The sequence below is a fragment of the Sitophilus oryzae genome, unplaced genomic scaffold, assembly GCF_002938485.1.
Source record: "Sitophilus oryzae breed Bouriz unplaced genomic scaffold, Soryzae_2.0 scaffold_1616_pilon_pilon, whole genome shotgun sequence".
NCBI lineage: Eukaryota > Metazoa > Arthropoda > Insecta > Coleoptera > Curculionidae > Sitophilus > Sitophilus oryzae.
Genome location: NW_022146299.1, coordinates 1 through 72,089, shown reverse-complemented (window position 1 = coordinate 72,089; position 72,089 = coordinate 1). Strand labels below are relative to the sequence as shown.

General features: G+C 33.9%; 3 protein-coding genes and 1 pseudogene across 3 annotated transcripts; 3 read left to right on the top strand and 1 right to left on the bottom strand.

Annotated features, from left to right (window-relative positions):
• The first annotated feature begins 20,161 nt into the window (after positions 1 to 20,161).
• LOC115880133 (dynein heavy chain 6, axonemal-like) lies at positions 20,162 to 28,377 on the top strand. The gene is made up of 4 exons (XM_030897261.1): positions 20,162 to 20,207; positions 25,179 to 25,440; positions 25,979 to 26,124; positions 28,094 to 28,377. Exons 1-4 carry the CDS (start codon positions 20,162 to 20,164, stop codon positions 28,375 to 28,377), a joined length of 738 nt encoding a protein of 245 aa, XP_030753121.1.
• An 11,588-nt stretch (positions 28,378 to 39,965) lies between these two features.
• On the top strand, positions 39,966 to 41,356 carry LOC115880132 (UDP-xylose and UDP-N-acetylglucosamine transporter-like; the record flags this gene model as incomplete). The annotated part of the gene is given in 6 exon segments (XM_030897260.1): positions 39,966 to 39,991; positions 40,056 to 40,110; positions 40,112 to 40,270; positions 40,328 to 40,460; positions 40,593 to 40,750; positions 40,796 to 41,356. Coding segments are annotated over 6 exon segments (924 nt in total), but the record flags the coding sequence as incomplete, so codon positions are not given.
• Positions 41,357 to 41,711: 355 nt separating this feature from the next.
• On the top strand, positions 41,712 to 42,425 carry LOC115880131 (annotated as a pseudogene).
• A 6,793-nt stretch (positions 42,426 to 49,218) lies between these two features.
• On the bottom strand, positions 49,219 to 61,289 carry LOC115880146 (protein dispatched-like). The gene is given in 7 exon segments (XM_030897273.1): positions 49,219 to 49,430; positions 53,524 to 54,384; positions 55,169 to 55,393; positions 55,448 to 55,670; positions 55,798 to 55,980; positions 56,040 to 56,257; positions 61,268 to 61,289. Coding segments are annotated over 7 exon segments (1,944 nt in total).
• Positions 61,290 to 72,089: the final 10,800 nt, after the last annotated feature.

Below are 72,089 nucleotides of genomic sequence, written 5' to 3'. Positions count from 1 at the left end.
CAATGTAGTTATCTCTCTTCTTCTTCTCAGCCATTACTCATCCACTGCAGAATGTAGGCCTCTCTCAGTTTCTTCCACTCGTTTCGATTCTGCGCTCTCCTCATCCAGTTCTTACCGGCTACGGTTTGGGTATCATCAGTCCATCTTTTAGGAGGTCGGCCGACTGGGCGTTTTGCTAGGCGTGGCCTCCAGCAAAGAAGTCTCTTTGCCCAACTTTCCTCGGACTGTCTGGCCAAGTGTCCTGCCCAAGACCATTTAGAGTTAGCTATCCTCTCTACGATGTCTGTTATCCTCGTCTGTCGGCGAATGTCTTCATTTCTAATGTGGTCGCGAAGACTGATACCCATCTTGGCTCTTTCCATAGCTCTTTGCCTCACTCGCAACCTGTTCACACTTCGTGCCGTCATCGTCATAGTCTCCAAACCATAGGTCATGACAGGCAAGACGCATTTGTTGTAAACGTCTCTTTTTAGGCTATTTGGGATTTTGCTTTTGAATATAAAGTTAAGTTTGCCAAAAGCTGCCCATCCGAGTTTGATCTTTCTAGAAATTTCGGTTGTTTGATTTTCCTTGCCGAGTTTTATGGCATGACCTAGATATATATATACTCTTTAACGTTCTCAATCCTTTGTCCATTAACATTAACTTGCTCTTCATTTTCATTTAGGGTTTTAGTTTTAGACAAATTCATTTTTAAACCTACTTGCGCAGATGTGTGGTGAAGTTGTTCGAGCATTGTTTGAAGTTCTTCCAACGATGAAGCCAGGACAACAGCATCATCAGCGAAGCGCAAGTGGTTAAGCATCCCATCATCTACTTTAATACCCTTCTTGTCCCAGTTCAGCTTCTTAAATACGTCCTCCAGGGCCAGTGTAAAAAGTTTGGGGGAAATAGTATCTCCCTGTCGGACTCCTCTTTCCATTTTAATTTTATTTGTGATATTTATGTCATCCAGTTTGATAGTCATTGTAGCTGATAGTCAGAATAGATGATATTATGCCCGAGTATCTGTAGTCTATTCTGGCATTTTGTAGGGCATCGAGGATGGCGTGTAGCTCTATAGAGTCGAAAGCCTTCTCATAATCCACAAAGGCGACATATATAGGGAAGTTGTATTCAGTGCTTTTCTCTATGAGAGTGCGGACTGCCTGAACGTGATCCACAGTACTATATCCACTTCTAAACCCTGCCTGTTCCGGGGGTTGATAGAAGTCGAATTTGTTTGACAGGCGATTTGTCAGCACCTTTGTGAATATTTTGTAGAAGTGCGAGAGCAGGCTGATGGGACGATAATTGTCGAGTCTGGTGTTATCACCCTTTTTGTGAATGAGAGTGATTGTTGCGTTTTGCCATAGCTCTGGTATTCTTTTTGTTCCATAATGCATCTATTAAAAATTTCCGTCATCTTCTGCAGTTTGTCCACCAGATCTGAACATTTCGGTTGTTACTCTGTCTTCTCCCGGTGTTCTGTTATTTTTCATTTGGGACAGGGCTTTCCTTATTTCTTCTGCGTCTATTTCAGGAATTTCCTCGGAGTTAACATTAATGACTGGGGTCTAGTGGGTTCGCTGATCGTTGTTATTTGCTTGCTGTATAGTGTTGTATAGAACTTTTCAATCACCGTCAGCATTGAATCTGTGGTCGAGACTAGGTGGCCTTCCGAATCTTTCAGTTGGTAAATTTTGTTTTTGCTTCCGAGTCTGTTCCTTCTAAGTACTTTCATATTGGAATTCTGTTCTATGCATTCCTTTATCATATACTTGTTGTAAGTTCTAGTGTCTTTACGTATAGCCTTATTAATTACCCTGTTCATTTCTCTGTATTGTGATGTGCTCTTATCCAGCTTCCGTCTCTCCATCATTAGTTGTTGTGTTTCTGGGGATATTTTTGGATTTCTGGCAACTTTTAATCTTGATGCGGTCTTCCTGGTACTATTTATAATCTGGGAGGTTGTTTGTTGTACCAGATCATCCAATGACAGGTCTACCGCGTTTCGCATATTGGATAGTCTTCTATTTAGGTCGATTTGGTAGTTAGAGGTATTTTGGTTGATCAGATTCAGGTGTTGCCTTTTAGTATTGATGAGTTTTGTTCTTTCTAGTGATGTGTTGATTTTAATTTTAGTTCTAACTAATCTATGATCACTGCCAGTAGAGAATTGGTTGATTACCGATACTTCTTCAACAATGTGTTTTTTATTACATAGGACATAATCAATCTCATTTCTTGTTGATCCATCGGGACTAGTCCAGGTCCATTTTCTGTTCGGCTTTTTTTTGAAAAAGGTGTTCATTGCATAGATGTTGTGTTGTTGAAGGAAGTTTTTCGCCCCTTTCGTTTTTTGTCCTAGGCCATATTTCCCTATATATGGGCCATCGTCTTTCTCCCATTTTCCTGTCTTAGAATTATAGTCACTGATAAGGAGGGTAAAATATGTTTGAGATGTATTTAAGGCTCTCTCTATATCATCATAAAAGTCATCAATTTCGTCCTCGTCAGAAGATGTAGTTATCTAATATATTTAAACATTAAAATTAATATTTTAAAACATTATCTTTTTAACTTTATCGGAGTTAATTCTGGATCTTCTTTCTGTAATAAGCTGTTCAGATTTGGAGAATACCCGCTCGCATGGTACGGATGTAGCAACTACTCCTAATTTGTCTTTTACAACTTTTGAGAGATAAAGGTAATTGTAGCCATATTTCTTCCACCACTCAAGTGGATTTTTATCCCTAGCGAGAAGTTCCTCCTAAGGAGGTATCAAGGTATCTTTGTACCTCTATAATAGCCTTTGAGGCAGCAGAACTCACACTTTTTGTTGAAGTGAAGGCTGCTTTCACATGAAAAAAATCCCCAAACTGACGTTTTCTGGGTGTGACCTTCATTTTTTTCACAACTGTTTTGAACAGTTTTGTCAGCGGATGTTTTTGAAACCGTTATTTCACTTATTAAAATAAGCGGGACACCTCCCACAAATAAGTGGGAAGACACCGAATTAGTGACTAGTTTTTTTGCCCAGTCAGCAACAGTGCTACTTGAAAATCCGACATTTTTAAAACGTGGATCTAAAAATGTTGATACCACCAATGTTTTTGATTGTTCAAAATTTCCCAGCCTTGTAGATATACCATCTGAAATGGTTTTTATCATTATGACAATTATAGGTGTGTTGTTGTCATTTTTCATATTGGTATAAATATTCTCCAAACCTTTCGTCAGTATTATAACTAACGGCAAAGTTATATAATTTTAGTCACAAATGATTTTTGTTACCTCTTCCAATGGTTGCAAAATGTCTTTAATGCTTTTTAATAATAGCAACTCTTCAACAGTAATAACCGGTAGATTACTACTATTTAAGAGAGCCATTGTAGTGCGGAGAGGTTCTTCTAATTCCAAAATTCTTTCGATCACGTAAAAGGTGGAATTCCACCTGGTCACTACATCCTGCAGTAATTTTATAGGTGTTTTTCCTTCTCGCTTCTGTATATTTTCTAATTTTGACATACTTGTACTACTCCTTTTAAAGTGACCAACAAGAAGAAATTAGAGCGCGTAATTTAATAGTGATGGATTCTATAATTTTAAGTCCATCCTTTGCTATTAAATTAATAGTGTGGGCATAACAACCGAAATGTCTCCAACCTAGTTCATCTTTAATCGCTTTCTGTATGTTGGCAGCGTTATCAGAAATTGCTAAAAAAATTGAATTTTCTAATCCCCATTCTGTAACAATTCGTTTCAATGCAAGTGCCAAGTTAGTGCTTGTGTGAGATTCAGAAAACGAGCTGCACTCACGAACTGAACGAACTGTCAGATGCTAAAAAAATGCGATTTGAGCCTTTTAAAGTTAATTGTGCAAGATTTCCAACCGCTTTCCATAGTTGAAAATAAAGGTTTTTTAGAATACAGCAAAAAATTGAACCCTTTGTATAAGGTACCTAGTCGTTATATTTTAACCAAGAGAGAGTGACAAGATCGGCCGAGTACACAGTGTACACCTCCAAGCGCGCGCTATCCTCAAGTGTTTTGTTCAAACAAAAAATCAACAAGTACGAGTCCAGAACGGGAATAAAGGTGAGTGCCCACAGTCCTGATACATTAACTCACCCTAATGAACTGAGCCCCTTAATTCTCGCCCGTGACATCTGGCAATCGGACAGTAATGAATCTTTTTTATCTTTAACAGCTCATTTTATTCATAAGAACGTGCTTCATTCTAGGGTTTTGAGTGCAAAAGAACTGTCATCTGAGCATCACACTGGTAGAACTATAGCTACAGATATAGAAAATGTTTTAAATGAGTTTGATCTTCAACAAAAACAGATCGTAACAATTGTTTCTGACAATGGCGCAAACATAAAAAATGCTATTGCAGAGCATCTGCGCAAACACCACCACCCGTGCGTTGCACATACTCTGAATTTAATCACAAAGGAAGCCTTAAATGACAATGTTGCCCTAAACGGAATTTTGCTAAAATGAAAACGTTTGGTGACATATTTTAAGCACAGTCGCCTCGCAACGGCTAAATTAAGACGATGCCAAGAAGATATGGGTCTCTCCAATTTGAAAATCAAACAGGCAGTTGACACCAGGTGGAACTCGATATTAATTATGCTGGAACGACTTCTGGAAGTTAAGAATCCTTTGTCTGTGGCGATTACAAGTTTGCCTTCAGCACCGGAATTTATCGATGCTTCGGAGTGGAACATTATTTCCGACTGTGTACCAATTTTAATACCTTTAGAATTGATGACCAACGAGCTTTCCGGAGAAAAATATATTACAATGTCAACTGTAATACCATTAGTGAGAGATTTGCAGTTTTCTCTAAGAAGAATGAAACCAGTTACTAAAGTGGGTTCATGGCTGCAAACGAAACTGTTGGATTGTGTTTCAAGGCGTATGGGGATACTGGAGTCTAATAAAATAACGGAAAAAAGCACGTTCCTGGATCTTCGATTCAAGAGAACAGGGTTTGGTCTTGATGAAAACGCAAAAAACTGCCAAAGTTGGTTATCGGATGAACTAGCTTTTATGATATCTAGCTCTACAGAAAATAATAGTTTGTCAATGTGGACACATTTTGATGAGAAGGCGAAAGAAGTCAAAACAACGACAAACCCATTTACGACGTCCACTATCTGCCTTCGCCAATACCTTGAGAAGCCCTATTGCGATCGAAAAACTAATCCAATGGAATTTTGGGCAAAACATCAGTATACCATGTCCCAAGTGAAAGACTTTTTTTCAAAAGCGGGTCAGCTTGCAAACTTAAGGAGAAATAAACTTTCCTCAAAACATGTTAATATGATTCTTTCTCTTCCTAAATAGTTGTTTGTGATATTTATTGTTGTGCATTAATGTTCCTATACCTAGTTCATATACAGGGTTGTTCACCACATACGACACGGAGTATTGTAGCTAAACGATTATATTTTTACAAATTTCAAGTTTTGGGTTCGATGAAGGACTATTAGAGGTACAATTTAAAAATAATTTGACAAGATACAGAGTGTCCCAAATAAGTAAAAAATATCAAAGTTGTATTTTTTTAAATGGAACACCCTGTATATTATTACATTTTTAGTTTCTACGATTAAAATAAAGGTAAATTTGATTAAGGTTTATTATACTTAAACCTTACCGTTTTTGAAATATTTTCAATTTTGTGAAATTGCACTAAAAATTTTAAGGCTTCATTTCTCCAAGGGTATCAAAGTTTTTAATACTAAATATTTACTGAAGTTTATTTATTGATCAGTTATTGTGTTGCAATAATAAAAATAATACTACCTTATACAGAGTGCCTAAAAATTTATTTTAAATAATTATTGGCTTCAAACGGCAATAACTTGTTTAATTTAAACGGAACACCTTGTATATTTTACTAGAATCAGATGCACAATTTAATTGTCTATCAAATTATATTATACCATTTTTTACCTATTCCTTCAAGTTTTCGTAGAAAATGCATTTTCTTATAATTTAGACCCTATTTATCAATATATACCCATGGAATATTGACATTTTAGATTGTTTTTAAAGCAACAAATGTACAAAATGTACAGGCTAGTAATATTATCGTTTTTAGCAAAACGATAATATTACTAGCCCATTTGTATGCAAAAAGAAAACTATTTAAATCTTTATAAAAGAGTATACCATTAATTAAATATAACACCATTATTTCCGCCCATATATTAATTAATTACATACTTAATTGTGTTCGTTAATAAATTATTCTAAATAAATGTGGATTTGAGTCAGAAATCAATATAATAATAAGTTATCAAAATTAAAGTCTCTGTTGTTATAAATAAGTATTTATTAAAAAATGAAATATCATTTTTAAGGTTTTTTTTTTATCACACTGTCTAATACCCATACAAAATTCAGTTTTTTAGTATTTGGAGCAATTATTATTAATCAACGCAAACAGTCAGTTAATGTAGTTTGAATACTGGAATCATATTAATTGGTCCCCTTTAACAAATATTTAAACAGTTTTTTTATTTTTTAATAAAATAAACAAATTATATCAACAATATTAGTATCTGTACTCTTTAAAAATTTGGTACATCTTTAAAAATCTAAAATGGCAATATTCCATGGGTATATTGATAAATAAGTTCTAAATTACAAGAAAATGCATTTTCTACGGAAACTTAAAGAGATAGGTAAAAAATGGTATAATATAATTTGATAGACAATTAAATTGTGCATCTGATTCTCGTAAAATATACAAGGTGTTTCGTTTAAATTAAATAAGTTATTGCCGTTTGAAGCTAATAATTATTTAAAATAAATTTTTAGGCACTCTGTATAAGGTAGTATTATTTTTATTATTGCAACAAAATAACTGATCAATAAATAAACTTCAGTAAATATTTAGTATTAAAAACTTTGATACCCTTGGAGAAATGAAGCCTTAAAATTTTTACTGCAATTTCACAAAATTGAAAATATTTCAAAAAAGGTAAGGTTTAAGTATAATAAACCTTAATCAAATTTACCTTTATTTTAATCGTAGAAACTAAAAATGAAATAATATACAGGGTGTTCCATTTAAAAAAATACAACTTTGATATTTTTTACTTATTTGGGACACTCTGTATCTTGTAAAATTATTTTTTAATGGTACCTCTAATAGTCCTTCGTCGAACCCAAAACTTACAATTTGTAAAAATCTCATCGTTTAGCTACAATACTCCGTGTCGTATGTGGTGAACAACCCTGTATATTGTAATCAGTGATTTTTCCGAGGTGAAGGAAAACGGCAACATGGCGACGGGCACGGCGAAGTGGCATCGGCAACGCTGCGAGCTCCAGAACCATCGGCGGGCGATGGTGGGATAGCGGTCAGCTGGCGGGAGAATCTATCGATCGGCGTCGGCTGTGACGAATGCAGACTGGTGTTATTATTATTATTATTTTAAGGCGTATAAATTGTAATAATTAACTTGAAATAAAGGTGTATTTACAGTTCAGAAGCGGGATAACCGACGTGTTGTGTTGTGGAGTGATCAAAAGGCGAAAATAGTGATTTTTGGGCGATAAAAATCAAGGCGAAGTTGTTATTTTTTATAAGATTAGATAACATAAAATAAGTGGCGTGATTTTTTTGTGTTTTTTTAGCCTATGGCGGGCGGCCGGGAGGATATTCCTGAGCTAGATTACGAGCCGGAATCAAGCGAAATCGAGCACGGCGAGCGTGATTCGGTTTCGGATGAAGAATCTGTGTCGATGGTGGAGAAGTTGCTAAAAGGTGGTTTAGCAGCTAGTATCCAGCAGATTCTGGCGGCCGAGATGGCAAAGGCGTCCAAACAAAACATGGGTACAGGCAGTACCAAGAGCAAAGGAAAAGGCGTAAAATCAGAGGAGAGCGTTCCTCAGGCGTTGGGAGCTGCTTACAGCGATAGGGCGGGATCTGCTTGCAGTTCTGGGTGTATAGGATCAGGGACAAGGGACAAGGGCGGGCGGTGAAATCCTTGAACCTTTTGATCCTGACAGCCAGGATTGTAATGTAGTGAGGTGGTTAAGTAAGGTGGATCAGTTGGGCGACATTCATGGCTGGTGCAATTACGAGAGGGCATATTTCACCCAGGCGAAATTGCAAGGCGCAGCAAGAAGCTGGTATAACCGGCTAGAGAATTATGACCTCTCGTGGGATGACTGGAAGGTGGCTCTGAGGAAGGCGTTCCCTCGGGAGCATGATTTTGCTCAATTGATAAAAGATATGATGGCGAGGGGAAAATTGGATGGCGAAACCATGACCCACTATTACCATGACAAAATGGCGTTGATTGAGAGGTGCGAGTTATCAGGCACAAAGGCGCTTTCGGGCTTGATTGACGGACTACCTCTCGATCTGCAGGCGAATGCACGGGCATTTGCTTGCTCAACTCCTGGCGACTTGTATACTGGGTTTCTTTCTTCTTTTGACAGGTAAAGGTGTCTAACAGGTGTGGAAAAGCGGAACACGACAGGTTTGGCTGCCCTAGTCGTAGTGGAGGACCGTCAGGAGGCGGATCTGGCGCGATTCCAAAGGCGAAGCATTGTCAGGTGAGACTAGCTGATGTTGTTGACGATGTATACAAAAAACTGGCGGCCACATAGGGTGGTGTACGCTGGGGTTTTGGCGGCGGTACGTGCAAAGTGAAAGGCGAGAGGTAAAATTACCTGTCATTGTGGACGGCATCGCAATAGACGTTAAGGCGGTAATTGCAGACTGCGATCTTGCTGGCGCTGGTCTCCTTTTAGTCTATCCCAGGCGTTACACTGACGGTTACCGATGGCAAGACGAAGCTGACTCGGGTTGACTCAGCAGTGGAGATGATCCAGCAGATCACTCTGGATGATGACAAGGTGATGGAGTCACACAAGGTTTGGAGGACACAAGCATGGGCCCAGGCGAAGAAGCAGACCTACTGGTGATGGTCTATAGCGAAAAACAAGGCGAAAAGTATTGAGTACCTGCCAAACGGTTTGAAAAGAAGGGCTCCGTATTGGCAATAGGCGGACAGGTACTAACTGGCGGTGAATCTTCCAAGTTGCGAATGATGAAAAATGTAGGCGAAAGGCAGATGAACTGGAAGACGGGATGTGTCATGGCGAGATGCACCCTTAAGGGCGAAGTTAAGGCGATATAGGCGAAAAATATGTACACAAATTGCATGCGTTGTTAGAGAAGTTGGCGATTTGTTTCTCTGTAGGCGATTACAATTTAGGTGTGACTACTCTGGAAACGAGAATACAGTTGACGACAAGTAAGCCAGTGGTGTATAGGTCTTATAGGTTGTCTTTTGCTGAACGGGCGATAGTTCGAGAGAAGGCGAAGGACTTATAGGGTTCAGGCGTTATACGGGAAAGCGAATCGAAGGCGTTCAGGTTCCACTGCATGGCGATTCGGTAGCAAAGATGGCGCTTGTAACTCTGGAATGTAATTATTTTCAATCATGGTCTCACATGAGCTACATGAGCTTAATTTAATTTCATACTAAAATACACAACATTAATATTAACAATGTTTCTTATAAACTAAAAATTCCAAACATATATCTACAGGAGCTTAATTTAATTTCATACTAAAAAACACAACATTAATATTAACAATGTTTCTCATAAACTAAAAATTTACACCAACTTAACTAATTAAACAACCACTGTGATTTAATCACTTTCTCCTTCGGAATCAGAAAAAAAGGATGTAGGTGTTTCCATTTTTAGTAGTTCTAAAACTCTCTTAGGAAGTAAGCCACTCTTTCTAGGTTGGCTTAATCTTAAAAAGTTTATTATTGGGTCTGAGGATACCAACAATATATGTATAAGGTCAACATTTGTCGCCATTCGACTATTCTTCCGGCACCTTTTTTCACGAAACATTCTAAAATCTTTATTGCGTGCTTCCTGAGCCTCCTCAGAAAGCATGCCAGTAGGTAACAGCGCTACTGAAATTATATTAGAACCATGAAGAAGAGTCCTGTGAATAGAAGGAAGCATTGGATATCAAGGGTATAGCTCTACATTATATTTTGGCTGTTTCCAAAGCAAACTTATGATATTTTTCGGAATCTACTTTATATCCACAAGAAAGTATTCTTAAAATGGTGTCGCATTTTAAAATAAGCGATTCATTCAATTCGGTGATTTTAGAAGTATTTGAACTATTTGAGAAAAATGTGCGGGCTGTGTTGCCGTTATTATTGTGCCATATCCTTGTTTAACAAAATCTACTGATAAACCTAATTCTTTTCTTAATTTATTTTGTATACACCTTTCTTTCTCTTTCTTCAACCAAATCCTTCTGATCTTTATTCACATGCCAAGATGTAATAGATAATCTATATGAAACGTGAAGTAGCCATTTCAAAAATCTTATATACGCATGTAACGAAGACAAACCGTATTTTAAAGCATCTTCGTTAGGTTTCAATTTGATCATCTGCCCGATATTGTTCAAGTCTTTTTGGGATGCACCACATAAGTTACACTTTTGGGAACAACTGTTATAGGAAATGGCATTGTAAACCTTTCCGTCTATCATAGAAAGAATTAAAATCTGGCGAACTTTAATGTCGTCCTTAATGTTTGTCGCTTTAAGAAAATCAATTTGACTTTGTATGTATTGCTTTAACAAATTGTATTCTGATCGGCCGACAAAAACGGGTCGAAGAAGGTCTCGGATTTTGCCATAATATCACTATTTTACCAGTGTTATCTACGTACCTTAGTTGTAATGGAACTACAGATGTCATCAATAAATCTTTATCTGTAAAATCCTCGCCCTGGATTTCTTGTTAATATTGCGACTGAGAACTTCCATCCAATCCCCATTTTGAAATAAGCTCTAGATTTTCAAGATTTTTTTTTCTATGGTTTTAATAACGTCTTCTTGAAGTTCCAAGATTCTTGTAGTTGTCTAATCTAATAAAGCTTGCAGCTCTACCTCGCAAGACTGTTCATTTATTTCCATTTTATGTTCAGCTGGATAACATTCAATTTTTGCCTCTCTCACTTTTTTATAGGGTGGATAAATCATTGAGACGCCTGATTTCTCATAGTTTGGTAATAATTTCTTGAAATGTTCATGTCTAGTATAAGACCCAAGGCTTCTCGTGAAGAATAAGGTTTTATAAGGGGTATATCTTTGTTGGCATTCCAGACCTTGGCAATTTTGTTTGCCCTGCTCGGAGATTTTTGGATTTCCTTTATCAGTGATGCAGCTGCGGTTTTACCTTCTAACCTTAGGCTCATTTCGGTCGAAAACGTTAACAACGATGTTGAGGAACTTTTTCTTATTTTTTCAGCTTTTCTTCTTCGGGATCACATTGAGTGAACTCTTTTTCTGGCCGACCACCTAAAATGTTTAGAATTTTAGTAAGCTAAATTGACAAATTTCTTAAACTTGATCAATAGTTCAGTTAGAAAACTAAAACAAAAACAGTTCTTTATACAAGTGCGTATTTATCGGCGATTTTTAAGCACAAACCCAGCGAGTGCTTTAAACATAGCGAGCATTAAAAAAACGCGTATATGTAGGCAGTAAATTATATGTATGTGTTCTAAAAACAACCTGTATAAGATTTTTTTAATTACATTAAATATAAATTTTCATCACCGCACTAAATTATCTACTGTCCATTGTGATAACCCCGTCCGGGTCGACAATATGTAAACAAAAACTTTTTTACAGAACGGGCTAACGTTTGCCCAATTTTATTGAACAATTTTATTACAACATAATTTTTTAAAAAAATTATGATAGATTCCAGAATTAACAAATACGATACTTTCATGAGGATTCAAACATCTCTTGTTAAAGTGTCAGTCAACGTTATCTAGTTTTTAACATTACAGAATTCAAGTATGGCTAAAATTCAACTTTCCTTTAATATAGGCGTCTCTAAAGAGATTTTTCTTTCGAGTTATGCTGAAAATGGATGCTATGAGGAATTAGACCAAATATTCAAAAACTATCTTCAGTTTGACTAAAAAATGATTTCAAAACTCACCTTTTTTAACTGATGGATGTCCAACAAAAGGTTCAATAACCACTTTATTTAGAGATTTTCTGTGAACCTTGAAAAATCTAGCTCTGATTCGGTGACATTCGATCCACTTTCTTCTTAAATTTGTACATTCGCGCATGACAGACTTATTATACTTTTTATCATCTTCTGCTAAAGATAGTAATTTTGCTACTTCTATACATACAAATTTGTATCGATTATTCCAATTTATGATACAACCTATGCAGTTAGGGAAATTAGCCCTTTTTTGAATCCTTCCGCTATCAATAACCATCGCTCAGTTGTAAGTGCTGCCAAGTATTCACCACTTAAAACGGAAGAAAAAGAAGGCAACGGACTTACCGACCAAGAAACAGCATGGACACAAGCACACCTGATTATTTTGAATTATTGCTATTAAGATGGTTAAATGTTAAATTTAGTAATTAGTTAATAAATAAAGCAGTGATAAAGTGAGTTCCTTTATTCATAATACATACTACATACACAACAGTTGGCGACGAGGGTAAAGTACGTGCAAAGAATTTCAAGAATTTTCGTAGAGTTAGAGATTAGAGAAAATGGCGTCCAGTGAGGGAGGAAATGCCGAAACGATACATTCCATACATACAGTTTTTACAATAGAAGTCTACGATCCTACGAAGAAGTTTGATAGATGGTTGATGCGTTTAGAAAGCGCATTCAATGTATTTGCTGTGCCTAATGATAAAAAAGCAGCATATTTATTACATTACATGGGCCCCGAAGCATATGATGTTTTGTGTGACAAACTTTCACCAGAGGTGCCTGCAATCAAGTCGTATGGTGAATTGGTAAACGCCATGAAGGAACATTACAACCCAGACCCACTAGAAATTGCGGAAAATTTCCGTTTCTTGCAAAGAAGGCAACATGAAGGTGAAACGGTACAACAGTTTCTCTCTGGACTACAGAAGTTGGCAGTGACATGCAATTTTGGAGATTATCTCAAGAAAGCGTTGAGAAATCAATTTGTTTTTGGGTTACGTGCACAAAATATCCAAAGCAGATTATTAGAACAGAAGAAGCTAACAATCGAAAGAGCGGTGGAGATAGCGACAAGTATGGAGGTTTCAGCCAGGGATGCAGCTCAGCTCCACAGCACCGGTACTGCAGCAGTCAATAGTGTTCAACAGAAGCGGCAGGGATTTTCCAAACCTGGATCATCAACAGCACACCAGGGACGTAAAGTTATAAATAAATTTACTAATAATACAAATACACAAACTTCTCTTAAATGTTTTAGGTGTGGTTCACAAAACCACTTAGCAAATGTTTGTAAATTAAAAGATATCAGTTGCCACAAATGTAAGAAGAAGGGGCATCTGGCGAGGGTGTGCATGAGAAAGACTACGGATGGAAATTCAACACGAATTGAGCAGGTAGATGAAGTACTGAATATACATAATACAGAACAGTTGAAGCATAGACAAAAATTTACACAAACAGTAAAGGTAAATAATGTTAAGGTAATATTTGAATTGGACTCAGGTGCGGCAGTTTCTTTAATAAATTACAAAGAATTTAAAATATTATTTCCTAATATTAAATTACAACCTACAAATATAAAATTAACTAGCTATAGTCAGCAACCAATCAAAGTTGCTGGTCTGGCACAGGTAAATGTTCAATATGGTGATATAAATAAAAATTTAGATTTATATGTAGTGCATAGTAATAAACAAGCCCTGTTGGGTAGAGAGTGGCTGAGGCAGTTGAACATTGGTTTCTCCTATCTGACAGAAGAGAATGTTTATTCTGTAGACTCTAGACTAGAGAAAGTTTTGCAAAAGTATGAATCAATTTTTAGAGCAGAAATTGGAAAAATTGAGGGTATTCAGGCCAAGCTTAATGTTAGAGAAAATTGTTTACCATATTTCCAGAAAGCAAGAAAAATACCATATGCTTTACTACCAAAAGTTGAAAAAGAGTTAGACCTTTTGGAAAAAGAAGGTGTTCTTGAAAAAGTAGACAGTTCAGAATATGCGACACCGATAGTGCCAGTTTTGAAAGGAAATGGAAGGGTAAGGATTTGCGGAGCTTTCAATTGTACTCTAAATGCAAATTTGATTGTTGACGAATACCCACTCCCTTCTATTGAAGCTTTGTTTACTTCTTTAGCTGGTGGGAATAAATTTACAAAATTAGATCTCCACCAAGCATATTTACAAATGGAGGTAAGACCAGAAGACAGAAAATATCTTGTCTTAAGTACACCGAAAGGGTTATACAAAAGTACTAGACTAATGTACGGTATTGCTAGCGCACCTGCCATCTGGCAAAGATCAATTGAAAATATTTTGAAAGATATCCCAGGGGTATCAGTATTTTTAGATGACATTAAAATTACAGGACCAGATGATGATACTCATTTTGAAAGACTCGAAATGGTTTTGAATAGATTAAAGAAATATAACATTCGAGTAAATAAAGAGAAATGTTCATTCTTAGCAGACAAAATTGAATACTGTGGATATATTATTGACAGGAATGGAATACATAAAACCAAAGAGAAAATACAAGCAATACAAGATGCGAGAGTTCCAACAAACAAGAATGAAATAAGAGCTTTTGTTGGACTAGTCAATTATTATGCAAGGTTTTTACCAAATCTAAGTGATGTATTGTATCCAATATACAATTTATTGAAGGATGGTGTTTCTTTTAGATGGACAAAGAAATGTGAAAATGCTTTTAATAGGGTTAAAGAAGAAATAATGTCTGATAAAGTCTTGGCACATTTTGATCCTACCTTACCATTAATTTTAGCAACTGATGCAAGTCCTTATGCAGTAGGAGCAGTATTATCGCATCTATATCCAGATGGATCAGAAAGGCCAATTCAATTTGCTTCTCAAACCTTAACAGCAGTACAACAAAAATACAGCCAGATAGATAAAGAAGCTTATGCAATAATTTTTGGAGTTAAAAAATTTTACTATTATTTATTTGGTAGACCTTTTACACTTTATGTTGATCAAAAAGCGTTAGTGCAGATATTTTCCCCAGAAAAAAGCTTATCAACATTAACTACCATGAGAATGCAACATTATGCTATTTTTCTACAAAGTTTTTGCTATGACATTAAATACAAAAATACAAAATTACACTTGAATGCTGACGCTATGTCAAGATTACCAATCAAAAGTACAAGTGAATTTTCACGAGATATTACAGATCAATTTGAAATAGATCAGGTAGAAACATTACCAGTTACAATGACAGAATTACGCAAAGAAACAGAGAAGGACAATAGTTTAAAACAGTTACTAGAAGCATTGAAAGAAGGTTCAGAAATTAAATCGCAGGATCGATTTAATATCCCACAATGGGAATTTTCTATTTATAATGATTGTATTTTCAGAAATGATGTTGCAGTAATACCGAAGAGTTTAAGGAAAAAGATCTTAGAAGAATTACATGCAAGTCACTTTGGTATATTCAAAATGAAGCAATTGGCTCGAGGACATTGTTGGTGGCCTGGAATTGCAAACGATATTGAAAATATTAGTAAGAATTGTGTTGACTGTAATAAATTAAAGAATAATGTACCAAAGATTATGCACCCATGGGATGAACCAACAGCTCCAATGGAGAGAGTACATATAGATTTTGCAGGACCATTCATGAATATGTATTTTCTGGTACTCGTGGATGCTTATTCTAGGTGGCCAGAAATACATATTGTGAAAAACATGACTGCTGAAACGACCATTAATGTTTTAAGAAAAATATTTGCATGTTTTGGTTTGCCACATGTACTAGTATCTGATAATGCTCAAACTTTTACATGCTATGAATTTAAAAAGTTTATGCAAGAAAATGGTATCATTCAAAAATTTTCAGCACCATATCATCCAGCAACAAATGGATTGGCAGAAAGATACGTGCAAACTTTTAAACAGGCTTTAAGAGCGTTAAAAGGGAATGACAAGGAAAAAGAATTATCAAAATTCCTTTTACATTATAGAAAAACACCGCATGCCACTACGGGAGTAAGTCCAGCATACCTAATGTTTAACAGGGAATTGAGAACAAGGCTAGGCTTACTGGCAAAACCCAGGAATACCTTGGAGGATAAATCAGATTTTCACCCGAAAAGGAAATTTCAGGTGGGAGAGAGAGTAGAATGTAGGGATTACATACATGGTGAAAAGTGGGAATTTGGTAAAATTATAAAATGTCTAGGAAAGTTGCATTATTTGGTCAATATGGATAACGGTTTAGAATGGAGAAGGCATGTAAACCAGATAAGGGGAATTGGAAAGGATACACCGATGGTCAGTAGTAGGAGGGATCAATGTTCGGAGCCTTGGGAGCCATATCTTTTTATGCACCAAGATCAAATAAATAAAGATCCAATAGATAATCACAAAAATCAGATTGATACTGACTTGCCTGAAGATAATTCAAGTACGCCAGGGGAAGTAAGTGATCCGGAATTTTTGTCATGCACACCGTCGATAGATCCTATTCTAAGGCGCTCAAAACGAAACGTTAAACCGCCTGAGCGATTAAATTTGTAAGGGTAGATTTCTTGATTTCTTTAATATTTGTTAAGAGTAGAATTATTTTAAATAATGCGGGGGTGAGTGTTAGGGTTATGCAACCAGTAATGTGTGTTGATGAATTCAGTGTACCCAATCCTAAGGTGACGGAAGAAAAGAGCAACAGACTTACCGACAGAAAAACAGCGATATGACACAAAGCACATCTGATTTTTTTACTTCTCGCTTCATTAAGTGGTTATGTTAAATTTAGTTAATTAGTTACATAAATAAAGCGAAGTAATAAAGTGAGTTCCATTTATTAATACATACATACTACCATGATACAGTACCAAAATTTATAGTAGGTAACTTGACGACATCAAACTTTACTTTTTAACTCATTTCGGTGAATTCGGTAAACTCTTTCATTTCTTCTACGAAGAAGATGCATCTCGAGTTTTTCGGCTTAGGTTGTTGTATCATCATTACTACGTCCTGTTCATCGTACCAGATTTGGTCTTCAATATCAGGCCAGCGCCGTCCTGATGTTCTTCTAGATTGAACCGTTGCGGAAACAAGATACTCTTTATTTCGAGTTTCAGTAACTTTACCCGGAAAGTATTTTCCGTAGTACTTGACAACCACGTATCAACGGGCTTTGGGTTTTCTCCATAGTTAATTTTCTCGTTATTCTTGCTTACAATTCTCTCTCCATCAGGAATTTCGACTACAGAAGAATTTTGAAGACCTAGAAAAACGACAGGAGAACCATTTCCAAGAAATCGTAGAAGATCTTGAGGAACTCCTTCAGCAGAAAATGGAAAAGTTAGAGATGGACCTACAGAAGGCCAAGGTACAAGCAAGGACACCTGGCGTCTCTGGAACAGCGAACCTTAAGGCCCAGACCTACGATGGACAAACGACATGGACGAAGTACCATCTTCAGTTTGAAGCAGCCGCCGCTGCCTACGGATGGACTGACCAGGAGAAAACAGCGGCACTTGTCATCGCGTTGCGTGGCCCTGCCCTGGAGCTGTTGCAAACTATTCCTGCAGCCCAACGGCAGGAATACCAAACTTTGGTCGCTGCACTGGACAGAAGATATGGCGACCAACATCGACGCCAGCTTTACCAGGCCCAGATCAAGACACGCCTGCAGGGGTCCGGAGAGAGTCTGCAGGAATTTGAAACAGACTTACGTCGGCTGGTACACCTAGCGTATTCTGAAGCACCGGAAGGATTTAGGGAGGAACTCGTTGCTCAGTGCTTTATCAGTGGATTAAATGACAACGAGTTACAGAGGGTGCTGCAAATATCTCGATTTTCTACCAGCAGCGAAGCACTGGTCAGGGCGCTGAAAATCGGCTACTTTAGCGCCATCCTAGACCGAATAAGACGGTAGAGGAACAGCCCGAGTGTACCCACAGAAGTTTGGAGGAGATGCGTAGAAAATTCGACAAACTATGTGAGCTAATAATAAACAAGGGAGTCAACAATAACCAGACAGAGAACCATAGAAGATCCCAGGATATTAGGTGCTATAGATGTGGCAGGAATGGCCATATCAAACGAGATTGTCGCATCCAAATGACATTCCGTTCATCATTAAGAGAATATCGGCATATCGGAAGATCCTAGGACATAAGTTGCTATAGATGTGGCAGGAATAGCCACATCAAACGGGATTACCGCGTCCAAATGCGATTACGTTTACCATCGAGAGAACACAGGCACCAGGAAATCAACAATAATGAGCGAGTATTGGCTGAAAAAAACAGAGACCCTAGGATGTTTTCCGTTAGGAGTTTAGGAAAAACCGCTGACAGTTTGGTGATGGGAAGGTCAATGGTAGAAGAATTCGAATGAATGTGGATACAGGCGCTATGGTATCGTTTGTGCGGACTAACTCAGTGCAAGGATTGAAGATGATGCCTCTTAGAAAAAGATTGTATTTACGTACAGTTACGAGGGAAATGGCCGTTGTACAGGGAGAGGCTTTCATGGAATTTGAGTTAGGGAATTTGAAGTTTCGGCATAGCGTTTTAGTGGCAGGCATTGAAGATGATTTTATCATTGGTATGGATGTGATCAGTCAACATGGTTTTTCGTTCTATCACCATAGAAACATCCTGAAAATCGGAAATTAGGAATTTTCTGTATCTAAAGATAAGAGACCAGGAAATATGGAAGCAAGATCAGCGGAAATTTTGATGATACCTGGTGATGTCAAGAAGACTGTGTTCGGGAAAATGGAGATAACCTCTGAGTGCCGTGTAGGACGGGTACAAAATATCGACAACGAACCAGATCGACGACGAGCTTTACTGGGCAAAGAAAAATGGCTTGTCTGTTGAAAGCACTGTCAGAGTAAGGAATTTAAAGCTTAGAACTGACGAACCATGGACGACGATACAATTCAGGAAAGATCAAATGGAAGATCCAGACATCGGAGCAATACTACGGCTCAAGGAAGGTAACGGCGAGAGACCACCGTGGCAGGATATTGCGGACAGAGGGCTCGTTTTCAAAGCTCTCTGGGCTCAGTGGAATTCACTGGTTATTGAGAATGGATTGTTAAAGCGCTCGTGGGAAAGTGCGGATGGCGGACAGTAACAACTCAGTTACTACCAAGGAAGAAAGTTAACCAGGTATCGGAAGAAATTCACGGTGGTAAAACTAGAGCCCATCTTGGGGTAAACAAGACTTTGAGCAAGCTGAGAGATTGTTTTTACTGGGTGGATTGTGCGAAGATGTGAAGAAATGGTGTCGACAATGTAAAATTTGTGCAGCCAGCCAAGGACCAAGTACTCGATCTAGGGGAAAAATGAAACAATATAACGTTGGACTGCCATTCGAAAGAATAGCTGTTGACATTGCAGGCCCATTCCATGAAACGCACAAGGGCAACAAGTACGTTTTAGTGGTGATGGATTATTTCAGTAAATGGTCAGAAGTTTTTGCCATTTCAAACCAAGAAGCATCGACTGTAGCTGAAGTATTGGTTAATAATGTCTTCAGTAGATTTGGAATTCCTTTAGAGCTTCACACTGACCAAAGAAGGAACTTCGAGTCAAGACTGTTCCAGAAGATGTGTGATCTGCTTGGTATTAACAAGATTAGGATAACGGCTTTACATCCGCAGTCTGATGGGATGGTCGAAAGATTCAATAAGACCATTGAAGAACATCTCTCGAAAATAGTGGATGAACATCAAAGAGAGTGGGATCAGCATATACCACTATTCCTAATGGCATATAGAAGTGCAGTTCACAGCACCACCGGACTTTCACCAGCGAAGATTTTATTTGGTCGAGAATTACGGTTGCCTTGTGACTTGGTGTTCGGATCACCAGACGACAGCACCACGAACGTAGAGGACTACGCGGATGAACTGAAGGAAAGGTTATTGGGAATTCATAAGGCCGTGAAGATAAGGGAGAAGTAAGATTACGCTAGCCGGTGACCGGATGAAAGCTCGTTGCGACCTTAGAGCTAATTCTACGGGATTTCAACAGGACGATAGAGTATGGTTGTATAACCCACAGCGCAAGAAAGGAAGGTCCCCAAAGTTAACTCCAGCATGGGAAGGTCCTTAGTCAGTCATCAAGAGGATAAATGATTTTGTGTACCGGATTCAACGCGGCCCTAGAAGTAGATGAAAGTAGTTCATCTGGATCGGTTGAAGAGATACCAGACAGGAAACCTTGATCAGGACGATCAAATTTGAGAAGGGGGCAATGTCAAGGTGTATTACTGGTTGCATAACTGCATACTGCTAAAATCGCAAAGTGCATTGAGGAACCTGGCGCATTCGCCAGAAAGTAAAGAAAATTATAGGATTCTTTAGAAAAATCTAGAAACAACCGCCAGGGAGTATATAAGGCCCGCGCTTTGACAGTTGGACAAGTTTAAAGTATGAAGTTTGAAGTTTAAAGTTTGAAGTCAAGTCTGAAGATAGTCTGAAGTTTGAAAAATACCGCGAAATACCGTTAGAGTAATAGTAGTTGCATAAGTTGTGTTGTAAATAGTATAAGTTGTGTGTACAGAGTGAAACAAATAAATTCGTTAAATATTTTATCGTGAGTTTAAATAGTGGACCCACGGAATCCGTAACAATATAAAATTTTCAACATTTTTTTTTTCGCAAAAAAAACCTCATAGGCGTGTTTCTGGGGTTGAACTATACTACCAGTTAAAATATCTGCATCTATTTCTGGGACATCCTGTATATACCTACAGGGTTGTTCACCACATACGACACGGAGTATTGTAGCTAAACGATGAGATTTTTACAAATTGTAAGTTTTGGGTTCGTTGAAGGACTATTAGAGCTACAATTTAAAAATATTTTTACAAGATACAGAGTGTGAACAACCCTGTATATTGTCTACATCAAATGATTTTAGTCAAAGTTGATTGATTATATGTGTAAATTAAAAATTGTTTCATTTGCAGATTGCATGAACACTATCTAATTTGATGCATAAGTGAGAACCATAGCTTTACTTGGAGAAAGCTCATTATTCTCGAATTCTACTCTAGTTATTATCATTATGTCCTACATATGAATGAAGATCGGTTAGAAAAATTTGTAATACAGTATACAGTACAGGGCAGAGAAATATATTATGTTCCGAATCAAGTTGAAATTTTTCATTAAAATGTCAGTTCTTAAATTGAATCACATTTTCATGGCGAAATAAACGTTTTGGGAAAATTTGTTAGCTTAATAACTGTAACATATTAGAAATAAAAAAACAAATCTATAGTTCTAATTTTATTAGAATGTTGCAGTTTTGATTACGGTTTATAAGAAGAAACTGCAAGAAATTTATGGGTGTTGTTATGGTTGTTGGTTGATGTTATAGTTCTCACTTATGCGATGTCAAGAAAATAAAATAATTACAACAATACTATACAATCATTTTAACAATAAACAATAACACATTGTACAGGTAGTAAGTGTTACAAAATAAATATAAAACCCTTAACCAACAGTCAATACATATTTACTTATGTAACACGAAAAACAAAATAAATAAAGTCTTAAACCAATAACCTCTTTCACTTTGTTCAGAACAGTTATTCTTCCTTATCCATTTTCCTTTTATGGCACATTATATGGTTTTTTTTATTGAACCACTGGCCTTCTCTGTTCATTTAGAACAATTGCTGATATGTCCTAAAAATAAGAGACTATTTGGCATAGTGTTTTTTTTTTCATTTCTATTTTACCTACCTGGCTGATTTACTATGATTATAATAATAATTGTAAGCTTTTTTTCCACATAGTCATTATATTTTCTTGACTTGGCGAATGCATAATTTATCTTGATCTTCTGCTTTTCGTACCAGAGTTTATAACTTTCCTTTGTAGCAAAGTCATAGGCAAAGTTTTGTGTTTCCATTTCCAATTTTACTTTATGGTGTTTACCTTCAACTGTTGTTGCAATATACTGCAACTTCCAAAAACTATACAGACTACCATATTTAGAGTACACAGTAGGCAATTAATATGTTTCTTATTATTATAGTGTTTTTGTCAGTCAAGTGAAACAACACAAATTAAAAATAATCCAGTCTCCCAAAACGCATTCACAAATTGTAAATCATCTTTAAAATGCTTGTAGTATTTATTGTATTATTAATAAATACTAAATTATTGTATTATTTAAAAATACAGGAATGCTGATGAGTTTTTAACTTTGTTTTTAAATAGGGCCATATTTACTCTGATAATTTATAAAAGTGCCGTTGTTTACGAAGTCCATAGTCCATCAGCGACAGTTCAGCTGACTTTGACATAGACCGGTTGCGCGGTTCAGCTTCCCAGTATTTTGTCCTTAGAGAAGGAAAGAGAGACTCTTTCCTTGTCTAAGCTATCGTGAGTTTTAGTGTCGTCTCGCCAACTACATCCAATTACCCGGATCAAACCCGGATTTCAGTTAATTCGACGCAATGTGTTGCCATATGGACAAGAAAGTATATGTTTAATAGTAAGTCATAAAATAACAACACCTGACGAGTTTCCAGAGACGCATTACATTTTTGAGATTGTGATATTATTACATAAAATAAATTAAAAGTTAAATTAAAAAACTTACCCAACATTAAAAAAAGATACTTATGACAGATCGATGTAACTGTGACAGTTCTTTTTTTCGATACACACTTAACTAAAATACACTTCACTGTGCTGCTTATAATAACTGCTAAAATAACAGTCCCCATTTTTAACTTAACACATTATTTTCATATATGCTTCATCACAATTTGAACCACTGATTTACAAAACACCCTGAGAACCACACATTACTTTGAATACCTTTCTGAATGAATAAATGTTGAAAATTATTGTCTCTTACCGCCAATTTACGAACTACTTTCAATCTAAGAAAATACATGTTTCACTCAACAATTTTAAATACGTATTTTGTTTTTTCGCTATTTTTTCGATGTATTTCGACAATTCCATCGACAACCCAACCGTCGACCAAGAGAGCCGCGCATCACTGGTAGTTGCTCATTGCTAACTGCTCACTGCTCCTTCGTCGCGCCGCCGTGTCGAGCTTGCATCATGCGGGGTTGCCGTAGTGTCAACAATTTCAAATTCAAGACACTCGAAGCAATCAAATTCTTATTAAATTTTAAAAATAAAACAGAAAAACATGAAAGGAAACAAACAAAACACAAATGAATTGATTATTGTTAAGGTCACAAAACAGAAATTTCTAAAATGTTTATCGTAATTCAGAATTCAATATAACTAAAACAGCCCGACGAATTATAAATTCATTTTTGTTTTGTTTGTTTCCTTTAATGTTTCTCTGTTTTATTTTTAAAATTTAATACGAATTTGATTGCTTCGAATATCTTGAATTTGAAATTGTTGTAACTACGGCAACGTTGCATAACATCGTTGTCTGACGTAAGCCCGCCACGACGGCGCGGCTCAAAGGATTAGTTCACACGCGGCACTCTTGGTCGACGCGCGACGGCTGGGTTGCGGATGGAACTGTCGAAATACATCGAAAAAATAGCGAAAAAACAACATACGTATTTAAAATTGTTGAGTGAAACATGTATTTTTTTAGATTGAAAGTAGTTCGTAAAGTGGCGATAAGAGACGGTATTCAAAGTAATGTGCGCTTTTCAAGGTGTTTTGTAAATCAGTGGTTCAAATAAAACAGAGAAACATGAAAGAAAACAAACAAAACAAAAATGAATCGTGTTATCGACGCCTATGATCTTTATGATAGATAGTCATTGTCACGCCATGCCTGCACCCCGTGTCCGCTGATGTTTGCGAGTAGCGGAGTCGTAGGCTTTGGAAACAGTTGTATGTCGGAGGTTGTTGATTTCGACCCAGAGAATACATTGCTGGTCAAGATAGTTAGAATTAGATTTAAAATATCAATTTCTGTTAAATATATTAATATCCCGATTACAATCGATTATTCGTTGGGCTGTTTTCGATATATTCTAAATTACGATAAACATTTTAAAAATTTGTTTTTTGTGACCTGATTGTGAATAATATGATGAATCATTTTATTAAATTTATTCCAAAATAAAGTTATTTTGCAGCATAACAAAGAGTTTCGTAAACGTCATAAACGTAATGTTTTAGATAATTTTCGGTGGTTTTCGTTAAGTTTTCATTGAAAGCGTAAGTACTAAAAATAATTAATGTGTTTTTTTTCCTATAATTATTAATAATGAGCACTGATAAAAGATGAAATTTAACAATCCCAATTTTTTGTGTGGAAATTGTCTATGAATTTATAAATGTAGAACTATGTAGAATGTGGATAACATAGAAGGTTGCAACACTGCAAGGTTTAGATACACCGTAGAGAAATCTCAGGTGAATAGACAAGTGGCACTAAAAAGTTTTTTCAAATTTCCCGGAAAATGTCAAGATAAATTTTAAATTTTCAACATTATTTTTTCGCAGAAAACCCTCATAGATGTGTTTCTGGGGTTGGACTATACTACCAGTTAAAATATTTGCACTTATTTCTGGAACACCCTGTATATCCATTGTTGAAAACAATGAATTTAAAAATCGCGCCCTCAATTAGGTAATTAAAAGTTTAATTGGTATCAAATATAGCTTGATGTGACAAGAAGCATTTTTTGGAAGTCACCTTTGGAAAAATATTTCCAATAAAAAAAAATATATTTACTTTTATTATTTATTAATAGTAAAATATATTATTATTTATTAAAAGTAAAATATTTCTTTTTTACAAGGGACAAAAATGTAGTAAATACTAGAAGGACCATTTTCGAAAATCGGGCGTCAGTGGAGTTGGAAAATATTTATACTAAAATTTATTTAGCGGTGGGGTAGCTTTCACCTTTCCCGATTTTTTTATGATAGTCAAATAATAAATCGCTTAGTAAAGCATAAGCACCCCAAATATCATTTAAATTGGAATATCGGTTCATAAAATATCTTAAAACATGTGTCACTTTTGATGCCCTCTAACGGACAAACCAAGTACTTTCGTATAGAGATAAGATGTGTCCAATGGACTTATTTTGATTGCAAAAATACGTAGTAGTAAGGTAGTAGTTCTATGTCCATGGAATATATGAATTTCTTAAAAAAATATACATTTTCTAGGAGGTGCACCAGCAGGACCAGCTGGTACCGGTAAAACTGAAACTACAAAAGATCTTGCTAAGGCCCTTGCTATTCAATGTGTGGTCTTCAATTGTTCTGAAGGTTTGGACTTTAAAATGATGGGTCGTTTTTTTTCTGGATTAGCCCAATCCGGAGCTTGGTGTTGTTTCGATGAGTTTAATCGTATCGATATTGAGGTTCTATCAGTTATTGCGCAGCAGCTGATCACAATTAGAAATGCAAAAGCAGCAAAAGTAGCGAGGTAATATTACTACACTCTAAAGCTTCAACCCAAACCTCGAAATTAGTGGAACTAGTAGTTTCAAATAGCGTAGAAGTTTGTTTCTCTAATTTTAATTTAAGCATTAAGAACGTCAAAATTACTGGTGGCCATTTTCAATTTGTAGAAAAGGTTAACAAACTTTTATCTTTTGTCATTAATTATACTTAAGAATTAGCAAGTAATGGTAATTTTGTGCCTTTGATGATCATCCGTCAAGAGAAATTGTGGCTAGGCCCTATGGCTCTAGGCCCCTAAAATGGCTAGGCCCCATTTTCTATCTAATAAAGTAAAAAAATACCGAGGGTGCCATTTAAAAATAAAAAGTTTTAGTCATTTCCGACGAAACAGAGGTGACCAAAAACAATTGAATACGTCAACCAATCCTAATTTATGTCATATACTAACATACCAAATCTCATTTTTTAATCTGAAAAATAAAAAAAGTTATAGGGGTGAGCCACTTTTGAAACGCACCCTATATAGTATAGTCATGAAACTAAGCTTCCGAAATTTTTAGATTTATGTTTGAAGGTCGAGAAATTAAGCTAGTTCAACGATGCGCTGCATTTGTCACAATGAACCCTGGTTATGCAGGCCGAACTGAACTGCCAGACAATCTAAAAGCCTTGTTTAGACCCATAGCAATGATGGTGCCCGATTACGGTATATTTCAGAACATTTTATTCCATAAATTTGAACCTTTGCTCTCCTATATCTAACCAAAATTTTACTTAATTAATCAGAATGAAGTACCCATTAGAAAACTACATTAACTCTTGTCGAAGTTCTTGATAATGAGAGTAAGAACGAGTCGTCTGTTAATTTATGTGTAATAATTATTTTAATTACCTACCCAATAATACGTGTGTGAGTCGTCTGTAATTTTTAAGTTGCAACCCCCGTTTTTCTATACAAAATTGGATTTAGCTTACAATTCAGGATCTTCATCGCAGAGTCTGCAGCAAAGACCTCCTTGAGACAGGTTGAGATTAGTTGGGAGTTAACTGAGCGCCTATATAAACGTTCAATTTGTAGATATTAGTTTAGTTTTAATCATCTGCTGATGATTAAAACTAAACTAATATCTATATACATATAAACAAAAGATGTTATCGTGGGTATTGTAATAAAAAAGAAGAAAGAATTTATTGGCCTAGCCCACAGTAAGATTATTCATGAGACATGATTAAAACATGACTACCCGTAAACACTCAGTGTTTCTGCCTTCCGGCTTCGTCAATATGGGAGGAATCAGCAACGATGAACTAGCGATCCTGAAAAAAGAAAAAAGGGAAGCAAACGAGGCACAAGGCGGTTTTTTAGTAGTAACGCTTGCGAATTGTGAGCTACTGCCTAACCAGGCTGCAAATGGCTAATATTCCTGCTAAACATTTGCAGTTCTTTTGTAGTTTTTGGTGGTTACTATACCTATGAACCTGTCTGTTTCTCCAGTGGAGAATCTGCTTTTTCCTGATCAAGAGTTTTACTGCACTATGGGTGCAGTAAACACAGTAACATTTGGGTATTCCCAGTACTGGCTCTGGACCAAGATAAGATTTCGATAATTCTTGCCTTGTTAGTTCATCGGCTTGTTTTTTGCTTGGAATGCCACTGTGGGCAGGAATCCAGAATAATATAATTCTGTTCCTTTCTGCCCGAGCTTCTTCACCCACGAATTATTCCATCATTGGCGTCAATCAATTGGAATTCCTCCCTGTCTTGGGACATGCGAATAATTGCACTGACCTCTCCAATATTAAACCACTGGCGTAAATTCCGCAATCAGGAGAACCGTTTACGCCAGATGCCTTATCGTCCTTCAATATTTCCCTCAACAATCAGCTGTAGGTAATTTGTTATTCCTAAAAATATGACCAAAATATGGTTTATGTATGTATTGTATTATTCATTATGTTTATGTATTATTCATTCACTCTAATACTCCAAGATTTGTTATTCGTTCGGTCCATGAAATTTTTAATATTCGTCGGTATAACTATATCTTAAATTAATTTAAGCCTGACATGGTCCGTACCTTTAATATCAATCCCTCGACTTCGTATAATAAAGTAGACAACATTTTAGTACGTAACATTTGGTAGCTCGCCATCGAGTAGATTCGGGTCTCAGTTACAGAGTAGGGTTTTCATTTTGGAAAAAGTGTTTCTGGCTAATTCAATTCTATGGTTGATTTCTTCATCAGGATCCCATTTATCATTTAGCCAGCACCCTAAGTATTTAAATATTCTTACCCTTTCTATATTTTGTTCTTCTACCTACTTGTATCCTGATATTTTCAATATTTAGTTTGCTGAAGTTTTTTGACAATAATAAATAAGATAAAGCTAGATAAAATCGAGAAAAATATGCACTTTAATTTTTTTTACAGAGAATTTAAGTATGTAATAAAAAATGGGGGTAGCCATTAAAAAATAAGAAAGTTGCTCTGTCAACTTTCGGTATTTCCGTTAGTGCCTCCACATTAAAAAAAATTATCGATAAATCTCGTTGGGAAACAATGACGTGCAAAAAAATTCCTGTCTAGTTATTGTAGTTTTCTAGAAACTTTTAATGCACGCTTGACACCTTGTGTGACTAAAATAATAAAATGTGGTATTGTTTGACGTTCTAGCTTTAATTGCCGAAGTAATATTATATTCGGAAGGTTTTGAATCATCTAAGAAATTGTCCCAAAAAATGGTACAAATGTACAAATTATGTAGTGAACAACTATCACAACAGGACCATTACGATTTTGGAATGAGAGCAGTAAAAAGTGTTTTGGTTATGGCAGGATCTTTAAAAAGAGATAATCCTGAGAGAAATGAAGATGTGGTATTAATATGTGCTCTCAGAGACAGTAACTTACCCAAATTTCTGTCTGATGATGCAGTTTTGTTTAAGGTAAATATTTAAATAATTGATTATTTATTTATTTATTTAACTGTACTTAATTTAAACACATATCAAGGTAACTACATGTAAAGACCGTAAAGAAAAAAAGAACAAAATACAATTACAATTACTTAAAATTAGACAAAAAAGACATGTATTATAATATAATATGCAAAAAAAAAAAAAAAAATATATATATATATATATATATATATATATATATATATATATATATATATATATATATATATATATATATATATATATATATATATATATATATATATATATATATATATATATATATATATATATATATAGATTTATTAAACCGCTTATACGAGCCCAAAAACTACGTTGCTTCATTGGGCTCAGACCCGATTTCGACATTTCAGGCCCGGGGTCGGGTCTGAGTACGATTTCAGTGGTTATCATCTAGAACGGTTTCCCCACTTCCCCTGACCAAATTTCAGCTGGGCCTGAAAAAATGGTTTTACGTTTTTTATATACGATTGGGGGTACACCGGTATTGTCACGGGCGGCGCCACCTTCGACATTAGTATAAGTGTATAAGCCGATTTACATTGAATCGATGTATTCAGACCCAAGAACCGGCAACACGGTAAAGCAAACTATTAAAGGGAAACGAAGATATAGCCGTGTTATGTTTGGTAGAAAACAAAATGCTCATACTCTAATTAGAATATTAAGCAATTCAGACGAAAAAAATGAAAATAAGTAGTCTTTTAAAATTATTCCTACTAGTTTCATTTAAAAATTTCAATAATTTACGGTTTAATCTTTTTTTTGCATTGCTGTCATCACCGGATTTGTAGAAGTAACTAAAGTTTTATTGTCGAAACTGGTCGTTCGGCTAATAAATATTAGAAACAAAATGATTTCGATCGGCGGGTCAAAAATTGTACGAGTACCTAAAATTTTATTTCGATGCTATGATTTCGTTGTAGAAGTACCAAATTTTTTTTTTCATCTAAATCGATCAGCGATCGTCGCGTCGTGTCAGAGAATTAGAGAATTGTAGGAGTAACTACAAATTTATTTCGATACTGTGATTTCGCTATAGAAGAACCTAAAATTTTTTCGTCTAAATCGATCGTCGTGTCAAAAAATTGTACGAGTACCTAGAAATTTATTTCGATACTATGACTTCTTTGTAGAAGTATTTAAAAATTATTTTCATTTAAATCGATCGTCGTATACCGGATGCGTCTCTATAATAGATAGAAATTTAAAATACGATTTTTTTAAGCGAAAATGTCAAAAGTTGACATATGATATGTTATCCTATTCAGAGTGTCATTTTCTATCGACTAATGTAAAAATATACCGGGGGTGTCATTTAATAATCAAAAGTTGTAGTCATTTCCGTTGAAACTGGAAGTGACCAAAAACAATTGAATACGTCAATCAATTCCAATTTATGTCATATACTAACATACCCAATCTCGTTTTTTCATCCAAAAAAAAATAAATAAAAAAGTTATAGCGGTGGACCACTTTTGAGACGCATCCGCCAATAGAATTACTGGAAATCTATTCAAGGTCGTTACGCCGCACAGTGGATCGAGGTATAGGGATATAGCGGTCATAAATAGAAAAAAATACATTAATAAATAATTTGTAGCCCAGCTGCTTTATTTATGGCGAAAAGAACAATATCTATATATTTTTATAATTTTAGTTTACGCCCCTCCTTTAAAAGGTTAACGTGGGGGATGGGTTTTGGAAAACGTTTGGATTGGGTGAGCAAGTGAAAGGTGAAAGAGATAAGTTTATAAATTCTTTAAAAATCACTTCTTGTATCACTAGCTCTTTGTTTAGACCTTTCTTAATAAAAAAAAATCAAGTTCCCCCTGATAAAATAAAATAACAAGATACTAATTTAACAATGGGATCCAAAAAATATATTATATGCGTGCAGACCAAGAAGTGTTTATAATTTAATGATGTTTGTAAAAAAATTTCATTTTGTAAATCAAGTCATTTCTATACTTAAAAGAAATTTTAAACAATACTAAAATAAACCTGAAGTACCTATAAAATTAAAAAAAATATACATTTCACAAAACAAAAAAACTAAACCACCATTACAACTCTGAACGTAAAAGTAGAAAATAATATTTATGTAAGAAAACATATTCTCAACCAACTCAGTAATATCTTCTATAAAATGAGTTCTTTGGCTTCATCATCCAGCTCTAAACATTCACTTTTCTTCCACATATGTCGAAATGCAGCCAAATAAGGGTCAGAGGATATTAGGAGACAATTAAAAATATCTTGATTTGTGGCATACCGTGAACGTTTTCGACCATTGTCTTTTCTGAAAAAACGTAACTTAAAATTGTGTTGCGGCCTATTGAGAAACACGGACTACTTCAAATAAATATATCGTATGAATAGGCAGAATTCGCCAGACCATTTTTTGTTTATAAACAAATACTTTCATCAAGCAATATTATTTGCGATAAGAGGAAACGTCGATAAGCGTCGATAGTATTTTTTTGGTATTTTGAAAACTATAAAAATATGGATAAAAACGACGTTTAAAAAAACATGAAAAAATAATGCATAATGTGAGGTTCAAGTTAACGTCTCCTTTCTGCTGCAATGGCTAAACTGGACGGCACCTACTTGTTTACGCGGAATCCGAACCGCGGTCCTCGGCCATATCATGGTCAATGGCCTACCGACTTAGGAAGTGTCTAAATTAACTCTTACTCACGAAATATCCGATCTCATCCGGCCTTGAACCGGCGTGAATGAGCAGTGTGTGTCAATAGATTTTACACTTTTCCCTTTTTGGACAACAGCACGATGCAAAGTTTCGAACCGGTCACCCGTCCATCCAATAGCATCGCCTTACGTCGCTTAACTTCGGTGTTCTAATGGGAACCGGTGTTTCGACGTAGCTGGGCCGTTGCCCCTAATACATAATAATAATTTCAGAACTTTCTTAGTAATAGTCCAAAAGTAGAGAAAACCTTTTCCTTAAAATATAAAAAATAATAATCATCTCGGGTTTGTTAAAGCCTCCAGGAATATTTAGATTCTTATTTGCTAAGACTAAGCGAAAAAGACAATTAAATGTGATGGGTTTAAGAAAAAAAAAACACGGTTACAAATTTTATTCAAAAAATTTGTTGTTGTTTTTCTTTAAACCAATGCTACTACTATTCAAAAACTTTAACAGTGTCATATAGTTTAATTTTTCCAAAATCACTTATGGCCGCTCTTAAACATATGCAAGAGCCACTGTGCGCCGTTATGCCGATACGCCGTTTTTAGGATAGTGTGAATGCACCCTCAATAGAATGACATATCATAATATGTCAATTTTTTGATATTTTCGCATATGGTTTATTTGAAATTGTAACATGTGGTTCATAATGACAATTTGACTCGAAGTACCATGTGTGTGGTACCAAATTATTCATAAAAAATGCTTTTTCCAAATATGCTAACGGGCCTCCCTTGTTCCGTTTGGAAAAATTGAGATATGATTAAAAATACGATTTGGGCATCTTATAAGAACGGGCCCGGACAAGACACGAAAATCATTAGATTATCAAATCTATTTTTCCAAGGCTCCTTGATTAAAAATTAGTGTTTTTAATACAGCCATGGCACTCTAGATTGAAATTTAAAATACAATTTTTTTAAAGCGAGAATGTCAAAAGTTGACATATGATATGTCACTCGATTCAGAGTGTCATTTTCTATCAAATAATGCAAAAATATACGGATGTGTCATTTAAAAATGAAAAGTTGTAGTCATTTCCGGTGAAACAGGAAGTGACCAAAAACAATTGAATACGTCAATAATTCCTAATTTATGTCATATAGTTACATACCAAATCTCGTTTTTTTATCTAAAAAAAATTAAAAAGTTTTAGCGGTGAGCCACTTTTGAGACGCACCCGGTATAAAATGACAGCAATCTTCGTTTCATGCCACCGCTAACGCCGTTTTTTTTCGATTATATGGTAGTTAATCAGTACAATAATTAACTTTATTACATTACTACGTTCACTAAGATCTAAAATAGTAATTTTAGTGTAACAAAAATGTTGATTGCTACAGTAATACGTTGTATATTCAGTTTACGGTTGGATGCTATCTACCAACACCATATAAATATAACAAACACGTTCTATGGTTGCATCTCTATAATATGTTCTATTTTCTATCTATGTTTACTTACTATGTATTCGAAAACTTAATTTGAGTAATATATGGTAGTATAATATTATTAATATTAATATTCATTAATCGCAATATGAATGAGAATAGTGCTTTCTTTTAATCACAATTCTAATAAATTGAACTTGAAAGTATGTGTTTCCCAGAAAAAATATATATATATACATATATATATATACATATATATATATATATATATATATATATATATATATATATATATATATATATATATATATATATATATATACATATATATACATATAATATGTACATGCAATAATATATGTATAATATATATGTATATATATGTATATATGTATAATAATATGTAATATGTAATAATATGTATACGCTTAATACATATAATATATATGCATATATATATATACATATATCAATAATAACTATATATATGTATATATATATATAATAATATGTCATATATGTATATACATGTAATAATGTATATATATAGCATATATATATATATACATATAGCATATATATACGTATATATATATATATGCATATATATATGTATATATATATGTATATATATATATATATATATATGTATGTATATATAATAATATATAATATGCATATATATATATATACATATATATATACTGCTATACATATATATATATATACATATATATATATATACATATATATATATACATATATATATATATACATATATATCGCGCAAGCGCAGTGCGCCTCCTCCGCCTCCTCATCCTGATGGTGAATCGGCCATCTCCCTCTACTAGCTCTCATTTTCACAGTTTACAAAAAAAACATGAAAATACCCAATTGTGGTTTGCGGTTAGTGATGGGTTGTTATTGAACTATCTGTTATTTTATAACAATTATTTAGAAATAACATAACGCAACCGTTACTACTTTTAAAAAATAACAGATATAAAATAACGATACGCAGAGATCGACCGTTCGTGAAACGAAGTCGGCGCTCTGCACGGCCACGAAATTCGATAGAGCTCGAAGCAATTCCAAACAACAACTAGTATGGATTATGGATGAAAAACATGTTATTTCGACAACCATCGATACAGGCGGCGAGATACAACGGACAACGGAGTGGGGAATGCGCTACGGCGCGGCGCGGCGAACGTAGCTGCATCGGTCGATGGTCATGTGGGGCTTGCAACAGCTTAAAAATAACAGGATATTATAAAAGAAGCAGCTTTTATGATCACCTGGTGGTCGAGATAACAAGAGTGGGAAAGGAACGCTGCTGCATCGGTCGATTGTCGATGGAGGCTCGCAACGGGTTGGAGAAGCAGTCATTTTAGATACGTTGTTTTTTAAACCTGTTACGAGCATAACAGAGCGGCGGTCGAGATAATCGAAGTGGGAAAGGATCGCTGCTGCATCGGTCGATTGTCGATGGAGGTTCGAAACAGGTTGGAGAATAACGCATCAGTTGTTTTAGATACATTGTTTTTCAACCTGTTACTAGCATAACGGACGGAGGTCGAAATATTATGGCGCTGTATGTTTCAGTGCTTACTTATTAAGTTTCAATATTTAGGTATTTATTTAGTCTGAAAAATTTTCAGAATAATATTTTAAGATGTGTTTTGAAAAATCTGGTCATTGATTAATCACGATCCTGCTTAAAGCACTTGACGTAAAAAGCTAATTTTTGGAAAACGGATTGACTTTAGGGTGTAGAGATTCGATAAGAAGGGATTTTTCGAAACTCGAATTCTAAGGGGGTGAAACCACCCTCAAATGTTAGAATATTTTTTATTTAAAAACCGGTGAGTTTTTCGGAAAAACTCTTTAAACACGTATATTTTATTTTGTTGTTTTACATATTTTAAGAATTTTTAAAAATATATACAGGGTGTTTTATAAAATATGACCATTGAGTAATCACTATTCTGCTTAAACTACTTGACGTTTAAAGCTGATTTTTGGCAAACGGATTGACTGTGGGGTTGAGGTTCGATAAGGAGGGGTTTCCCGAATCTCAAATTCCAAGAGAAAATTTTATCCAGTTTGTATGTTAATGGAAATTTTTGCTTTGCTTTATCGTCACCATTACAAATTATTAATTCGACGCGAACGAAGTCGCGGGTACACGCTAGTTTAAGTGTAAAATTAATTCGAGCTCTGGTGTGTAGTTGGTTTACTTATGAAGAATATACTACACATTTTCTTATATTGCTATTTTTTGACAGCAAATGGTCAAATCATAACTAAGAGCCTCTCGCCCGTCGAGTGAGATGCACCCTGTACACTGCTACGCAGTTCAGGATCTACGAGGATCAAGGGGCAGGGCGTAGGTATAGATTGGAATGTATAGGTATAGACGAGTGGCGGAATTTTGGTTTTTTTGTATCGCAATTTGTAAACAGCGCTTATTTGTAAACAACCACCGTTTTTACAGAGGTATTTTAGATAACAATCGATATTTAGGAATGTTTTGACACTGTAGCATTAGGAGTTATAAAAAAAGATGGACTGTTTTTTTATAAGAATTTCCTTTTGGAAAAATATTAAAACAACTAACACTATCCGACGGAACTGTTCGCCGGTGAGCAATGGGTCGTAAGCTAGTGAAAATTAAACTGTGATACTTACGTCTTTATAAGATACTGGGCGCCACTTAGTTTTCCATTTACTTTCGAAAACTTTTAAGTTGAAAACTGAGAAATCAACTCAGAATATAGGAATTACTTATTTTAGGAATTACACAAATGAAACGCTGAGATAAACTAATAACTAATAAGTAAATATAGTTAAGTATAATTAATAATTAAATGTAAAATAGAATAAAGTAAAAATATGGAAAGATTTGGTGTTTGAAAATATTTGTTGGTAAAATGAATCTATAAAAAAGATTACTCAAAATGGTAGTTAAATCTGCATGCTTCTGAATATTAATATTTTATTAATTATTCCGCATAAAGTTTGGCGATCTTGGAACCAAAATGTAGGGACTCTTTATATTCAATAAAAAACGTATTATGTGAATATCAGAAATATGCATAACATGTGTAAAATATATCAAATTGAACTCTAAAGTAATTAAATATATAATATGCCTGAAGGGCTTAATGAATTCAAATGAACTTAAATTATATAGATATAAAATCAAATGATCTGGCCTATAAAATCAAATGATCTATCCGTGCTGGTCACAAGCTGGTTGTGGTGAACTGCAACTGGAACTGGATTGTGGTATAAGATGTTTCTGGATAGATAGGTTCGAAAACGTGTGTGGATTCGGAAGATTCCTCCGTTATTCCCGGTGTGAAATGTAGTGACAAAACGTGGACCAAATGTCAGGTGCAAAAAAGCCAAAATGGCATCAGAAAATAAAGCAATCATAAAATGCCTTACAATAAAATTCTGCCGTAAACTAAAATGTTACCCTAATCTAAAACCCTATACAAAGAAAAAAAAAAAGGTATTAGGAAACGTTACTCAACGTTACGTTTAAAATAAAGATCTTACGTGTTCTCAGAGGGTTTTCCCACACAAATTGGCAAAATTCCAAAAAAAAAACGCCGATAGTTCTATCGGATTCAACTTTAGCCACCAATATGGCGATAAAGTTAGGCACGAGGTATATACCTATACCGTCAGAAATAAAGTAACAACATCTTTGACCGGACTGAAATAAATAACCAGAAATAAACTTGAACAAAAAATAAAAGATAATAACAATACTTAGAATGCCATCTCGGTGCGAGGACTTAAACTTGAATTATTCAAACAAAATAATTCTGTACCTTTATATTGTGAGACCCCCCGTTTTAGAGAAAGGTCACGGACGCAGAGTTGCCTTGGTTCGGTTCCTCGGGCGCCATCCCAATGTTTAAAGTGTTTGAGAGAACACTAGTGCCAATACGGGTAGCTTTTATACAGTGGAGATACCAAGGTGTGATGAGATGAAAAGAAAATAAAACACACAATTAACTATAACGTATCACTAGGTTTTTATTTAACTAATCAATTATGTACAAAAGTAATCAAAGCAAGTTCGCGTTCTTTAATTGTAACAATAATAAGAATAAAATAAATATTTAGTACCTCGCAGAACAAAATTTACACTAACAACCGTGCACCTCTAGAGTTTCGATCGATTATTCCCGAGATGCAACTCTCTGACTGATTCTATCATGCGAATTCAAAACGCGTTCCCGAAATGACGTTCTATTAAATAAGACGACGCGAGTTCCTTATCGACGTCGAATTTAGCGGCGTCCTAATGAACACAGACACGTAAGTACCGGAGCAACATACTCTACTATGACGCGACTCTCTAAACGGCGGCGACGTCGTTACAGGCGTCCCGATGGTCACAGCTAAACATTTCTTGGAACGGCGTCCGTTTTGGCAACGTAACACGAACCTCGGATCGGCGTCGACGTTAAAAGCGTCCCGTGATACCCAAACGCGAGTCCTGGATTGATCGCGAAATTAACAGCGTCCTGTGGGATATACACACACGCGAGCCGTGGATCGATCGCGAAATTAACAGCGTCCCGAGGGATAGACAAATGCGAGCCCTGGATCGATTGCGAAACTAACAGCATCCTGTGGGATATACACACACGCTAGCCCTGGATAAATCGCGAAATTAACAGCGTCCAAAGGGATACACAAACGCGAGCCCTGGATCGATCGCGAAACTAACAGCGTCCTGTGAGATATACACACACGCGAGCCCTGGATAGATCGCGAAATTAACAGCGTCCCGAGGGATACACAAACGCGAGCCCTGGATCGATCGCGAAACTAACAGCGTCCTGTGGGATATACACACACGCGAGCCCTGGATCGATCACGACGTTAGCGACGTCTCGGCGAGCTGTACGTCGTTTGGATAAGCGCAGCCCGCACACACACCGCCCGGTCAGGACAACCTCGGGATCGTCCGGACGACACACCTAGAAAAATACGGGAGCTACAAAACCAGCCTCGTGATTAGGGCGAAGTCTTGTTTTAGCTCCGTGAACATTCGCGACCCGTGTGTTTACTGCACTACCTTGCCCGTTATCTGTCTCACTCTCCTTCCTTTCTCTAACAAAAGAAATCATTCCTTGCGTCCACGTGATCCGATCAACCAGGCCCCTACCTTCTAAGAGGACTGTTGGCCCACCTGAACGAATACAAGTTTTGCTAGCTTTCCGTGTTCGCGCGTTCCGGTCAAATATCCCCCCACCTCGCTAGAGGACGGTTGGTCTACCTGAGCGAATATAACTATCTCTGTCTCCCTTATCCCTGTAACGCGTCAAGGCAGTAAAATAAACGGTATTAACAATAAAAAGAATACAACCTACTCTCGATCACGTCGGCGGTGGATGCTTACCTTATACAGTACGGCGGCAGGCGGCTGGCAGCAGGGCACTTGGCAGGGCACTCCGGACTCGAACCTCACTGTTTCACGTGTGACGACAAACTGTCCCTCTAGAGCTGCTGTAGCCGAGGTACTCGACTGACGCTCCCCTCCACTCAACCTGCACTGGTAGGGAGAGCGGCGCAAACGTCTCGGTTTCTCGCACCGAACCACAGCGACCAAAACTGATCAAAACTCTCTTACAAAATGGCAATTAAATATTTAACTTATTTAATTCAACAATAGAAACACTAATGAAGTTCATTACAATAATGAGTTAACAATAAAATACATTCACTGTCATTATTAAAAAAAATAAAGTCCCTATTATTCTAGTATAATATTAACACAATATACAGGGTGTCCTAGAAATTTTATGAACTTCATTACAATATTAATTATGTGAATTTTAAATAAAATGCTACATTGCCACTCTCCAAAAAAAAATAAAAAATTAAAGGATATACAGATTTTAAATTTTTTATGAAACAAAATATTCACCCAGATCAATATTCAAACAATCCACCAAGAAACATTATCAAAAATAACCGGTGAGATAATAAATCAAACCAGGAAAGAGCTTTAGATAACCTAAAAACTTTAGGTAACTACTGATTAAAGAAAAATCCTAAACTACGAAACAACCCATCATCCAATGATAATAGCTTAAAGAAAGAAAATAAAAACAATATTCACTAGTCATTCAGTTATTTCAGCTTCGATAGCTACGCGTATCTCGTCCATCAAGGAGTCAAAATAGAAAGGTCAAAATTGGGATAAGTCAAAATCGGGATAAGTCAAAATCGGCAAGTCTACTAAAAAACTGGATAACACAAAACTACAACTATGAGTTAAGGTTAGCCTGGAGGAGCCAAGAATAGTGAAAAGTTATGTAAAAAAGCAAATTACCGCTTTGGTAATTCCATAGAAACAAAAAAAATTGTTTCGACGAAAAATACGAACACAAACAAAAGATACTTCGACAAAACACTTCCCCAGCAAGGATGAACCCAAAAACACGCGAAGAAAACCAACCAATGTCGAAGATTTAAGCGGTCTGAATTTCAGAGTAATTTAAATAAATCTACTCTGGAGATGATAAGTGAAATCCAAGCTAGTACTGAGCGATATTCATCTGTAGAAAGTCCCCTCGATTACTAACCTCGAGTAGATATTCCACAAAGGCAGGCACCTCCCCGAACACAATTCAGCAATCCAAACCAAAAAAAAATGCTATGTCCAAGGTGGGAAACAAAAAACCAAAAAAAAGGAAGAGAAAGAGAGAGAGAAAGGTAACCCAAACGTTCCACAATCAAGAGGGAGTGAAATATAGTTTCCACCAGACTGAAAACCATAGAAATGGCACTAGGAAACCAATTACATTTAGTAGGTACTCGTATGGCCAAGTTATCAGCAGTACCCTCGGACTTGCCCACTAGGGAACTGAGATTGCGCACAGTAGTGCCACCCAACTATTCCTCAGTACATCGAAATGTCTGTAGCCAAATACCCCCCAATACGAATCCTTCCACGCTAGCAGTTTGTGACTACAAATCCGGAAGCTACTGACACTATCGTCATCCGGCCTAATTCACAAAAGAAAAGCAAAACGTCCTAGGTACGTTAAATAATGAGTATTACAGTACTCATAAAATACTCAAACGGAGGTATCAAGAAACAAAGGTAACGAAAGGTAGCTAGATCTAAATCGACTGACTTAATGAAATTTGTTAAGAAGTGTTGTTTAAGAAGTGTTGTGTCATGTCAACTTGATATTCTGATTTGAAACCATTATTATATGAACGAAAAATTGCTAGTCATTAGGTATCTCTAAATTGATAAATATCTGTCTTAAGTGTGTCGTTAGATTTTATCAGTAGTATTGCTTGTTATATTTTAATAAAAATATTTCGTTGGATTTCAGTTACAATTGTAGTGGCAAAATGAATTCTAAGGCCTCCTTAGCAATAGTTACTGTTTTAGTTGGATGTATGCTAAATAATGTCTTCCCCTCGAGTACATTATTAAGTGAGATTATTATTAAGATATTAACAATGTTTCAGTTATCACATATTTTGGTTTCCGGCTTTAGATTGGATGCTGGTGCGGGACACCTAATAACCTTTCTGCAGTTCCTTTTTATTGCTGTTCGTGGGTTTTTTTACCTCTAAATTTGGTGCAGTAAATCCAAAAGTACCCCTGAAAGATTATTTGACTCTTGTTTTATTTTTCTTCGTGACAAGTGTTGTAAATAATTGGGCTTTTAATTTTAATATACCAGTACCACTTCATATCATTTTCAGAGCAGTAAGATTAATTAAAGCTGTACTTAAATTATTCAATTAAGATTTGGTAAAATTATAGGGTTCTTTGATAACAAACATGATAATGGGTATATGGATTTTAAAGAAAAAGTACACATGGGATAAATATTTATCAGTGTTTATGATAACATTAGGGATAATTATTTGTACATTATATTCTTCGAAAGATGTGAGAAAGATACTATTATGAATTCAAATGATTACCTATATTAAAAAAAAATCTTAACAATATATACAAAACATTGCAGATATGTAATAACTGTGATAATAATAATAATAATCCTATATCAAATGATAAAACTATTAAAGCCCTATGGAAATTGATTCAAATCAATTCTTTTGGTGTGTCATTGGAATTTTACTTTTGACTGGTGCTTTGTTGTTATCAGCCAGGATGGGTATTTATCAAGAAAATTTGTATAAAATTCATGGAAAACACCCTGAGGAAGCTTTGTATTACACTGTAAGTTTGATATTACAACATATTTTATATTTTACTGTATTTCAGCATTTCTATTCACTCCCAGGATTTTTAATTTATTCAAGCAGTATTTGGGAGCATGCGGTCGAAATCACTAGCAGTGATCCATTTAATATTCCTTTTTTGAACTATGCAGTTTCAGTTATTTGGATCTATTTAATTTTAAATGTTTTGACTCAATATATTTGTATTAGCTCTGTTTATGTTTTGACAACAGAATGTGCCTCATTAACTGTGACTCTTGTTATAACCTTAAGAAAGTTTTTGTCTTTGATACTTTCAATTGTATACTTCCAAAATCCATTTACACTTGCTCACTGGGTAGGCACTGCTTTGGTATTTGCTGGTACTCTACTTTTTGCAGAGATACCAAAACGAATTCTGGATTCTCAAAAGAAAAAGAGCACTAAAGTGGATTAGCTCTCGTCATTGTATATTTTGATCAATAGATAATTATAAAATTATAATTTATTGTTGAAGTAATTATAGTTTTACAATTTTATTAGCCTCATTTTATTTATTTTTGCTAATATATAATTGTTGTATATGTTGATATATCTTTTAATAGTTATGGAATATAATTTTTAAACAACATATGTTTATATTGGTATTAATAGCAAATTGAGTTATGTACTGAACCTTCACCATTTCATGTTCACTATTAATATGTACTTAAATCCTTAAATTCCACATAATCTATTCTTTTAAATATTTAAACGAAATTATCATTTTTACATTAATAAGCTATTTTATCCTGCGCCATTTTAGAGATTATTATTATTAAACCATACAACACAATACAAACGCGAAGATGTTTAAATCTCCCAATAAATTCTACAGCGTTGCCAAGATCCGCTGTTTTTCTTCTATTGTTTTATAAAATTATTGATCCAGAGATTCTGGCACATACTTCGCACGTTTGGAATCAGTAATATATCGCTCAATGACTATCCAGAATCAATTTAGCGCAAGTGTCTGTCAAAACCCAATTATTTACATCCTACTACTAAATATTTTTTGATAGAAGAGTTTTATAAAATAGGAAATAATTTTACCATAAATTAGGAAGAAAATTTTAAGAAAAATCAACATTTTATTACAGAAATTAACAATATAAAGGTAATAGAAATAGATTATACTAAAGTAGACTGATAAATAGAAACACATACAGATAGAGAGGCAGTTACAAATAAGAAATCAGATGAGGGAAAGGCAGGTAGCTTTGGAAATAGCCAGACAGCGCGAGTTATTCTACTGGATGAGTGGCTCCTATTTTACAAGTGTTATAGGATCCGTATATAGGTAACGAAATTTACTAAAACTTGTTTTTGTTTACACTGAGCATCCATTAGTTTCAGGCTCAAGAAAAAGCTTTCTTTGCTTGCACCTTTAGTTCCCTTAACATTTTTATACGCGTATCAAGCTGACTTAGCATATGGAAATAAACAGCACAGAATTTTAAGTAAGTTGCTGTTATAAACTAAAGAGATATACAGATTGTAAGAATTTTACTTCAGTTGAAGCTGAGCATATAATGCAGTTTGAAGAGGATTTATTATCGTTGCCTTTAGGAGTGTCTACTGGGTCTTCCATAGATTTAAAAAGAATGCAGAACGACGAACAGAAAAAACTACGTTCTCATTTGTCACCTCTTTGATCTACGACCAAGAGATATTAATGTTAAAATGGTTTTACCATCTTTGAATTTTACGTGCAGGTGCAGAAGACAGATTAAGTTTATAATCAAATTAAGTATAAGAGAATCATTCTGCATGGATTATATACTATGTTAAAATAATTAATATCAGCTATAAAAATAAAGTACAATACGCTAAATCCCAAAATAATAATTTGAGGATACAAAATGCAGCAAATTTATCTAAGGAGTGCTGGAAAATTATAAATGAATCTAGATGTAAGAATGGTTTTACTAGGCATCCCTTAATATTAATTAATGATGATCATGGTAATTTAATTACTAATGATAATATTCATACATGTAACAGTTTTAACACTCATTTTTTGGAAGTCGTAAAAAATTGTCCTGATCCAAATTTTAAAGATATATTTTTTGAATTTGTAGGCCCATCTAGTTTGTTTATTAAGGACATAGACGTACAAGAAACAAGAGAAATCTTAATAAAAACGACAAAAAAATGTTCAGCAGGGATCGACGAAATTCATGGAAAAGCTCTCAGACATGTCACCGACATAATATGTTGGCCTCTTTCGTATTTGATAAATGAATCATTTAAATGTGGGGAATTTCCACAACTCATAAAAGAATCTAAATGTATACCACTTTATAAAGGCAAGGGTGATAATAGAGATAGAAACAATTATCGTTCGATTTGTATTCAGAGTCAAATATCAAAAGTTTTTGAAGAAGCATATTCTAGAAGACTTGTAAATTTTTTAAATAAATATAAGATATTAAATGAAAACCAACATGGCTTCAGGCAGAATAGATCGACACAAACTGCAATTTATGATTGTCTGGAATATATTTACAAATCACTGAATAATCGTGAACATACTGTTGGTTTGTTTTACGACCTAAGCCGAGCTTTCGATAGTATTGATCATAAGCTTTTGCTAGAGAAGTTATATTCTGTGGGAGTACGGGGTATACCATTGAACTGGGCTGCCTCATATTTATCAAATAGAACACAGACCGTTACAGTTAATGGCGCTAAATCTAGTAGAGCAAATATTAACAAGGGCGTTCCTCAAGGCTCTATATTGGGACCTTTGTTTTTTATTATATTTACAAATGATGTACATAAGTGTTTTAATGGTACAGGATATTCTCTTTTATATGCGGATGACACAAATACACTAGTAAGTGATATAGATTTATATAAAATGATTGATAAATGTAATAAGATTTCTAATAATTTTAATAAATATTGCACTAATAACGGCCTTATATTAAATTCTCAAAAGACAGCTCTTATACGATTTCTTCCAAAAAATGTTAGTGTGGACTACAGCCTATATGTAGCAGTTGAAGGACAGTCAATAAGAAATGATAACGTAGTGAAATTTCTGGGTCTTAATTTGGACCAAAAACTAACATGGTCTATTCACATAGATATTTTATGTACAAAACTTAGCAGTGTTTGCTTCTTAATTAGAACGCTACGTACAAATGTTAGTATGGATATACTGAGACTTGTTTACTTTGGCCTAGTACAGTCGATCCTACAGTATGGTCTGATATCCTGGGGATCCTCCTCTCACTTTCAAAAAACTTTCAACATGCAAAAAAAGGTTTTAAGGTATATGCTTAATGTATCACCTGACACAACTTGCAGACCACTATTTAGAATGCATAACATAATGTCACTTCCCAACATGTACATTTATCAATTAATTTTGAATATATATACTAACAGCAATAAGTTTCAATTAAACAGTGATTATCATTCTCATGAGACTAGATTTGCCAGTGATCTACATCTACCATACTCAAGGCTGACTGTGAGTCAGAATGCACCGTCATACTTAGGCATAAAATGTTTTAATAAGATTTCTAAAATTGTGCCCAATATGGATCAGGATAATTACAAAAACAAACTGCGGAGTTTCTTATCGAATAATGTATTCTATTCGGTAAAGGAATTTTTAGATTTTTAGTTAGGTGTAATTTAAGTACTTTTTCCCCTTTTTTTTCTACTTTTTCTCTGACTAGTCTTATGAGTTGCAGAAGTATATATTTATTATATCTGTTTGTATACTCCAACGATGAATAAAGATTTATTTATTTATTTATTTATTTATCACCTCATATCAGAAAGCATTACATATTAGCTTTCGAAGCTGGTGTGTACAGGGTGGGTCAAATTCGACGCTTTTAAATGGAAACACCCTTTTCTATAGGAGATAGACGAAAATTAATATCGGTGTCTGGAGCTCAATTTTTGTCAAAAACAAGATGGTGGAAACCCCATATCGATATCTGTTACCGTTTCAGAGTTACGGGGTGTTTTTTAAAAATATGCATTTTTAAAATCGCTGTAACTTTTTTGCTATGGAAATTTTTTTATTTTTATGAAAACATTTCCAAGGCACCTTTTTACGTAGAATTTAATGGTTTAAGTATATATTTTTTTAAATTAATAATTTAAGAATTATCAACAGAAAATTTGATTTTTTATACGGGACACCCTATATATTTTTAATTTATTGAAAAGAATTTAAAATTACCTTTCCAAAAATATAACACACTTGATATTTTGCTCGATTCCTCTTCGAGATATAGAGTATATAAAAATTCGCCTGCTTTAAATAATTGGGCTTTGAACGGCACCGGCTCTAATGGCAAAAAATTCTAGCTGTGAGCATCAATTAAAACGAAAATAATATTTGCTATGAGAGATGCAGAATTTTATAACAATTTAAAATATATTTAACCAACATCAACACATTTAAACTATATCCTATAGAAATAAATAGCAAACCAAGACATGAGATTTTGCTACAGGTGTTTGACATAACGACCATCTCTGTTATGGACAGGCAGGGCAATTTTTAAACATTTCTCGCGGAATTCATTAACTCAGTGAGGGTGAAAGATACCCTCTCATAACTGCTAAGTATTTCTAATTCTTGTCTAGATTATACGGAAGAATAAGGAACCTTTATTCTTCCGCAAATATATCCATAGGATTAGATCCATGGGCACTAAGTCAGGCGGCCTCGACGGCCAACGGCTGGAATCTTGGTTGGCTATTCAATTATTGTTGAAATTGGATGCAAAAATTTGCTGATAACTTCAGCGCTCAGAGGCGGTGCGTCGTCTTGCTGGAAAAATATGTTTTCGAGTTCCATTAAGGGCATATCATCAATAAGGGGTCCAAAGCCTACTAGTTAAAAGTGGCGAACTTTTAAAAATTCTGTATTTCGAAGGGAATTATAACAAAATATCAAGTGTGCTATATTTTTGGAAAGGTAATTTTAAATTATTTTCAGTTAATTAAAAATATAGAGGGTGTCCCAAATAAAAAATCAATTTTTCTGTTGATAACTCTTAAATTATTAATTTTAAAAAAAAATATACTTAAACCATTAAATTCTACGTAAAAAGGTGCTTTGGAAATGTTTTTATAGAAATACAAAATTTTTCATAGCAAAAAAGTTACAGCGATTTGTTAAAAATGCACATTTTTGAAAAACACCCCGTAACTCCGAAACGGTAACAGATATTGATGTCCGGTTTTCACCATCATGTTTTTGATGAAAATTGAGCACCAGACACCGATATTAGTTTTCGTCTATCTCCTATAGAAAAGGGTGTTTCCATTTAAAAGCGTCGAATTTGACCCACCCTGTACATAATTATTAGTAATAGCGTTGAAAGTTCTGTAATAGTATAAGTGATAATATTAAGTTTTTATTGGCATTTTTTAAAAACCAATTTCAGTAAATTGAATATGTATGTAAATTTACAACAATATGTCCTTGTCAATAATATTTAAAGTATTAAACTACATCCTATTTTGGAGAGTTTGGTTTTATTTATACACTCATTAATTAGGTAAAACTTGATTTTTGAAATGTTTATTTATTTTTGATAATTTAGTTATGGTATTATTTAACATTTAGTATGTATTTCTCAACATCTAATTACAACTAAGTATGACTAATTAAGACACAGTGTTTGAACTACTAATGATGTATTTTTGAAGCAAACATAAGTTAATAAATTCAAGTCAATGTAATGAACACTGTGCCTTCCATTTGGTGTTTAAATGTCTGAAACAAAAAAGAAGTATAAAGTGTGGCATATCGTTGTACTCTAGTAGTGTACGTTGTACTCTAGTACTAGTTCTTTCAAAATCTGCAATAAAAAATGCAGGTCCGTATTTAAAAAAATTAAGTCGGTCTCTGTATCTCATAAATTATCAGCTAATTTGAAAATCTAAAAATACTATCAGATAGCCATAATAAAGTGGCTATGAGAATTTGCAATTAATTTTTTGATTTTCCAAAAACTAACGACAGAAAAAAAATAAAATTGATTTTCATAAAAATCCATTTTTTCCAAAAAACTCAGCAATCTTTGCCCCAATTTAACCGTCTTTGTATCTATTACGGTTACCGAGATACAAATGCTCGTACCTCGAATTTGTAGCACCCTGTATACTATATAATGCAGTATACAATGTAGTTATAAAAATATAGAAATATATAAAAATAAAATTAAATTAATGAGTATCTTTTTGTGATTATTAAACAAAGTAAATTATATAGAGGTTTTTCGGTTTTTGGTTAATGCGGGCCCCAACCTAATTGCGTCAACTCGGAGGCTGACCTGAAGTTGAAATAAGTTACAGTAAAGTGTAAATGATATCACCACAATTGCCATTGGCTCTTACACATACAACATTTATTACTCTAATCTAACACACAATTCGTCTCTAAATTTAAGATGATGTATTTTTACTAGTCTACATCACAAAAAGTGACTTCAGAGTTACCTCACTTAGTTTTAGCACAGATAGTCAACCAGATATCAAGTAATTAAATCTAAGAACCATGTATTGTTGGTTAAGTGCAAATATCTGTCATGTTATCAAATAATCGTTTTACTCTGAATAATTTTAAATTTGTTTTTCTTATAAATACAGGAACCAGCAAATCATATGCTCAATCCACAAATAACGATATTATATACTTTATAATAATTTAAATAAATAGAAAAATAATACTGGTAATAATACCAAAAGCAGTTGAACTTTTAATACACTTTTACGGGCATTGGCATTTGGCAACGTGCCCACTAGGTTCCAATGTACTAAAAAATACCACTGGTTTTGCATAAAATCAAAATTTTATGCGTAAGCAAATTTTAAAAGAGTATTAAAAAAACGGTATAATTATTTTTTTAAATTCAGATGATATTATTACACTAAGTAGATTGCATTTCTTTTAATACCTCTAATATTGCTGATTTTTATGCGTTTAATAAACTCATGTGTAGTACTAAACAAAATCATTTAAAAATCCAACCCTGCTGGCCCTTGAATGTGCTAAATATGTGTTTTTTTTTAAACAATCTCAATATATAACTTTCACTAAATTTCTTAATATTACAACATTGTTCTAAAAACTGAAATATTGTTTAGTTTACTTTGTTATAGACTTTATTTCAGTCGTTAACGCGTCATAGAAATTTTACATCTTATATAATCATTATCTTACATGTGCAAATGATAACCTATTTTTTTTTTAAAGTTAGGCCTCATGTATTGTTATGTTTTGTGTAAATATTAAAAACAAACGATATATTTCAATTAGGAAAGAATAATATTATCTTAGAAAATAAAAAATATCACAGAAGTGGTTTTTAAGTTAATATATTATTAAGTATTTAAGTACCTTAAATTTAATTACATCAAAAATATTCGCCTGGAAGGCTGAAATTTCACGGCGAATATGTTCAACTAAAATAGGATTTTAGCTTTTCTTGATTACGCTATATTCGTGTAATTTTATCAGACAATATATCATATACCCGATAAAATACAAAATACTATCTCAAATGCCTTTTGCATTAGAAATTTCATCATTTACTATCAGTGGCGGACTCACGACTAGCTTTAAAAATGTCTGTATAATGAAAAGATATATGATTTTGAATAAGAGATGCAGTGTCCCTTATTTTCCTTTTTACACGAAACAGCCAAATTATTATAATCAATCAATTAATTCGAATCATAATAGAAAAAATATAACATTTTAGGTAACAGTTACTTCTAAAAATATAATTTAATTAAAAATTAACTTTAATATACATTTCGTTGTTCATATTTTTTGCAAATATCGTTGCAAGTTTTGAAAAGGAAAAAATGAATTTGACAGTGCAAAAAAAGCAAATAGAGTTCAGATCAACTTTAGGTGTGACATAAAATTGTAAATATTAATAGAATTTGTTTAGATAGTAAAATTAGGATTAAAAAATGTAGGCCCTTAGACAAAATTCTGAACCTTTTTCTGAAAACCCTAAATCCGCCACCGGTATCGATATTCTTCAATCTACTATGTTAAACTACCTAATAATTAACATGTTACACATTACTATCTGGGTTTTTATTATTATTTGTTTGATGTACGTTGTATTATAAGCCCCTGATTTAATTATCAATTTTCGATTGATTCAATCACTGAGAGAGATATTTTTATAAATAATAATTAAGAAAAAATTAATTATCATCAGACATAATGATTGTAATATTACTCGATGGAGATTGATCTGTAAGACCCTGATGGAGTGTATACTTAACTTGGGGCTCCCTAAATGATTTCTTCTTCACAGGCTTTGGTGTATTTCGCTTCAAAAAAGACACACTGTCGAGATCTTGGTTGCTAGAGGTGCTTGTCATTACTTCAATATTATTACGTCTAGTTTGTTTTGTTCTGCTATTTCCAAAAAAGCTATGTATAATTTATTTGTAAGTATATTGACAGGTGTTCTTAATTGGACCCACTGTAGCAAATAGAGCACCCAAGAAAAAAGTGGCGTAGATCCAGCTGACGACCATTACGAGGATCATAAACAAACCGATTTGGTAATACGGCAATATCAGGGAAAACATCATAAAAAATCCGGCAGCAGCTGTTGTCAACGCAGCCATAAAACAAGGTCCCATGAGATGAGATAATAATAATAATAATAAATAATAAAAATATTTATTTCAAAAATGATCTAAATATGTACAATAAAATTACAAATATATAGACATATTGAAATATTGTCAGCGGTGAAGAGACTTTTATATTAAGAATTCATTGATTGAATAGGGTTCCAATTTAATTAAGAGTTTTTTCAACGATTTCTTATAGGTTTCTTGACTTTCGATTGCTTTTATGTCTTCAGGGAGGCTATTGTAAAACTTTACACACATGTATACTGGATTTTTTTCAGTCAGGGTAAGACGATGTGAGGGGAACTTGGCATCACTGGACCTTGTTTGGTATTCATGAGATTTTTCCATTTCAAATAGGGACTTATGTTTGAAGATGAATATTAAACACTCATATATATAAAGAGCTGGAAGCGTCATAATTTCGAAGGATTTAAAGTGTCCTCGACAGCTTTTTTTGTACTGAAGTTTCTTTATAAGTCTTATAATTCTTTTCTGAATCACAAAAATTTTTGCATTGATCCCCATTTTGAATTTGATCCCCAGAGAATAATTCCATATCTCAGCAGTGCCTCAAAATTTCCACAGTATAGTGTTTTCATTGAGTCTGGGTTCACATAACTTGACACAATTCTCAGACCGTAGGAAATTGTGCCAAGTCTCAAGCACAGCTTATAAATATGTTGGGTCCACTTTAAGTGCTCGTCTATGTAAATACCCAGAAATTTGCATTCACCACCAAGGCTGACATCCATTTCTCCAATTTTCAAATTGCTCGCTAATTCAATTTTCTTCTGTTGTGTTCGAAAAATTAGAGTATTAGTTTTTTCTTTATTTAGCATTAGTCTATTTGTCTCAAACCATTCCTCTACTCTCATGAAAGCCTTGCTGCCATTCTCCTTCAGAATATCTTGTGTTGTTCCGTGAGTAAGTATATTAGTGTCATCTGCATAGCATGTAAGGCTAAAATTTGCATTTCTTGTTGTTTGACTAATATCGTTTAAGTAGATGATAAAAAGTAGTGGCCCAATGATACTGCCTTGAGGTATACCAATATTCAATTTTTGTATACTGGACTTACTAATCTTTTCGTCTTTTCTCACAATAACTTGTTGTTCTCTATTTGTCAAGTATGATGTAATCCATTTGAGTGCTGGACCTCTTATTCCATATTTTTCGAGTTTTATTAGTAGTAAATGGTGGTCTAAAGAGTCATATGCTTTTGATAAATCAAGAAATATACCCACTGCCAGATCTTTATTTTCCAGATGTTGTATTATTGATGTAGTGAAATCGAACAATGCAGTAATGGTACCTTTCTCCTTCAAATACCCATGTTGTATATTCTGAAACAGTTTACAACTATTCATGAAAGTTAATATTCTGTTTGCAACTATTGTTTCAAATACTTTTGAAAAGCTTGGCAGTAAGCTAATTGGTCTATAATTATTCAAATCAGAGTGATCTCCTTTTTTGTAGATTGGTTTAATAAATGCCAACTTCAGCCTGTCTGGGAAGATCCCATATTTTAGCGAATTGTTAATGATATAGCACAAGATATCATCAACATATTTCAAACAGAATTTTACTATAGATGTTGGAACCTCGTCCACACCGCTGCTATGTTTATTTTTTAGACTTTGACCAATTTTTTGAATTTCCTCTATATTCACAGATTTCAGTCGCATTGACTCATTGTTCTCACTTATGTTACAGATGAATGGTACTTTCCTAATACTGGACAATATATTTGGCACAACACTGATTAAGTGATTGTTGAATTCATTTGCTAGAACTAGTGGGTCTTGATCTATAAAACAATCATCCTTTGGGGAATTTTTACCAGTTGTTTCCTTGCAGATTGACCATAAACACTTCATTTTGTTATCAGATGATTTCACTCTTGCGTCATACTTGTTAGCTTTTTCCTTAACTAATAATCTGTCATATTCTTTCTTTGTGGCTCTGTAAATATCTTTATATTGATCGTTATATCTTGATAGCATTAGTAGTGTGTCTAATCTCTCTTTGCATTCTGTTATTTCCTACTTTTGTATATTGATGTTTTCTTTCTTGTTTTATACACAGGTTTAAGTGGAAAGTGTTGATCAAAAATGCGGTGAAAGGTATTGCCAAAAATTTTCCATTGTTCATTGACATCAGATGTTGGTATCTGATATATTTCCTCCCAAGTTTCTTCCTTTAATGTGTCCGCAAATTGTTTTTTATTTTCCTCTCTGAAAGTTCTTTTGAAGTTTTGATAACCTATTTCTTTTTTAATATGGATTGTAACTTGTTGAGCAGTGTGGTCTGATATATGGTTGATTAGCACACAAGCTTCATAATTTCCTTATTTGTAAAGATGTTGTCAATACAACTACCTCCAGTGTTTGTAATTATAGTATTTTCAAAAATTGTTCTTTTTAAATTGAAAGAACACATTATGGACAGAACGTCTAGTGCATTGCTGCTTTCTTCATTGAAATTTATGTTAAAATCACCTGCTAGAAATATGGTTTTATTTTCAGTTGTTATGTTTAACAGTAATTGTTCTATTTTTTCCAGAAACACATCCATACTTCCACTTGGAGGCCTATAAATTGAGGCAATTATAAATTTTTCATCTCCAATTTTACAGTCCATTACTGCACATTCAAATATACCTTGATCTGATAGTTTTTGAAGAGATTTTCTTTCAAAGCTTGTAATATCCTTTCTCACATATACGGCAGCACCACCGTGTTGACCATTTCCTCTGCAGAAAGATGCAACCAAATTAAAATTGCATATGTCCAATTGCTGAAGTTGATCCAAACTTTCCCAGTGTTCTGTTATGCACCGAAATACACAATCACTGTTCTCTGCTAATACATTCTCAATTTTGTCTATACTGTTTCCTAATGATTGTACATTTTGATGTATGATACTAAATTTTTGGTTTTGGTGAATTACTGAGAATCTGTTATTACATGTAGTATCTATCCCTGTTTCTAGTAGAGGTGTATTCTTCTTTATAAAAAAGAATTTTGATTATAGTTCTTCTGGCGTCGGAAGTCATATCTCTTAATACCTACATTTTTAGGCCAAAAACTAGGGTCATACATTAAGGTTTTCTTTTCATAGGGGGCGGTGACCACAAAACATTTGTTTTGGGTTTCTGTTGTTGGTAATTCTTTAACATCAATATTTAATTCATTAAAGCCTGGTTTTGCTCTTATATAGTTATAAATCTTTTCAATAGTGACAGCCCTCTGTATACGATATAGGTATAGCCAAACTTTTCTAGCGACTCCTTCAAAGCCATTGGAATCGTCTTCATTCGTGCCTAGTTGTTTAGTGATACTTCTGGTGTTGTTGTTCCTTGGTTGAATTTTCCTATTTTTCCTTTTATGCTGCATTTCCCACTTTCCATCATGATCCTCATTAGCCAGATTAACTATATTGTCCATTTTAACATTAGCTATGACCTTCTTTACGTCTTGAGTAGATATTTGTTTACTATCGTTGACGTTTGGATTTTTGGTTATGTTAACATCTACATCTCCGTTCTCTTCTTGGTTGGCTGTTTGTAGTTCAGCAGTAACGGCCTGCTCACGGTGATGTTCTGCCATTACTTTTAGCGATGAAGATATAGGTGCTTCTTGCTCCATAAATCGAATGATATTTTTTGCACTTGTTGATGGGTTATTTACCTTTTTTGCTCTCGGTTGATTCTCTTTATCGTGAGAAAATTTTGTTAATGTGACCTCTAAATTGCTTATCTTTTCTCTTAGTAATATATTATTTTCTTCCAGATATTTATTTTTACCTTCTAGCTCTTCTATTATTTTGAACAATAACGCTTCTCTTGATGCCCATTCGAATTCACTTTTATTAGATTGACCCGTCTCTGCTAGAGATTCATGAATACAGGTTGGGTTTTTTTGTTGATTCGCCTGTTTCAAACAGCTGGGGTGGAAAATCCCAGAGCACTTCACACAAACTAATTTAGTTGTTGCTACAATTTTTTTGCAGTGAATACATACGTATTCCTTATTTTTAATTGGGAGCTCGTGCGAGCGACTTGCACTAGCCGCCATCTTACCAACTATCCTATAGATATCATAGATAATGCATAGACAGTGGCTTCCTCTCTGTTCTTTGCTTTATTTGGTGGACACAATTTGTAGTTTACTGAGTAATGCAAGCTGAAATCCGCCGCTAAACATATGGCGGTAGACACGGTGACGGATTCAAGGATATTCAGTGTCCATCCACATAAAACCAGGCCTGCTATTGTTATAATTATACTAAAAGTGATAGTAATTATAGCGAGGATGCTAATAAGGGGATTCAGTGTAGATATAAATAAAACTGCAGCTGCCAGTACCATGGATACAAATATAGAAATCTTTGTACTTCTGCCTAGTTCATTTTGTTTTTGTAGATCATAGAAATGCAAGTCACTGACAAAAAATCCATTTTTCGTGGAGGCTGGTGCAGTACTCAACTCTTCTTTTGTCCACGAATCTACGGTGTTATAAAATTGTTTAACTTCCTCATACGACAGAGAAAAACTAATGTTGCTGTCAAATTCGACAACAACAGCTTTTATTGTTGGTACATTCTCCTTGGAAAACATAACACCGGATGTTTTTGAATATATTATATCTGGAGGTCCACCGTATACCTCAGCCATCTCATCCATTATGCACGTATTAAATACCGTTCCGTTAAAAGGGAACTCGGAAACGTCACAACATGGAGAACGATCTCTCTGCGTAAAGTCATCTATACATTTCCTGGTCATACTCTTCGCAAAAGTCTCGATGAAACAACTAGTTAAAGAAATACCTATTACAGGCTGATAGAATTACTGTTGTCTAAAGTTCAAACAAAAATTTCTCAGCCATTCCTGGGACCCAGCCATATCAAAATTCAAATCATATTCTACTACACCTAAATCTGATGGATTATCAACTGATTTCACTTCAAATACAAATCTTAAATCTTAATTGTAGTTTGTAATCATTTACCCATTCACCCTAAAATCATATAATTGGATATTGATTTCATAAATATATACAGGATGAGTCAATAAAATAAAATAGATTTAAGTCTACTATTATAGTGTCGTAGCAAACAAAAAATCTACTTTAGTTAATTATTGCCCGGTATTTTTTTTAATTTTTATAACAAATATAAATTTAGTAAATATTCGTTTCATTTTAGAATATAAGTTTACTCACCTTGTCGCGTTTAAACCAGAACTTATCTTTATACATAAAGTCATATTTTTCAAAAAGGTGATCTGAAGAAAACAGTTGGAAATCTCTTGAGTTTGGAAGTCTGAGCCTGGGATAAACAAACACGACCACTGTTGGAAAGCCAACGCTAATATTGTGAAAAGTAACGTCCAGAAGTATTTTAAATTAATTATAGTTTTTGTTAGAAATTGTTTTTCCCTTTCCATGCAGCACCTTGACATAAGTAAATGCTTTAAAATGTATGTTATGTATTTTTTACAAACTTACTTAAACATTTACAAAAAGTTGGTGATAGATTCCATATGGATTTGAAACAGCACATTAATTGACCTAAAGCAGCCACCAAGTAACACCGGCAAACATGTCTTGAGACACAAAATTGTTCCCATATTACTATTCCTGCTGGAGATAGAGAGAGAGAAACCAAGTTATCATAAGAAAGAAATTTACAATTATGGCAGTTCCAGCAAATATACTAGAAGAAATGTATTAGTTTATGAACATACATTCCTTATTTAGTAGCAAGTACCTAAAACAATTAATTGCTGTTACACAACTGACATAAGATCCCGAAAAAGCTACGGCAGTTGTCAACATTGATACAAACATTGACGTAAAGGCATGATAACAAGTTTTGGACATAATTACAGAAATATTATTTTCATTAGCCTAATCTTTTTTGTTGACTTGCCAAATTTTACAAAATATAAAAGTATCATCTGCTCCAATACCTGAAAATTTTCAAATAAACTCACATTGAAATATCAATAGAGATTTAGACATACCAATGCATATAACTAGTGTCAACATATTCATAAATGGAAAGAAAGAAATTTCATATACAACATCGTATAAAAAATAAGTGATAGCCATTGTGAATACAATAGCAATTATTGTCATGATCGTTAAGAAGAATGAGGCTGTATATATCCATATACAGATGAATATGAACACAATTCCCATACCCATAAGCCAAGTATCTCTTAACAAATACTCATCAAATATAAACTAGCTGAACTCGCAGCAATAGAAACAAATATTATAGTTTCTTTTAAAATATGCCCTTCATTTTTGTTATCTTTCAAGAAAAAATCAAATGACGTTATATTTAGTAAAATATTTAATTTTAACTCACTTCTGGAGGATGGAATGAAACGCTAGTTAAAAAATTTAATATGTTATACACAGCATCAAATTTTAAGCACTCCAAAGGAACTTCACAATCCCTTTTTCGAAAACATCTCATGTAAAGTTCATTACTGTGAAAATACTGTGCACATCTTTCTAGAATGCCTTTGGTTTTATTAACGTGACTTTCCTAAAAAATTGGGAAAATTCTCTTTGTATATGATTAAATCCAGAAAAGTATAAATATACCTGAATATTCAAACAATTTTTTCTGTTATGCAAAGCTGCTATATAGTTAGGTAAAATCCAGGGTCTGCAACAGATTCCTGAATTTGAAATACACAAGCTAGGAACATTTTTTAAATAGATTAGACTATTTTCAAGAGTGCACAGTGATTTTATACGCTTCCATGTAAATAGATCCTGATTGTTCACAGTACTTACAACAATATGTACATATTTTTCATCTATAATAAATTATTAATTTCTTTACATTAAGTGTTAAAAAGTTAAAAACAAATACCATGGGGGCCACAAAAGTGTTTCTCATAAACTCTATGTTTATTGTTTTTGTTGGTAAAGTTTTGTAGGTAATCTAGCCCAAACTTAGTAGTTTCTGTTGCATTTTTTTAATACGTGATTACCTAAGGAAACATTAAAAATAATTAATAATTTATGTTGCTATGTATTTTAACTTACTTTTCCATAAACAGTTTCATTTCTTGATTCATATTCAACATAATTGTTCTGGCCAAATAATCTATCTCTATTGTTTTTATTTTTTCTTCTCCCTTCTGTAGAAACGAGGTTCGTTTAAAAAAGAATTATTCATGTTCATATGCATTAAGTATTCCTTAGGGTTTTTAGTTAAATATCCCGAAGGCCTACATTCTTCCTCTAAATTTTGCCATGTTGTTAACCGATTTGATATTAATGTACCTCTAGTTTACCTTTAGAAACCCTATAGATTATAATTATGCAGAATGAGTGTTTTTTATATTAAAATAAAAATACAAACCATTTGGGGGTCCTAAAACTTTGGTAGGGCTATTTTTTTTACTGTAAAGGGTTGTGTTAAACAAGTACAAGAAAATACTGAAATTGCAAGCAACACAATATATGTATGTTTGATTAGAAAATTTGTGTACCATGTTTGATAATTCAATTTGTTTTACTGTTATTATTAGGGCTCTGTCTTGTTTTCATTTTGTTCTCCTCACTAAAAAATAATCAAACATAATTTGTGATTAATCATGTGAAAATTAACTTATAATGATAATTCTAACACAAAAGGTCACATGTACTTACAAAATATAACACATTGTAACGTTTTTAGTTCGTTACATGTCTTTTTTATATATAATATATGATGTCTGGCCTATCATCACCGGATTCCCTCTCGTTCAGGCCGGATAGTTTATTTGACGCGTAATTTTTACGTTCCCTAGTCGCCAACCCTGTTATCGTTCGACACAACCCTGTTATCGCTATGAGGAGGCGCTGTCAACATCGCTTCTGTCAACTCTCTCCGTGCTTAACCTTTGTTTTGACGCTCTGTTGTATCCCAGCTTTTAGAAATGGTGATTATTTAAAATCTTGCTGTATAATTTGAATCAGCTGCTATTTCGACGCTACAGGTAAAGATGAGTTATTACCTTTTATAGATTCGATATTATTATTGAACATTTTAAGGGTAGAGTTACGGATGTCCCAACTTGTATTTGTATTTTGCTGGCACGTTGGCGTCCCTTTTCTTTTGTCCTCCAGAATGTTACATGGAAGAAAGGACAGGTTGTTTATTATTTATTGAGCCCTCGGAAGTATTTCGAGGTAGGTTTATTTTGTTTATTAGACCTTGTTTGGTTTTAAACAAGAGTTTCATATTTTTAGGGTCCAAGGTACGGACTGTGTCCAAGATACGGGTAGTGTCTTGTGTACGGACATTATCTTATGTACGGATGTCCTGTGGACGAATGTCTCCAGTAAGAATGATTTTTTCTTACATATAAGTGCCACAGCGTGGATGTAGCTTGAGTCCCATGCTGCTTCGTTCCCAGATATAAGCTAGTTAGTTATGGCTGTATAAATTCATGGTGTCCTCATTCTGGCCCCTTTGGTTGTGTTGGATGGCTGAGTACAGAGATGCGAGACCACCTCACGCTGTTACTGTTTAAAGCAGGATTGCATAAAGAACGGCTAAGTGTAGATTTAAGTTATAGTTTTGCATTTAACATTTAAAACATTTACAGTCTTAAATAATACCGTATAGACTATGTTGAGTGGTTTGTTAAGAACATTCATGTCGATTTAGTAGTTAAAATATAATTTAGATCTTAGGTTTCATTGCATTATGTCTTGTAATAGTATTACTTTTTTATAGATATTATTATTGCACTCTAATATCATATAAAATATATCAAATTAATTAAAGTAATGAAATTACAATTATTGTATTATATATTAGCAATTATTATATATTAGCAAATTAATTAAGAAATGCTACATTTCATACATTCTCTTAAACTTTACATGTCTTGTATTTTATCATAGTCGTTTTCATAGATATTTAGTACAACTCTTACCACCACTTTCTTTGACATATAACCACTATATATATTTACTAGAACTCTACAATGTCATGTACCAGCAAAGAACATCATGAGTAAATATAGTCATTAGTTTTAGGTAACATACAACTGTGTTTTCTTTCTCTGTACATGCCTGGCGCCCAATATCTATTTTTTTGTTTATTGTTCTTAATTAGTTTTCTTTCCAGTGAAATACCTTCTCCACGACTGCTCTCCGATGAAAAGCTGCCGTTCGCAGTGGTAGTTGTTTAAAAAACGCTACACATTATTTGGCACCCATAAGCGTGGGGCTTTGAGAAATTTTTACTCGTAACATTTCACTGGAGTCTGACAATTTTCCTAAGTAATTTTCTGACATTAATTTTTGTAGTTTAATTTTTTTTGGCATGATACAGAGGAGGAAACAGTTGTTGTTTTCTTGGTACGATTTAAGACTGAAATTTTTATTCTCTTTCTTATTTTTGATATTTCTATTTATTATTATTTGGGTCTATGGAATTTGGACAATTTCATATAACGGAGATGTGTCAGCTGTGTGTTTTGATATTTTTGATATTTTGATATATTTTTGAACCTGGTATACAGGGCGGTCAAGATTTAATGCTTGGACCTGAAATTTCTTTGGGGTTAAAATTTTTTTTAATAGTTGTTTAAAATTTTTTCTTGGTAGATAAATTTGAAAGTTTATCTATTGTTGGGACTTCCTTATACAGGGTGGTCAATACTTTTTTGTGACTTTGAAATTTTTTAAATTTCAAGGTGTTCGACATTTGATAAAGTTTGAAACTTTATATTTACAGACATTTTGGTTTGTATTTTTCTCTATACAGGGTGGACAAGCATTAAATTTTCGACTTTGATATTTTTATATCTCTAGGTATTTGAAATTTGATATAAATTTTAAATGTTATTCTTAGCTGAGATTACTATTTTATAATTTTACTATACTGTGTGGTCACAACTTGATCATTTTGATTTTGTTTGTGTTGATTAATTGATTGCAATTAATTTTACAAGTTTTTGTGATTATCGATAATTGTTAGGGCGAGCTGCTAAACTTACATTTAGTGTTATTTTTATGTACGTTAGGGTAAATCTCATCTCGTTTATTGTTTAGTTTACCTTCAGGTTTCTACGCCAATGTTTTTTATACCAATTTTTTATTTATTTAGTATCGCATTCACTATGTTTCATAATCTGAACCTTCAGTGTTGTCAGTTACTATCGACAGTTGTTAGACTGTCCTGTTTGGTACTTTAGGTACATTTTAAGTTTTTGGTTGTTATGACAGTTATACTAGGACTGTTATGTTGATACAGGAAGTGTATCCTTTGAGTTTTTTTGAGTGTATGACGAGGGATTATATTTGATACGTGAGGTATTGTTTTGTTTTCTTTTGACAGCTGTCTATGTACGTGTCAAAGGAATGTTTGGTACTTGTTCTGTTATGATTGTTGCCGAAAACCTTCATATTCAGACATTTACCGTTTAGTTATTTAATGTCAGGAGGACATTAAATTTTTTGCAGTGTTGCCGACGACATATGCGGTGAGCATTTGTCGTATTTATGGTTTACAGTTACACACTAGGATGCTACTGTGAACATTTTGGTTGTTAATGATTTTTTTTGGAGACGTCCAAGATCATTAACGTGTTGTCATCATTTGATATGATGAGTTTTTGAGTTATTTGAGCGATTTAGTGCTTGTGACTCAAGTTTATGGATGATTGACGTTTGACATCTCTGTTTTCGGATTCTGTTGCCTGGTTTTAATAGTTTTTACTAGATCTGATAGCCAATGCAATGTTTCCGAAGAACTATATCTGTGTCAAAACGAGTCAATAGTTTGAGTTTAGTTGGAGTTCTAGTTTTCTCTGTTTATTTGAAGAGATATTTTTTGATGACACTTGTGTCAGGTTTAGATCTTTTTGTATTGTGAGATATTTTTGTCTTGGTGACATCTATATCATTTTTAGTTTTTTTTAGTGAATTTTGGCAGTGTCTGTATGGAATATGCAGATGCATTGAGTTTTTTAGCGGCCTGCATAGCGAGATGATGATTGCTCTGTTTTATTAGTTTTTCTGGTTTTTTAGTCCAGGTGTATTGTTTCGCGAGCAATTACACCACTTTTTTGGTTTAGAATAACTGTCAGTGAAATAGTTGTTAGTTTGTTTTTTGCCTGATGAGTTGTCATAGAGAAAATTTCATCATTTTAGTCCCTTATGTATTTTTGTAGTTTAGTTTAGCTCGTTAGTTTTATTTGGCCCTACAGTTTACTTGCGTTTAGCAATTGTGTGTGTTTTTTTTGAGTCTGGCTTTGAGCAGTGTCGTGTTTGACATTTTTGTGATTTTTGACTTTACAGTTTTCTGTAAGTCTTTGAGTTTGTTTGATTGTCATTTTTAGATGTATTTTTTTTAGTTTCGATCTATGGCTATGACCTAGCCTATGGTCGTGGTTTGGGCCGTGTGGCCCGTATCCGCTCTATATGGTGGGCGAGTTGAGTGTGCTACTGGTTAGTTGCATGCTCAACAGTAAAGAATAACCATGTACGGGTTCCTTGTGACGGTAAGAGTCCGTCAAATGCCACCGTAGTATGTGATAACTCTCAGAACATCGAGAGTGTCGGAAATTCTTTCCGTACACCTTATCCACATACTACGGATATAATATTATGTATGTGATGTTACGTATATGGTGCTACGTATATGGTATTGCGTGTGTGGTGTTATATGGGTGATGTTGCGTATGTGGTACTACGTGAATAGTATTACGTATGTGGTATTACGTGTATAGTATTACTTTATCGTAATACCTATTTAATAGGTTTTACCTTGGTAAGTAAAACTTATATTTATTCATTTTATTAAATTGATTTGATTGACATACCTGGTTGGGGTTCCGTCGCCATTTGCTTGACAGGGCGTTGACCTTCCGTCAACTACCCTAGGCGATGCGTATTTTGTTTTTTCTTTCTTTCTGAGCTAAGGCTCAGAAAGTTTTTAGTAGACATTATAACGAAATTCCAATTTAGGCAAATACAAATTTACTGAAAATTTAAAAACTGATAAGATGTTTCTGGGCAGTGGTGAGGAATAAGAATTCAGCCCTTTAAACATATTTGCTGTCACTTTACTGTCATATTAAGGAAAATATTATTTTTTCTATCTCTTTCTAAAATTTAAAATGGAAATCAAATGATCTAATGATATATCAATATTAGCAATCCTCAAGGTTGTATAAATAATTACTTAGTATTTAAAGTTATAGTACAATAATATATGGTAATTAATATGAATTTTAACTGTAAAATAGTAATCTGAACCTAAAATATATGAAGTAAAAACTTACACGTTTTTACTACATTATGGTGAATACGCTAGGATATACCAGAGGGATATATACCATGGTACAAAGAAAACAAGGTATGATCGATAGCGGCTCCAATTTCGTTAAGTTTGCGCATACCACCTGTGACGTCATATGCCATACAAAAAAAAATCCATATTGTTCAATTGCCACTAATAAAAAAAGACCTAAAATAGGGAAGAATTAGGATATAACCCCAAAAGTTATGTCAAATCATCGATCTTGACATTTGAAAAATTATTTTCACATTTATTGTGTCATCTATTTGACAATTTGAAATTGGCGCGCGGAGCTTGCTGACGAATGGTGCCGTTTATCACCTGTGACGTAGTGACCAACCTGCGCAATATCATACCTTGTATTCTTTGTATCATGGATATATACCGTATGATCGAATAAAAAACGGCGTCAGCAATGGCTATGAAATGACAATCGATGACATTTCCCATATAAATTCACATATAAAATGACAGCGATGTTCATTTCATAGCCATCGCTGACACCGTTTTAATTCGATCATACGGTACTTTTTAGATACGTTTAATTATAATTAAAAATATTTTTAAGGGTTGATGCATTGTTAGTGTACCCTCTAGTTGCCAATAAAACAGAATGATAAAGATACAAATAAATGAACAGGGTTAATTTCTTTTGAGAAGGCTTCAGAAATGTACGAGTACTGTATGAAATATAAATATTCTGTAGCAGACGGGGGCAGTATTTACTTTAAAAGGGAAATTAAACACAAAAAGTGTTACGTAAGTGTTTGTTACACCGTTGCCGGTAGCAGTAGATACCGTATGATCGAGAAAAAACGGCGTCAGCGATGGCTATGGAATGAAGATCGCTGTCATTTTAGGGTGTTTCACATTTATATGGGAAATGTCATAGATGTTCATTTCTCAGCCAACTGGACGCTGTTTTTTTTCGATCATACGGTACATGGTAGATACTAGCTGTGATACTAGATACTAAGTTTTGTACTGCATATGACATCAGAATTGGATTATCCAATTAATTATTATTAATTATCCCGGGGCGGCGAAGCTGAATGTGACGTATGTATAATGGTTGACAAAATTCAAGTATTTATACAGGGTGTCCCAGGCAGAGCCTGCGTTACAAGTTTCTAGAAAACTACAATATCTAGATACGAGATTTTGTGCATATCATTGTTTCATAACGAGATCTATCGATTAAAAATATTTTCAATATGGCGGCACTTTCGGAAGTACCGGAAGTTGACAGCAACTTCCTTATTTTAAATGGGTGACCCCATTTTTTATTACATACTTAAATTCTCTGTAAAATTTTATGAATTTGGATATTAAACACTCTATACCTAACGTTAACCGTTTTTGAGAAAAAAAAATATTTATAATTTTTGCAGGAAAAAAACTGCCTGTCAAAAATATGTATATAGCCTAAACGTCAAATTTAGTGATTGCCACAGCCACTGTACCATATAAAGAGAAAACACGTGGCTATATATGTCTAAAATTAAATTGAGCGATTAAAAAATTATCATAAATAATTTTCTTTTTCAAATGGAAATCCGCTTTTTTTATTTCACTCGTGAAAATGCTTTCCTTACTTTTGTTTTTAAAATTTGTTACTTTTTGACTATACATGTTCCTGTAGGTATCTAAAATAAATCGTCTTTAAGTTATTTAAGATTTAGCTTTAAAGCGTATATGTTTCTTGATTTTAACCAGAGGCCTATGACGGTATATTATTATCGATCATCATTTCCAAGCTAACTTTGCGCTGTTTTTTTTTCGAACTTACGGTATATTATTAAAATTTCAACTATTAGATATCACTAAAGGACGAAAATACGGAGATATATTTATATAAATACACTTTATAAAATTTTAAGGCAGCTGTATAGTTATAATATAGGAAATTCAAATAAATTATTTTCTGACAAATGGAAATAAATTGTCTGACTTTTTGACACATGTTAAAGGAAGCTAGATAAAATCAAGAAAAATATACGTTTTCAAACTAAATCTCAAATAACTTCTTAAAACGATTTATTTTAGGTATATGAATATGTCTAGTTAAAACGTAACGAATTGGAAAACCTTTTCACTAGTGAAATGAAAAAGTGGGTTTCCATTTGACAAAAAAATATTTATGATAATTTTTTAATCGCTCAATTCCATGACAGCTACCGCCATTATTATATGACATTTGAACAATTTAATTTTGGAAATAGATAGCCACATGTCTTTTCTTTATGTGGCTGTGATAATCACTAAATTTGACTTTTAGGCTGTACAAATTTTTTTGACAGGTAGTTTTTTTCCTCCAAAAATTTTAAATATTTTTTTCTTAAAAATGCTTCCAGGGAAATACCGCGAAAAAATATCGCGATTTTGTAAGTCCTCCAAGATTCGAGGGGCCCCTTCGCTGTCTCAGGCCCGTGGCCCCCGTTATACTAAAGACTTCACTGCTCATCATCAGTAATGAAGCTAGACTACATGTTATGCTGTGCATTGGTTGTAATTTAAAATGTTTATTCAGTAAAAATAAATATTGAAACCATTGAAACATAACTTAAAAGCTAAAATAAATAAATTCAGTCTCAAAATATATAAAAAAATAATAATTAGTCAATATTTTAAAAAAAGAAAATTACCCCTTGATTTAATTTCCTAAATAGAAAATGCCATTGTCAATTACTGGGGCCTGATAATTGATAATTAAATAAATATCTGCTTCCATTTATACTCTTTATAGCTGGCGTATACATATGGTTTGCATACTCCACCTACAAACTGCTTTATAACTACTGAACACATATTGGCCTTGTTTGCCAGTTGAATAAAAATTACTTATTAAGAGTCGGAGGCCCCCTATTAAGACGGGGCCCGGAGCGGACCGCCCCTTCCGCCCCCCCTAGTCCGCCACTGTTACACACTTTGGCATTACTACGTTTTGGCATTATTAAATGCTTAATTTTATTAGTAAAATTAAATATCTATTATATACTGATACTTCCAAAGCAATTTACCCATTGCCTGTTACTTATAAAATTATAAATTAGCATGAGCTAAAGTCTCTCCAGTGAGTCAAAGGTAGATTTCGACAGGTGACATACAAAAAATGACAGGAAATAAGAAAAAAAATGTGAGTTAAAATGAGGTACAACTGTCACTGGAATGGATTATTAGACAGACTTATATTCATAAAGCTCACGGAATCATTACAAGATAAGGACACAAGTATTCACAATTCACACTCACGAGTGCCCTGAAAACAAAAAAATTGACCTGATAGATATAGGTACTTTTGAACAATGCCGGTTTAGTAGACATGTGACATCGTAACGATTAAAATATTAAACAAAGTTAAGTTGTTTTTACGTTTATTATTATTTTCCGGCTTCAATTCCGGTGTGAACCCCCGGGATACCTTAAGAACCCAGACATGAATCCTGGATGGTACTTATTGTTAAATTAAGATATTGCTAATTGCTATATTCCTGGGTGAAATTTTAAAAGTCGAGGGATTTCTTGAACAGAACATTGCTAAAACAAGAGCTTTATTTTAAAAAATGGCGTATGATAATAACAGCAGAAGAAGCAATTTTGTACATGGGTCGACTGGGGTCTAGCCGGGCGGTTTTTTCAATTATAAACTCTATTTGGCTTAGCACAGATTGTTGTGTAATCAGTTTAGCTCGTTACGAAGCGCGAGCACTCGACAGTGAACTACATCCAGAAATAACTAACTAAAGCCAACCTAAACCTTAACTGGAGTAGAATAATTGCATTTTGGAGTTCCAGACCTCGCCGTTGTTACATCGTTATTCACAAATATTATTCATTTTGCCATTTCCCATTCTCTTTTCCTTCCCGCTTTCCATTATGTCTTATTTAAAATCTCATCTTTATTTAAATTCGTTTTATTGTTCCAAATTTGTCCTGTTATTGATATATTTAACGTTATTTTTATATTAATCATATTAAGCCAACACATGCTCTCAGTCTTATTGCCATATTTTTGCAGTGTCCATACATACATCTTAACTCTAATTTCAAAACTAACAATAGATTCATGGAATTCCGAAACTGTTCTAGTATCTCCACACATTGGTAGTTAGACGACTTCATGGAAAAATCTGGGGCCTCAGACCACAGATGGTGCACTGGCTGTACAGTAGGGTGGAGCGAAAAACAATGAATTTTCAAAAATTCGCTTGAGCACTTAGCACTAGGTATATGCTAAAAGTTGTCTTTATAGTAGCAAATTATGAGTAATATTTTTCATTTTTTTTTTGACCTTGATATCACACCCCGCAATGACCTTGATTTTTTTTTTTAATTTTTTTTAGAAGATAGCACTATGCGCTAAAAGTTGTTCAAATAGTAGTAGATCATCCATGAATTTTTTCAAAATTTTCTTATACTCCCCTCATGGCCCGCAATGACCTTAAGATATGTTCAGTTTTAAATTTATAGACAATTTCCTCAATCTCGAAGAATGCAGCTCTTCGCTAGTTTCCTCAACTACCCAGAACACACCAAGGGGAGGTGGCTGCATTTCGTGATCCATCACCCTTCTCCGCCCGCCAACCACCCAATAGTTTAATCATAATATTGTTAATTTTAGAGTTATCTATTAATAATATATACCTTATTATTCTGCCTTATAGTCTCGCTTATAATCTCGAAGTCGTGATCTTATAAAACCATCACGGGCCAACCATCATGGGTGTGACAAGGTAGGTTGAAAAGCAATGAAAGCATAGGCGCATTTTCACTAATTTCTTTTTTTAATTCTTCATCAGTTAAATGTTGCGTTAGTGTTGGCTCACTAACAGCTTGCTCTTGCCAAAAGATGAGTTCAATATAGTCATTTGCCAAAAAGTTTATTGTGGGAATTTCAAACTTCTTGATTTTACCTTGTGCCGCCGACTCCTTCGTCCTAATGGATAATATTCGGCGCATAGCTAGCTCTCGAATGTGTCGCCTCTCATCAGCAAGCATTGCAAGTAGAAAAACTTTCAAAATGGGCAAAGAATGCATTCCTTTGTATGGTTTTATCAATAATTTCTCTGAGATCTTCTCTCAGATATCGACTCAAACGTATAGTGCGCCATAAATTTAACGGAGCATCTTTTATTTTGGGCTTGGTTTCAATGAGGTTTAATATAACATTAACGTTCATTTATTAATGAACGTAGCAATTTCTACCAGGTTTTCTGATGGGGCAGGGGTACATAAGACTCAAAATTCTATTCGCGGTGGTAAGCCATCTTGCATGTGATAATTTACCAGGGTTCTTAGAGGCAAGATTGGCAGGAAATTCACCTGTACTTACAGCGGTGGTTACGTCAAAGAGATATTTTTGGTCTGTACTAAGTTGTTCTTTATCTACTTCAGGAAGTTCACATATAATGGGTTTATAATTTATGATAGGTAACTAGTCACAGCTTGTTAATTTTTTTCCGATAACTCCCACGAACCCTCTAGGACCAGACGTAGTTCCATCTAACTTTTCAATCAAATGCCTTAAAGGAAGTTCGTTTGAGTGTAACTGACAGATAATCCAATGCAAATGTCCCCCGAATTGTTTTTCTAAAGAACAGATGACACCACCAATGTTGCCTGTGTTCACAACTGTTCCATCGCAACCTATTGCTAGAGTATTGGATCCTATCAATCTTCGATACCTTTTCGTTTTTTCAGCGGCGGGGAATGAAAAAATTTTTTATTAATTTTGAAAAAAATTACAGGATATCTACTATAGCAAAGGCAACTTTTGGTAGATAGTGCTAATTAATTTAATAACAAAATTTTTTTTTGGTTCAGTGGCGGGGAAAGAAAACATTTGTTTAAAATTTTGAAAAAAAAAATACAGGTTATCTACTATAGCAAAGGCAACTTTTGGTAGATAGTGCCAATTAGTTTAGTAAAAAAAAATTTCACTCAATGCTTAGCAGGAATAAAGTGCGGATTACAACAGGCCTCTTGACAGGACACATGGCTGTCAAGTGTTATTTGAACAAGTTCAACCTTTATCAAGGAAGTCTTTGCTGCAGACTCTGCAATAAAGATCCTGAAACAGCGGAGCACATAATATGTCATTGCGAGGCTCTGGATCGCAAGCGACACTCTTTATTTGGGAAAGCTAGGCTAGAACCGGAGGAACTATGCTCCCATCCTATCAAGGACCTGCATAAGCTATTGCAAGGCACAGGGATAGGAGAATGGGTGCAGATATAGAATGGGGACAAACACAATAGATAGGCCTCACAGGTCGCAGTGTTTCCGGCAGAGGACGGTCCCTTGTTATGGATCTCCACACATTTAGAAAAAAGTCTTTATATATACAAAAATAACTTTTTAAGGCTCTTAGAAAAAATAGTAGTAAATTTATGAAAGTATCAGTATTTGTAGGAAATTTTATGCGGATTTAGAATATGTACAGGGACATCATTTTAAGTGTCTCACTCGATTTATAATTTTCCTGTTTGGTATTTAAAGATAATAGAAAGATTTACTAATGTAATTTTTCGCGAGGATGCCGATTCTCTACACCAACATTTTTTAAAACGTCAATTTTGACAGATACGACGCCATCTTGATTTTTTTTAAATGGAAACCCTATCATATTTTAGCATGGTCCGGTAGACAAATTTTAGCTAATTTCAAAAATATATAATTTAGTATACTTTGCACTTACCGTTTTCGATATACAGTGGATTTAAAAATGAATTGTTCCAGAATCATTTTAAGTGTCTCATCCAATTTAAAATTTTCCTCTTTCCTATTTTAAGATAGTAAAAAGATATTTTAATGTAATTTTTCGCGAGGATGCTGATTTTCTACACCAAAATTTTTTAAATCGACAATTTTGACAGATACGACGCCATCTTGATTTTTTTAAATAGTAACCATATCAAATTTTAACACCGCCCGGTAGACAAATTTTAGCTAATTTCAAAAATATATAGTTTAGTATACTTTGCACTTACCGTTTTCGATATACAGTGGATTTAAAAATGAACTGTTCCAGAATCATTTTAAGTGTCTCACCCAATTTAAAATTTTCCTCCTTTCTATTTTAAGATAGTAAAAAGATATTTCAATGTAATTTTTCGCGAGGATGCCGATTTTCTACATTAATTTATTTTAAAACGTCAATTTTGACAGATACGACGCCATCTTGATTTTTTTTAAATGGAAACCCCCACATATTTTAGCATGGTCCGGTAGACATATTTTAGCTAATTTCAAAATTATATAGTTTAGTATACTTTGCACTTACCGTTTTCGATATACAGTGCATTTAAAAATGAAATCTTTAGAATTATTTTAAGTGACTCATCCAGTTTACAATTTTCGAATTTTAAAATTCTTGAAAATGTCAAATTTGACAATTACTACGCTTAAATTTTTTTATTTTTTTATACTTTGATTCTTCTTCAATATGACCTTTACATACGGGGTGATTCCGGAAACTTTGGCAGCATATTTTGCAGATAAAAATAAGTAAAAAAGTTCGTATAAATGTCCTAACATGCTTAGTTTCGGAGATACAGGGTGTAGAAGTATCTTTTTTATTTCGATTTTTTCCAAATAATTTGTGAAGTAACGTAAATACTGTGATGAAAATTGGTGTCTGGGAGATTTTTGATATGAGAAATTTGATTTTGATGTCAATATAAATCCAATTTCTAGGGGGCGCCACATACACGTGTTTTAAATGTTTTGAAGAGTAACAACTTTTCGTCCGTACTACTGAGTATACGTACTATAAAACTACTGAGTGAAAAAATATTCATTTATAACCATTTTTACGTAAAAAAGGTCTGTTGGTAAAAATTGTTACGAGTAATGGTTCTCGAGATATTGGGAATCGAAATTATCAATACCTGTCATCATTGACATATATTAAACATGTGGAGTTACTAGACTGAAATCATAAATTTGAAATGTTTTTTGCCAAAAGTTCAACAGAATCTTTTTACTATCTTAAAATAGAAAAGAGGAAAATTTTAAATTGGGTGAGACACTTAAAATGATTCTGGAACAATTCATTTTTAAATCCACTGTATATCGAAAACGGTAAGTGCAAAGTATACTAAACTATATATTTTTGAAATTAGCTAAAATATGTCTACCGGACCATGGTAAAATATGTGGGGGTTTCCATTTAAAAAAAATCAAGATGGCGTCGTATCTGTCAAAATTGACGTTTTAAAAAATTTTGGTGTAGAGAATCGGCATCCTCGCGAAAAATTACATTAGGAAATCTTTCTATTATCTTCAAATACCAAACAGGAAAATTATAAATCGAGTGAGACACTTAAAATGATGTCCCTGTACATATAGGTATACGATGCTTTAACGCAAGTGTTTTGTGTTCATAAGCGTTTTGGTTTTCTAATGATCTGGAGTTTTCGAACCTTTGCTTTCGCACGATTTTTCATTGTAGCTAAAATGTTACCTACAGGTCATAGAGAACTCGTAAGGCAAAAATGGCCTATATTTTTGTATTCTGATTTTTCTGTTATCTTTGTATTTTTTGTATGGCCTACTCGTATATTACTATTCTATTTTGTATTCCCTTGAATTAGTAAAAAACATTAAATAACAGTAGTTTCGTCAAAATCGATGACCTGACCAAAATCGACAAAATTCATGAGTACCTACAAAAAATTTTGGCAATTTTTTTCAAATTTTCAAGGATCTTAGATGAGTAGTAATCATGGTCGTAAATTTATGGAAATTTTAGAATTTGTAGGAAATTTAATGCAGATTTAGAATATATAATGGTTTAAAGGCTCAAGTGTTTCGGGTTTGTAAGAAACTAGATTTTTCGTACTCTTGTTTCTGAACGATTTTTCATGGTAGCTAAAATGTTACCTAAGGCCCATACTAAACTCGTAAGGCCAAAATAACCTACACTTTCGTGTTCTACTCCTTTTAATTAGTAAATAACAGTTGTTTTGTCAAAATCGGTGACCTGACTGACATCATTTGAAAAATTGACAATTTCTTGCGTTTTTTACATTTTTTCAAGTAGGGAATCCAAGTCCCGAGACCAAAAATGCTTTCGGGACTTCGGGACCAAATATGAGGTCCCGGGAGTCCCGAAATTGGTCCCGAAACTAAAATACACAGTATACTTATCTAATATAGATTAGATCTGTCTTGAGAAAATATAATAAATTAAATTAATTTAACTGAGAACTCAGGTTTATTTATATTGCTAAAAGGTTAACCAACAAAAATCAAAACAAAAACAATATATAATACAACTATACTATATAAAAAACTAAAAATATACAGGGTAAGTTTCCTACGATATTCTCTATGGGTATCTCGGAAACTACTGGAGATTGAGAGTCGGTTAAATGGGAAAAGAATTGCAGTTTTGCGGGGTCATAAACATGCGCCTTTCAGATTTTTGAAAAAGTTCATGGCTTACTAGATATTTTGAAAAATACAAATTTCGGCTATTTTAAAAATTGTCCCTAATTCCATTATAATCTATTTTAGACAAAATGTTTTCAGATAAAAGTTGTAGATAATCACATTCTTAATGACATTGTGTCCTTCGTTTTTTTCTAATGCCTGTCATTTTTGACATATGACACAAACATATGTTTTTTTAAATGGGAACCATAGTTGACCATGACTTATTAAAAAGCTCCATTTTATAAGCTTATTAGCGATATAAGCTATAATATGTTTCTTTCAAAAAATTTCTGAGTTATAGCCAATTCTATTTTTTTTTCTATTTTGTCAGGTCATCAATTTTGATGAAAATTAAGTTGAAAACAAAACACTTAGACTTTAAACAATTATATATTGTAAATCTGCATAAAATTTCCTATGGTTACTGAAATTTTAGTAAATTTACAACGGTAATTACTATTTATCTAAGAACCTTGAATACCTATAAAGGCAAAAATGGTTATTTTTTCGACCTCATGAAATTTTGATTTTGACCAGGTTACAGATTTTGATGAAACTACTGTTATTTACTAATTGAAAGGCCTAGAACACGAAAATGTAGACTATTTTGGCCTAACTAGTTCAGTATGACTTATAGCTAACATTTTAGCATACATTTTAGCTATAATAAAAAATCGTGCGAAAACCAGGTTTCGAAAAATTTTTACAAAACTGAAACACTTAAGCCCTTAAACCTAATACATATTCTAAATCTATATAAAATTTCCTACGCTGACAAACTCTGACATTTTCATATAACCATGATTACTATTCATCTATGAGCCTTGAATACATGTAAAAACAGGCAAAAATGGTCAATTTTTTATTTTTTTTCCATACCAATAGCTTATATATATATATATATA

Bases quoted from the DNA above. Each gene is read 5' to 3' on its own strand.
- LOC115880133 (XM_030897261.1), top strand. From the start codon at position 20,162: ATGATTTTGTGTACCGGATTCAACGCGGCCCTAGAAGTAGATGAAA. The intron at 20,208-25,178 runs GTAGTTCATCTG...TACATTTTCTAG, and splicing joins GGCCCTAGAAGTAGATGAAA to GAGGTGCACCAGCAGGACCA. The intron at 25,441-25,978 runs GTAATATTACTA...CGAAATTTTTAG, and splicing joins AAAGCAGCAAAAGTAGCGAG to ATTTATGTTTGAAGGTCGAG.